Below are 72,089 nucleotides of genomic sequence, written 5' to 3'. Positions count from 1 at the left end.
AATACACTGTGATCAAGTTGGTTTCATCCCAGGGATGCAGGGATGGTTTAACATTTGCAAGTCAATAAATGTAATACATCACATAAATAGAATTAAAAACAAAAATCATATTATCATCCTAACACATGCAAAAAAAAGCATTTGATAAAATCCAGCATCACTTTATGATTTTAAAAAACCCCAGAACTGTAAGTATAATAATTTAAAAAAAAACTCTCAACAAACTACACATAGAAAGTACTTAATAAATTCTCAAATTAATAAAAAGCCATATACGACAAATCCAAAGCCAACATCATACTGAATAAGAGAAAGTTGAAAGCATTCCCCCTGAGAGCTGGAACAGGACAAGGATGCCCACTTTCACCACTTCTATTCCACATAGTACTGGAAGTCCTAGCGAGAGCAATTAGACAGGAGAAAGAAATATAGGGCATCCACACTGAAAAACAGGGAGTCACACTATCACTGTTCACTGATGATTTTAATATATACCTAGAAAACCCTAAAGACTTCTCCAAAAGACTCCTAGATTTGATAAATTAATTCAGTAAAGTCTGGGATTACCAAATCAGTGTACACCAATCAGTAGTGCTGCTATACACCAACAATCTCCAAGCTGAGGATCAAATCAAGAACTCAATCCCTTTTATGACAGCTGTGGAAACAAAACAAAACCTAAGAATACACCTAACCAAGAAGGTGGAAGATGCCTGCAAGGAGAACTACAAAACATCATTGGAAGGAATCATAGGCCGGGCGCGGTGGCTCACACCTGTAACCCCAGTACTTTGGGAGGCAGAGGTGGTTGGATCACAAGGTCAAGAGATTGAGACCATCCTGGCCAACACGGTGAAACCCCGTCTCTACTAAAAACTACAAAAATTAGCTGGTTGTGGCTGTGCGTGCCTGTAGTCCCAGCTACTCGGGAGGCTGAGGCAGGAGAATCACTTGAACCTTGGAGGCAGAGGTTGTAGTGACCCGAGATGTGCCACTGCACTCCAGCCTGGCAACAGAGCAAGATTCTGTCTCAAAAAAGAAAGAAAGAGAAGAAAGAAAGAAAAGAGAGAGAGAGAAAGGAAGGAAGGAAGGAAGGAGGGAGGGAGGGAGGGAAGGAAGGAATCATAGATGATACAAGTGGAAATACATCCCATGCTTGTGGTTGAAAGAATCAATCTTGTGAAAATGAACATATTGCCCAAAGCAATCTACAAATTCAGTGCAATTCCATCAAAATACCAATATCAGTTTTCACAGAATTAGGAAAAAAAATCCTAAAATTCTAATGGAACCAAAAAAGAGCCAGAATAGTCAAAGCAATCCTAAACAAAAAGAACAAATCTGGAGACATCCCATTACCAGAATTCAAATTATACTACAAGTTCATATTTACCAAAACAGCGTGGTACTGGTATAAAAGTAGGCACTTAGGCAAATGCAACAGAATAGAGGACCCAGAAATGAAGCGAAATACTTACAGCCAACTGATCTTCAACAAAGCATACAAAAACATAAATTGGAGGAAGGACACCCTATTTAATAAATGATGCTGGGAAAACTGGCTAGTCACATGTAGAAGAATGAAACTGGATCCCTATCTCTCATATTATACAAAAATTAACTCAAGATGGATCAAAGACTTAAATCTAAGACTCAAAACCATAAAAACTCTAGAAGGTAACCTTAAAAAAACTCGTGCTCATTTCAGCAGCACATATACTAACATTGGAACGATACAGAGAAGATTAGCATGGCCCCTGCACAAGGATGACACACAAATTCGTGAAGCGTTCCATATTTTTAAAACCCATGTAAGGAGCTGAGTAAAAGATTGAAGACAGCTATTCTCTGAAGAAAAATAAAATGGAAATTGTACTTTAAAAAAATATTTAAAAACTCTTCTGGACATTGGCTTAGACAAAGAATTCATAACTAAAACCCCAAAAGCAACTGCAACAAAAATAAAAATAAATAAATGAGACCTGATTAAATTTAAAAGCTTCTGCACAGCACAAAAAGTAATCATCAGAGTAAACAGATAACCCACAGATTAGGAGAAAATATTTGCAAACTGTGTATCTGAGAAAGGGCTAGTATCCAGAACCTACAAGAAATTCAAACAAATCTTGGAGAAAAAAATAGTCCCATCAAAAAGTGGGCAAAAGATATGAATGGGTATTTCCCAAAAGAAGATATACAAATGGCCAACAAACATATGAAAAAATGTTCAACATCACTAATCAGCAGGGGAATGCAAATTAAAACCACTGCGAGATAATCACCTTCCTTCTGCCAGAATGACCGTTATTAAAAAGTCAAAAAACAATAGATGTTGGCGTGGTAGTGAAAGGCAACACTTATACACTGCTGCTGGGAATGTAAATTGTTATATCCTCTATGGAAAACAGTATGGAGATTTCTTAGAGAAATCTAGATCTAAAAGGAGATCTACCCTTTGATCCAGCAATCCCACTCCAGAGTAAGTAAATCCAAAAGAAGTCATTATATGAAAAAGACACTTGTACGTGTATGTTTATTACAGCCCAGTTCACAATTGCAAAGATATGGAACCAACCTACGTGCCCATCGACTAATGAGTGAATAAAGAAAATGTGGTATGTGTACACCATGGAATACTACTCAGCCATAAGAAGGAACAAAATAATGTCTGCAACAACTTGGATGAAATTGGAGGCCATTATTCTAAGTGAAGTTACTCAGGAATGGAAAAACCATCGTATGTTCTCACTTATAAGTGGGAGCTAAGCTATGAGGACACAAAGGCATACAGAGTGATATTCTGGGCTTTGGAGCCTCTTAACAGGGAGGGTAGAACAGGGAGTGTGGGAAAAAAAAAACTACATATTGGGTTCAGTGTATACTACTCAGGTGATGGGTGCACTAAAATCTCAGAATGCACTGCCATATAACTCTTCCATTAGCCAAAAACCACTTGTACCTCAAAAGCTATTGAAAATTTTTAACAATTAAAAATAAAAATAAATAAATTGGTTTTATTCATTCTTTAATAATGGGTTGGCTTTTTTTTTCTTATGGAATATCTTGTTTTTTGGAGACAGAGTCTCCCTCTGTCGCCCAGGCTGGAGTGCAGCTGGCATGATCTCGGTTCACAGCTACCTCCGCCTCCTGGGTTCAAGTGATTCTCTAGCCTCAGCTTCTCGAGTAGTTGAGATTACAGGCATGTGCCACCACGCCCAGCTAATTTTTGTATTTTTTAGTAGAGACAGGGTTTCGCCATGTTGGCCAGGCTGGTCCTGAACTCCTGTCCTCAGGTGATCCACCCACCTCGGCCACCCAAAGTGCTGGGATTATAGGCGTGAGCCACCCTGCCCACCCTGTACTTTTTTTTTTTTTTTTTTTTTTTTACTGACTGCTGGACAGTGTGCATAGAATAAAGATGAAGATAAATAGTACTTATGAGTGAAAATGATACACATTTTTTTTGTTTGTTTGAGAGAGTCTTGCTCTGTCACCCAGGCTGGAGGGCAATGGCATGATCTCGGCTCACTATAACCTCTGCCTCCTGGGTTCAAGTGATTCTTATGCCTCAGTCTCCCGAGTAGCTGGAATTACAGAGGCGCACCACCACACCCAGCTAATTTGTGTGTTTTTAGAAAAGATGAGGTTTCGCCATGTTGTCTAGGCGGGTGGAAAACTCCTGACCTCAAGTGATCCCCCTGCCTCAGCCTCCCAAAGTGCTGGGATTACCTGCATGAGCCACTGTGCCTGGCCACATTTACACATTTTTAAAATTAGGTCATTAGTGGGGCAGGGAGGATGAATCAATCTGGTCAGGAACTGAGAAGGGGTTTTGTTGCTATAGTTACCTTCAGTGGCTGCTCCGTGGCTTCAGATTCCTGTAGGGTGGCCTTGTGCTTGGTGTGGGGGCTGGACGCTGGAGGGTTTTTCTCAGTGTCTCTCTTCCACCCTTAGCTTTCCGCCTTCCCGTGTCCCTGCGCTACCCGGAGGATCTCCTCCCAGGCTCTCGTCTCTTCCGCAGTAGTAAGCTGCGTTGCTTGTAACTCAATGCTTGTTCACCCAATGTTGTGAGGCAGGGGGAGTGACAGAAGGGGGAATTCTCTGTTGGGAGGAAGAGGATTCTCTGTTAAACTGGTAAGTCGTTTGTGCCTGGGTCTCAGAGGTGTCTTTCTTACTGATCCTGCCTTTCTTCCCCATTGTAAGCCAAATTCTGCTTTTTCTTTAGGTCTTGTGCAAGACATAGCTTTCTGCCCTTTCTCCACCAGTAGGAGGCTGCTAGTTGTATTGGTGTAAGATTCATGCTTAGAATGTTTTCCTACCCCTTTCCCTGGTGGAAAAAGAATGTTATCTTTGACCTTTTCCCCAGCTCCCAGGGTCTTCACTGTGGTGCCTCCTCTCAGTGGCCGCTTCTCCTTCAATAGTTCACAGCTTTGGTTCCGTAGGGGAGAAGCCTCCTGTGGCAGGCCCCAATCTCCTTCTTTCAGGTCTCAACAAACTAGAGAACTTTCTGTTCTCCCTCCTGACTCAATCTTTCTTGTGGGCACTCAGCAGAAGTCCATCGAGAAGAAACCGCTAGTAAGTGTGAACTTCCCTGGTGTCTGGGATCCCAAGGTTTTTGTACTGTCACCGTAGCCCATACTTAGCTTTGACCAAATCATTAAAAATTGTAGTTGACTTCTTCTTACCTACTAATACAGTGTCCGATGTTTTGACTGCCCATGCTCTGCCCAAAGGGAAGCCAATGCATGGATCTTCTCTCTTCTCGGAAGGGCCCGTCTTTGCTTGGTTTTCAGGCTCCAAACTCAATTCTCGGATAGGTTTAAGAAAAGTTATAATCTTGTAGTTTATCTGCCTTTTTCTTGTTATGCAGGGGTAATACTTTTTTAGCTTTCTATATCCTTGGTGAAAGTAAAGTCTATCTACATCTTTAACTCTGCATTTCTTTTTTATTTCGAGATAGGGTCTCGCTCTGACACCCAGGCTGGAGTGCAGTGGCAACCTCAGACTCTGCGCTCAGGTGATCCTCCCATCTCAGCCTCCTGAGCAGCTGGGATTACAGGCGTGTGCCACCATGCCTGACTAATTTTTTGTATTTTTATTAGAGACAGGGTTTTGTCATGTTGCCCAGGCTGGTATCAAACTCCTGGGCTCAAGCAATCTACCCCCCTCAGACTCCCAAAGCTCTGGGATTATAGGCATGAGCCACTGTACCTGGCCTAACTCTTCATTTCTTAATTTCAAAAAATTGTAAAGAGATCCGAATTAGCAAAGCGGCATCATATGTTAAATCTGGTTGATGGTTCCATGGCCTGGCAAAGAATTTTTTAGCTGGTCACATCATCTTGAATTAAAACTTTGTTTCCCACCTACCATGCAATTAGATGTGGCCATGTTCCTACATTTTAGCCAATAAGGCATGAATGAAAGTGTGGTATAAGAGTTCTTGGGAGTTTCTTTAGAGAGAAAGAGGAATTTCTGTGGGGTAGGATGTGGATGAGATTTCTGGAGTTCTAACAACCGTCTTGCAAACACAAAGGCATCCCAGGAATGACACAGTAGGGAGCTGGAAGTTGCACCCCTAACGATGTTGGTGTAGAACTGCCAGACCAGCCCTGGGCTGACCATCTACAGACGCAGTTTATGTGAGAGAAAAATAAATGTCTTTCTTGTCTAAGCCAATGTTATTGCACAGAATGAAGGGGAACTCATTCTGCTGCCACCAATCGTAGTCCAAACTGCTACACTTGGTGACATATTATTTGGTATGTTTGAATTATTTCATAATTTAAAGGTTTCATTAAAGCAAAATTTCATGGACAGTAAAAATATCAACAGTATATAAATATGCGTTGAGGAAGAGAAGTAGATCAACCGTGCTTCTCTCTAGGTAGAGAGACTATGTGTGTGTGTTTTTCTTTTATCCTTAGCCATGTCTATTCAAATTTTCCACATTGAGCATGATTCATTTAAGTTTTTGTTGTGCTGAAGCGTGCTTCTCCTCCTCTGCTGGCACCGGTGTGCCATTGCCTCTGGGCTGCTTTTCAGAGGACTCCGTCAGCATGTGCTCTTTCCACAGCACCTCTGCAATTTTCATCTTTCTTTGTGAGTCTTTTCCTCCTGACCACGTGGTAGCCCCATTCTGAAGCTGGAATTATCGATAAATAAAGACTTGGATTTGCCTCTGTCTTTCCCCACACTTCATATTTCCTTCTCCTGTTCACAAAAAAGGAGATTTTCTCCCGACCAGTGACTTCAACTTCAATTAGGATCTCCAAAGAAATCCTGGTGCTCTTGGTTTCAGCATCGTTTCTCAAATGTCTCGGAATAACTGCTAGGCATTGTACTGGAGACCATAACATTAGCTAGGATCCTCAGGAGCCAAGAACCACTGTCTCCTTGAATTCTAGATGATCTGCTACTTCACAATAAGTTCTAAACTCACCAAGAGTATCCAAAGCCCCAGAGTTTGAAGATAACCTTTGTTTCCCTCCTTGTTTAAGACAGTAAAGTTTACTGACTCACCTAGTGTATATAAATATATAATATATATATATGTATTTTTTTTTTCCTTGAGGTAGAGTCTTGCTCTATCTCCCAGGCTGAAGTGCTGTGGCATGATCTCGGCTCACTGCAACCTCCGCCTCCTGGGCTCAAGCAATTCTCCTGCCTCAGCCTCCTTAGTAGCTCGGACTACAGGCACACACCCACCATGCCCAGCTAAATTTTTTTTATTTTTAGTAGAGATGGGTTTTCACCATGTTGGCCAGGATGGTCTCGATCTCCTGACCTTGTGATCTGCCTGCCTTAGCCTCGCAAAGTGCTATTACAGGCATGAGCCACCATGCCCGGCCTGACCTATTATATTCTTTATTTATTGAAGCATTGAAAATTACCCCAGCTGGGCTACAGTCAACACAAAGTTCAACTGGGACAAGATATACTTGCAAGATATATATCATCTGGTGGCTGGTGGCAGGTTTCATTTCCTTGTGGGCTGTTGAGCTGAGGACCCGGTTCTCTGCTGGATGTCGACTAGGAGATGCCCTTGATTTCTTGCCTTGCAGGTTCCTCCAACATGGCAGCCATTTTAAACATCAAAGCACATAAGCCAAGAAGGCAAAAGAGAGAAGGAGAGAACAGCAGCAAGAGAGATTCCTAGCAAAGTAGCAATCACAGCCTCTTGCAACCTAATCGTGAAAGTGACATCCCATTGCTTTTGTCATATTCCATTCATGAGAAGCAGGTCAACAGGTCTGGCCCCAACACAAGGGGAGGAGGTTACCTAAAGGAGTAAGAACCAAGAGTTGGAGAGCCCTGCACTATATCTTAGACGTCTGCCTACTGCATGAGGTCTCATCATCAGTCCAAAAGTCCCCTTCAGTTTTTCCCAGGAGATCTAGCAGGACCTCAGGCAAACTGGACTCCAGATGACCCCTTCTGCTATCCTTAGTTCTATATGTACCAGCCCAGACACATTAATTTCTACTTTCCAAAGTCATTCTTCTGTCCTCTGTTTGTCACACAATCAAATTTAACTTAGGCTTTCAGAGAATGAAAATGGCAGACAGACAAAAGGAAAGCTTATCTGAAGTTTAAGATTTTAAGGATGCTGCCAGTTCCCAAAAGCAATTCTGCCCTGGTAAAATAAAATCCTTATTCTGCTTGTCCAGGACACTTGACCCAGAGCCCAACAAGGCGGTATTCCCATTCACGCTCCCTGAAGCCACTCTGTCTTCCTGAGTTATCTTGGCCCTCGTCTGTAGCTCAGCTCCTACAGAGGGACTTAAAAGGAAACAACCGTTCTTGGTCCAAAGCAATGAATAGACAAATGAGTCATCAGAGTCTGGGTTCTTCACCAGCATAAGCAGTTCCATGAATCGCCTCTATAAAAACCCTGCCCTTCTAGCCCAAGCCATGTTCCAAGTGCCAAAACCTTCCATTCAAAGGTTTTATAACTCAGCCCTGTGCTCAGAAATGTCACTGCACAGAAAAGAGCCTTTGATCTCTGGCCATACGCAAGCCCATGGTCTGCAGTGAAGCGTGGTTTGATAACTATCTAAAGAGAAAAGCACTTTGGTTTCCTCTCATCTATTTCTATTTTACTTTTAATAAGCTGCTTAGCTTCAGGCATCTGCCCTCTGCCCTCCAAGCTTCATCTCAAACAGAAGTAAAACGGGCCTGTGGCTGTGTGCTTTGAAATAACAATAATAGCAAACACTCATAAAGGGCTTACTATGTGCCAGGCACCGTCCTAAGTAGTTCCTGTAGGTTATCCTATGTAGGTTTTCACAGATGAGGAAATGGAACCATAGAAAGGCACTGAGTGACTAGCTCTCTGACAAAGTCACAGTCAGAGAAACAGAGCCATTTAACAGCATTTAAAATTGCTGTTAAAATCAAGCAATGCATCTCCAAAATGCATCTTACCCCTGTGCAATGAAAGAGAATACAAGCCCCCTCAGAGAAGTGAAAATATGAAGTCAGAAATGTGAGTATTTCTTGGTAACAGAGAAGCTTTGGAGCAAACTCCTTCAATCTAGAAACACTTTTTTTTCCAGGTACTGTCTAGAAATCCCTTCAGTAAGAAAACTAAATGGACAAGCTTTTAAACCAAACCAAAATGTTTCCTGAGCTTTCAATGAATCAAATTGAACCCAAGGCCCCAAGTCAGAATAAATTATGCTCTAAGATATGTCAGAAGCAGCAGATTTCTTCTGTTGACTTTTTCTACCATCCACTATAAAGACATAAGGGCTCTGTTGCTGCCCAATTGCTTTATTAAAATATATATATATATATATATATATATATATATATATATATATATATTTGAGATGGAGTCTCCCTCTGTCGCCCAGGCTGGAGTGTAGTGGCAGGATCTCAACTAAGTGCAACCTCTGTCTCCCCAGTTTAACTGATTCTTCTGCCTCAGCCTCCCAGGTAGCTGAGATTATAGGCTTGAGCCACAATACCCAGTTAATTTTTTATTTTTCATAGAGACAAGGTTTCACCATGTTGTCCAGACTGGTGATAAACTCCTGACATCAAGTGATCTGCCTGTCTTGGCCTCCCAAAATGCTGGGGTTACAGGCGTAAGCCACCATGCTCAGCACAAAACCTTTCTTACTCATTTGAATTGAAAACTTCTATGATTTTAAAGCATATTTTCATTAAGTGTATGAATTCATAAAATATGGTTAGGTAGGAAGACAATGTTCACAAATCAGATTTACAATCTATCATTTCAGACATCTCTGTATTCAGAAATTAGTTAACCAAAATTAACTCCAGAGAAGTCTGTAGGTACAAATAGTTGTTATAACAAAAGCTACCTTTCTTTTCTAAATCCATGTCATGTGCTTCTAAGCCCCCTCCCTCAGAAATGGGGTGGGCATGTATGCCCTCTTGGTGAGACCACTCTATCACCCTAACCAATGTGATTGCTTCAGAGATGGCTACATAGCCCTAGCTGGACCATTAAAAGTCTTTGAACCTTTGCTGGAATTATTGAGAAAGAGAGGGTTCAGAAAGAACTCAGTATATAAAAAATACTGGAGTTAATAAGCAAGTAAATTTTTTCCTTTTTTTGAGATCAGTCTTTCTCTGTTACCCAGGCTGGCGTTCAGTGGCATGATCTCAGCTCACTGCAACCTCCACCTCCCAGGTTCAAACAATTCTCCTGTCTCAGTATCCTGAGTAGCTGGGACTGCAGGTGCCTGCCACCAAGCCAAGTTAAATTTTGTATTTTTAGTAGTGATGGGGTTTCACCATATTGGTCAGGCTGGTCTCGAACTCCTGCCTCAGATGATCCACCCACCTCAGCCTCCCAAAGTGCTGGGATTACAGACATGAGCCACAGCACCCAGCCCAGCAAGTAAAACATTAATACAAGCTTATAACTGCCCCAGGCCACCAGAAGGGGGAGCATGCACCTGAAAAGAAGCCCGTACAGAAAAAAGCAAATAGAAATAGCTCCCAATGATCCTGTGAGGGCACCTGGATCCAGCTGTACCTGAATCTTCTCCAACACTATGCAGTTAAGTATGCCAGTAAGTCTTTTTTTGAATTTAAATCTGTGCATTAGGTTTCTGCTGCTTGTAACCTAGGGAGTCCTGACTAGTTCCTAGGAGCAGGTGTGCTTCCAGATCTTGTTCAGTTACTACTGACCACAGCAGGTAGTGTGAAATGACACCCCAGAAAGCTGCGTATTTCAAAGCCACACCCACATTCTGGGTGTGTCTATGAAAGCAATCCAGCAGCAGTGTGCACAGCTGGAGCCTAAGAGCTCCTAGGAAGGCCCAACCGTATAGCTAAAGGTCACGTAAAGATGTGGAGAGATAATAAACAACACACACACACACACACACACACACACACACACACACACACTCACACACACACACACACACTAGGCAAAAATACCACATATTTTCTTCTCAGAGGAAATAACCATGAGCAAAGTATGGTTATGAGTCAGTAACTGACTATAATTAGGGGCTTCCCTCCACCCCAGTAATATCTGAATCAAGGCAGAGAACATTACAGCAGTTCAGCAGTGGATAAAGAACTAACCACATCTTTCTTCATGTTTTCCATGACTCCATCCTTGCAGAACAGGCCACTGCAAGTCAGAAAATAGCTTCCTAGGAGAATTTAATACTAGGTAATGGGGAGTTTCCTCCGCTCTATCAGAACCAAAATAATTCTACCTTAAGCCTTGGGGCTTGTGGCTCAACATAACTCAAGCATCCACTCTAGGAATCCCCCATCTGCTGCATAACTTTGGGTCCATTTGCGTTTCAAAACTATTATGACTAGATATCCATATGTAGAAGATTGAAACTAGACCCCTATCTCTCACCATATATAAAAATCAAATCAAAATGGATTAAAGACCTACGTCTAAGACCTGAAGCCATAAAACTACTGAAAGAAAACATTGGGGAAATGTTCCAGGACATTGCTCTGAGCAAAAAAGTGGACAACTGGGAACATCTCAAGCTAAAAAGTTTCTGTGCAACAAAAGAAAAAATCAATGAAGTGAAGAGAAAACTCACAGAGTGGAGAAAAAATCTGCAAACTACCCATCTGACAAGGGATTAATAACCATAATATATAAGGAGCTCAAACAACTCTATAGAAAAAGAAAAAGAAAAATCCAATTTAAAAATGGGCAAAAGATCTGAATAGACATCTCTCAAAATAAGACACACAAAAAAGGCTGGGCACAGTGGCTCACACCTGTAATCCTAGTACTTCAGGAGGTCAGGATGGGCAGATCACTTGAGGTCAGGGGTTCAAGACCAGCCCGGCCAATATGGTAAAACCCCCATCTCTACTAAAAATACAAAAACCAGCTGGGTGTGGTGGCACACGCCTGTAATCCCAGCTACTCAGGAGACTGAGGCAGGGGAATTGCTTGAACTTGGGAGGTGAAGTTTGCAGTGAGCCGAGATCGCCCCATTGCACTGTAACCTAGGCAACAGGAGAGAGCAAGACGCTGTCTCAAAAAAAGAAAAAGAAAAAAAGACATGCAAAAAATCAACAATTATATGAAAAAACCCTCAATCTCATTACTCATAACAGAAATGCATATCAAAACTACAATGAGATATCATCTCACCCTAGTTAAAATAGCTCTTATCCAAAAGACAGGCAGTAACGAATGTTGGCAAGGATGTGGAGAAAGGGGAACCCTCATACACTGGTGGTGAGAATGCAAATTAATACAGCCAAGATGGAGAACAATATGAGGGTTCCACAAAAATACTAAAAATAGAATTATCATATAATCCAGCAATCCCACTGTTGGGTATGTACCCAAAAGAAAGGAAATCAATATATTGAAGAGATAGCTACACTCTTGTGTGTTCTTATCTGCACTCCTGTTGATTGCAGCACTATTCACAATAGCCAAGGTAGAGAATCAACCTAAATGTTCACCAACAAATGAATGGATTAAAAAATATGATACATATACATAGTGGAATATTACTCGGCCATGAAAAAAGAATGAGATCCTGTCATTTGCAACAACATGGACGTAACTAGAGGACATTATGTTAAGTGAGATAAGGGCCAGGCACAAAAAGACAAATATCACATGTTATCACCAAGATGTGGGAGCAGAAAAAAAATGGAACTCTTGGAGATAGAGAGCAGAAGGATGGTTACCAGAGGCTGGGAAGGGTAGTGGGGTCAGGGACAAAGGGGAGTTGGTCAATGGGCACAAAAATACAGTTAGGTAGAGAAAATGAGATGCAGTGTTTGGCAACACAATAGGGCAACTATAGTTAACAATAATTATTCCCTATTTCCAAATCAGTGAAAGTGTAGAATTGGAATGTTCTTGACACAAAGAAATGATAAACGTTTGAAGTGATGAATATCCCAATTACCCTGATTTGATCATTACACATTACATGCTTTATCAAAATATCACATGTATCTCCATAAATACGTACAACTATTAAATGTCCAAAAATATTAAAAATAATTTTTAAAACGGTATTACCATATATATAATAGAGAAGAATGTATAAAATGTGTATGTACACTTTTATTTGAGACAGGATCTCACTTAGTTGCCCAGGCTGGAGTGCAGTGGCACAATCTCGGCTCACTTGCAGCCTCAACGTCCTGGGCTCAAGCGACTCTCCCACCTCAGCCTCCCATGTAGCTGGGACTACAGGCTCATGCCACCACTTCACCGTGTTGCTCAGGCTGGTCTCAAACAGCTGAGCTCAAGTGATCAGTCTGCCCCAGCCTTCCAGAGTGCTGGGATTCCAGGCGTGAGCCACCATGCCCAACCACACTTTCGAAATAATAATAATAATAATAACAATAATAATAACACAACAATGTGCCCACCACCTAGGCTGAGAAATATTAGTACATTACAAGTCATTTTAAAGTCCACTCTCTGCCCTTCCCTAATTGCACCCTGTTCTCCCTCACTCCCCAGAGAATTAACCACTGTTCCAACTTTAATGTTAAGCTCTCCTTTGCATTTTATTATGTTGTAGCACAAATGTATGTATCCCTAAAAAAATAATTGTTTCATCTTGAAAATATCAGTAATCAGCACAACCCTATCCCTGGAAGGAACAGATAATATCACCACTTTTAGATGAAGTCTTCCAAGAAAAGAAAGGCTGAAGAAGTCTCCGGGTCACGATCTGTCACCAGCTGCCCTGAGTGTCTATGAGAGCCCCTCCTGGTGAAGTCATAGTGCCAGAACATACCAGCGAGTATGCCCTCAGTAACATAGGGCTTGCCACAATCGGGCCATCAGACAGGACTCTCCTGTGGGCCAGGCAGAGGATGTCTACCACTCTGAATGGATGGACTATACTCTGAATTGAGTATTTTCTGCTTCTAAACCTACTATGACCTGACTTCAGTCCTTGCCAACTAGCTCCCAGGAGTAAGTGAAAACAGAAAAATTCTGTGGGGTGAAATAAATGACCTTAGAAGGTCTAAGCAGCAGTGATGTAGGAATTTCATCAATATGTGGTCAAGACAAGATTAGAAGTTAATGTGAAACCCAGGTATGCTTTCCTAAGTTGAAAAAAAAAAAAAAGTAAATGGCAGCAGGGGAATTGTTGTTGGCAGCACTCAATCTGCCTCTTGAGTCTGCTCTTCTCTGCACCACTGGCATGGCTCTCATTCTGGGGTCTTCTCATCCTCCAGGGGACTCTCCCTCTTCTAACTAGATCTCCTAATTCGTCTTAAGAAAGGTTGCATAAGACCCAGTTTTACAGATTTTGCACACCTGAAAATGTAGTTTTTCACCTCTCAAATTGAAGTGACAGTTTGTATGTAGAATTCTGGAATGGAAATAATTTTCCTTCAGAATTTTGAAGGCACTGCTCTATTATTTTCTCATCTTCAAGGTTGGGATTAAAAAGCTCAAAGCCACTTTTGTTACCAATCCTTTGTATTTATCATTATTTTTCCTTTGGAAGTTTGTAGAAACTTATTTGTTCCCAATGTTCTGAAACTTCACAACATGAGCCTTGCTGTAAATCTGTCTTTACTCATTTTGTTGTAAACTCAGTAGACCCTTCCAATCTGACAACTCATATCTTTTAATGCAAAGAAATTTTATTAAGCTATTTTGTTTAATAAAACAGATGATTTCCTCCCCTTTGTGTTCTCTGCTGTTTCACTTTAGAAACTCACGTTGTTCAAGCCGGGCGCGGTGGCTCAAGCCTGTAATCCCAGCACTTTGGGAGGCCGAGGCGGGTGGATCACGAGGTCAAGAGATCGAGACCATCCTGGTCAACACGGTGAAACCCCGTCTCTACTAAAACTACAAAAAATTAGCTGGGCATGGTGGCACGTGCCTGTAATCCCAGCTACTCAGGAGGCTGAGGCAGGAGAATTGCCTGAACCCAGGAGGCGGAGGTTGCGGTGAGCCGAGATCGCGCCATTGCACTCCAGCCTGGGTAACAAGAGTGAAACTCCGTCTCAAAAAAAAAAAAAAAAAAAAACAGAAACTCACGTTGTTCAGATAGATCTCCCAATCCTTTAACCTTCTTACATTTTTAGCTTAGTTTCTATTTCTGTATTTTTTATTCTACTTTCTAGGTGATTTCCTTTTCTTTTGCTGAGTTTCTAATTTCTAGTATCATGTTTTTAATTTCCAGAAGCACATTTTTGTCCTCTAAATATTTCTTTTTATAGATAGCATTTTGGTTTTTTGGGTTTGTTTTTTTTTTTTCATACATAGAGTATCCTCTCCTTTCTCTCCTTTCCTACTGGAGGTTTTAATAATAGGTTATTTTCTATTACTTTCTTTTTTCCCTGTCTTACCTGCGTATCCTCTAAGCTGTTGTGGGTTTTTTGCTTGTTTCATCCCAACCTGTCATGTTAGAGACTTTCTCAGATAACTAGTACTTCTTGGCCATCTACTTATACTAACCAGTAGAGAAGAAAACCTGATTTGAAACTCTGAGCATATGATGAGCTTTGTTGACTTTGAACTTCATTCTAGGATTGTATGGATAGTACCTGTTATGGTAAAACACTGATGTCAGTATATTTAGGCATTTTTTTCTTGATCTGGTCAATTTCTTTGAAAAAAAAAAAAAAAAAAAAAAAGCCTTCTATCCTCCTGCCTTGGTAATAGCCTTGGTACCAACATTCTGGTTGGAGGAACAAGACAATGAGTTCCTTCATTCTGGATTTTTTTTTTTAAGGCAGAATCTCCCTCTGTCATCCAGAATGGAGTGCAGTGGTGCAGTCTTAGCTCAATGCAACCTCCACCTCCCAAGACTCAAGCAATTTTCATGTCTCAACCTCCCAAGTAGCTGGGATTACAGGTGTGTCCCACCACACCCATCTAATTTTTGTATTTTTAGTAGAGACAGAGTTTTGCCTTGTTGGCCAGGCTGGTTTCCAATTCCTAGCCTCAAGTGATCCACCTGCCTTGGCCTCCCAAAATGTGGGGATTATAGGCGTGAGTCACCACACCCAGCCTTCATTCTGAATTTAGGGTGCATATGGCCACTCAATCCTGTTGTTGGCATGGCATTCACTGGTCTTGTGCTCACACCCACAGATATGTCTAAAGTATTCCATCCATAGGCCCCTCTGATCCCCTAAGAGACTAAACCTTCTTAGACTAGACCTCTGGACGGGTAAGGGCAGTCATGAGTGACAGGACAAACATAACTATTGTTTCGCTATGTTCACTTTTGTGTGGCTTTGCCGTTTACAGTTTTTCAAGTTCAGCCTCTTCAACTGTATTTCTGCTGCCCTCATTTATTCCCACTAACTGTTGAGAAGTTCCACACAAAGGCCCTCTGCAGAATCTCCCCTAAAAATACCTGTGAGAAACATGCAAGCACCTTCTCCAGCTATCGAGAGTCATTGGCTGTAAGCAGGAAAAAGGGTTACATGTTGGCTGGAAAAATCTCTCTCATTATGCAAGTCCATTCCATCTGTGGTTACTTCCTGTTCATTCTGCCATCAAAGGAGCCCCCTGTGGTCAAAAAACTCCACTTGATGACTTTCTAGGTTTGTTTTCTAAATAAATATTCCATGCCCGCATAGACTAGTTAAGATGTTTATATACATCATCTCATTTGTTCCTTACAACAATAGCCCTGGGAATTAGGAAAGGTGAGTATCATCAGTATTATTATTACTCCTTTACGGATGTGAAAACTTAGGCTGAAAGAGGTTACATAACTTGTCAAAGATTAGATTATACCAGGCACGGTGGCTCACACCTGTAATCCCAGCACCTTGGGAGGCCAAGGTGGGTGAATCACCTGAAGTCAGGCGTTCGAGACCAGCCTAGCCCACATGGTGAAACACCATCTCTATTAAAAATACAAACATTAGCTGGGCATGGTGGCATGCACCTGTAGTCCCAGCTACTCTCAGGGCTGAGACAGAAGAATTGCTTGAGCCTGGGAGGTAGAGGTTGCAGTGAGCCAAGATCACGCCACTGCCCTCCAGCCTGGGCAACAGAGTGAGAATCCATCTCAAAAATAAGTAAGATTAGATTATATGCAAGAAATAAGGCCAGGGTAACTCAGATCTTCTGCCCCTCATGCACACACTACCTACTGTACCATACTACTTCATACAAATTAGCAGTCTTCATTTAACTTTTCACAGACCAATTTTTTTTCGTTGTGAGAGACAGCATCTTGCTCTGTCATCCAGGCTGGAGTGCAGCGGTGTGATCATAGCTCACTGCAGCCTGAAACTCCTAGGCTCAAGCCATCCTCCTGCCTTAGCCTCCCTACCAGCTCGGCCCACAGGGGCATGCCACCATGCCTGGCTCAGGCCAGTTTTAAAGAGGAGAAAACTTATAGATCTAGAAGAAAAGCTGAGGTGTCCTCTCACAATTTGTGCATTTCCTCTTAGAAAAAAAAATATGAGTGGTCCATTTCAAAAATCTAGAGCTTTTGCCCTTGAATTACAGCACTGCAGTCACCTTATGATTGATGACTAAGGTGCCAGGAGGCTCAGTGAAAACTTACCCTGCAGACAATGGATGTGGCTTCATGGCCAAACAGGTGCCCAAACTCTGAGTGTCCATTTTCTTCCATGCCTCAGTCAGCCCAGCTTTGCCCCTAATGTCTTATTCTTCAATTTCCGCTGGGCATAGTCAGTACCGAAAACAAGTCACAGCTTTTGAGTTTCACTTAGTTACAAAGACTATTTACTAGTATTGAGGAAAGATACTCATTTTGTGGAGCTTCCAAATCCCTGCTCCTTCAGTTTGACTATCTGGATTACATTAAAGATATAATGGATGCATGGAGACATCCAGTGAATAGAGCATGTCACAAAAGTTATGTGTAAATTACGTTTTTGGAACTTGGAATATATTTCCCCATAGGGAAATTGTATTGTTCTTTTTTTAAAGGCATGACTAAATGATGAAATAAATGGATAATAAAATTCCCAAGCCAGTACACAAAAGCCTGTCAAGTGTGTTTTTAACACATGATATACCTAAAGTATAATGCCAAGTTAGGATTTCAGATACATTTGGTGGTTTTTCATAGGAAGACACGTTTTTCCAAGTGGAAACACCTCTAGTGCCTAAGCAATGTAAGGGCAAGAGACCTAACATTTAGCTTCTGCAAAGCATTAAGGACACTGAGTCACAAATGGTTAATAACATTTAGGGTGTATTAACATTACACTCAAAGACATGGAGGTAATAAATGGCAGAGCCAGAATTTAAGCCGAGGTTTATCTCAGCCTTTGCTGTTTCTACTAAGCTTAGTTATCTCTGTAGATTTATATTCCAGATATCCTGAACTGAGGACAACTTTTCTCCCCACTACCCTACCCAACTTCCTCCGGTACAGTAAGGGACGACATAAAGGATGCTGCTCCAGAACAGCCAACCTCAAACCTGACCAGGCATCAGAATCACCTGGAAGACTCATTAACCAAGATTTCTAGGCCCCATTTCTTGTGTTTCTAATTCAGTAGGTCCGAGTAGGTCTAAGAGGGGCCATTACTGACAAGCTCCCAGGTGATTCTAATGCCGCTGGTCCAGGGACCAGGCTTTGAAAACTCGTTAGGGCTTCCCTAATAAGTCTTCTCAACAAATAGCCAATCCTTGAAACAATCAATGATTTTCATAGCTGGTAACAAGAAATGATGAAATTCACTGAACTCTTGAAAAGCTATAATTATGATTAGTACCTGAAGGGTGCCAGCATGCCGTGGAGAGACAACATAAAAAGAAAACAAATGTTCTCAGCAAGGTTGCTCTTCATGCATAGATTTCATTTTCCGCAAAGAAGAAAAGAAGCAAACAGTACAGAAATCAGCAGGAAACATCGGGCTTTGAAGACAAAAGCAGTAATGGGGCATGGTGGCAACAGCATAACTACAAAACAATCGAGTTTACCCCATTTTTTCCCAATGCCTACAGGGAAGCTTAATCAGCCAACGCGTATTTGTTGAGTTCTTACAGTGTGCTCAACAGGAGTGGGTAACAGCGTGGGGAATGGCTCTTGACCTCAACAAGTTACAGTGATGCCTCATTGATCAGTTTCTTGGGAAAGGAAGCATGCCACAAAGTGAAATTCCCAAATAAGTAAAGCTAACTCCTTAAAGCAATCAAATGTCATTTGAAGTATATTTTTTATTTAAAAAAAAAAAAAAAAGTCTTTCTGAAATCTATACCATTCTACCATTTTAAACAGAACACAAAAGCATAGTTTAAGCTTTTCTTGGTGATTCTAGGCCAGCAGTACAGATCTCTCCCTTTAGAATATTAAGTAATGACCATAGGATACTGAGGAAGCATGCTGCTGTTTACCCCACATTAAAAGAGCCCAAGTCTGGGCTTAGTATTTGCATATTCTACATCAATTGCCATCTTATCTCTGCCTTTATTGGTCCACCTTCTAATAGTTTCATTCACTTCTCATTTGCTGTTTCTTCTCTGCTACGGATTAAAGGCATCTAAAGTTTGTAAGAACCAAGCCTATGAGTGAAGGGCCTGAGTATCTTACCTACAAATCAAATGAGTTTTAGGGGCTGGCCTTTGACATCTTACACCTGACAAGTTCTCACATGATGCTGATGCTGCAGGTCACGGAACCACACTTGGAGAACTTATCAGAGCTTCCCTAATGAGTCATCTCTGCAAATGCAAATATTTCTTTCCTTAGCACAGGAAGCCAGTTTGGAGGCTTCTAAATATACCTTCACTTTGAGAGGATGTTTGGCCCAACGGAAAGGATGCTTCCTTTCTCCTTCTGAACAAGCCCTGTTAGGGCCCTATTTTCATCTTTTGAAATTTTCTAAGTAATCAGTATAGGGTGATAGTCCCTGCCTCAAAACTTGTGTTACCTGCTTATTGGATGGATACATAAGTAAGGGTTGTATAAATGATTGAGCACTCCCCATAAGCCAGGTGCTAAGTGGATTCTTTCATCTGTCATCTCCTCTAATCCTCACGCACACCTTATGAGCTGGGAATGAATAGCCCGAAGTCCAAGCTTAGGACGGGGAGTCAATGACCCACTCATTCAAGGTCATAGTAAGTGGCATAGCTGAGATTCCAACCCAAATCCTTAGGCCCCGAGGCCAACACGCTTTCCATTAGACCACAGCTACTGCCCCATTGACAGCAAACCAAATGTTGGGGTGCAAGGAAAGATGGCAATTCAGTTTTTAAAAAGACAAATCCAGCCAGGTGCAGTGGCTCACGCCTGTGATACTAGCACTTTGGGAGGCCAAGGTGAGTAGATCACCTGAGGTCAGGAGTTTGAGACCAGCCTGACCAACATGGAGAAACCTCATCTCTACTAAAAATACAAAATTAGCTGGGCATGGTGGCACATGCCTGTAATCCCAGCTACTTGGGAGGCTGAGGCAGGGGAATCCCTTGAACCCGGGAGGCAGAGGTTGTAGTGAGTCGAGATCATGCCATTGCACTCCAGCCTGGGCAACACGAATGAAACTCTGTCTCAGAAAAAAAAAAAAAAAAAGACAAATCCACAGCAAGCATTATGGCACTTGCAACCCACACCCAGACCCAAGGTAGGCAATGTTCTTTCCTGCTGCATATGAACATCCTCAGATTTTTTCCCTAGAAGCCAGAATGAATTAGTTAGAAGAGGCACAGAATACAAACCCACAGCATTAGCTTCACTTACCTGGAAATTACACTTGGTGTTGTCTCACTGAGAAACATTTCACTAAGGGCCAGGTGTGGTGGCTCATGCCTGTAATCCCAGTGCTTTGGGAGGCTGAGGCAGACGGATCACCTGAGGTCAGAAGTTCGAGACCAGCCTGGAAAACATGGGGAAGCCCTGTCTCCACTAAAAATACAAAAATTAGCCAGGAGTGGTGGCACACACCTGTAATCCCAGTTACTTGGGAAATTGAGGCAGGAGAATCTCTTGAACTCAGTGGGGTAGAAGTTGCAGTGAGCCAAGAAGATTGTGCTGCACTCTAGCCTGGGTGACAGAGCGAGATTCCATCTCAAAACAAAACAAAAAAAAAAAGAATCATTTCACTGAGAAAGTGGAAAATAAAATAGAATTTTAAAAGGTAATGCTGGAGAAGGCAGACATTCTGTAGAACTGACAAATTACACCTTATCCTATTCTGCACCAATGGTTCTCAACCAGGGGGCAATTTTGCCCCTCAAGTTGACATCTGGCAATGTCTGGAGATATTTTGGATTGTCACAGCTTGGGAGTGCTGCTGGCATCATCTGGGTAGAGTCCGGGGATGCTGCTAAACAGCCTGCGATGCACAGGACACTCGGCCTCCCCCTCAGCAAACTGTTAGACAGCCCAAGATGTCAGCAGCGCCCTGAGAAACTGTTTTACATTACAGCACACGTAAAGGAAGAGGCAGATCATGGTTCCTTGCAGATGTTCGCTGCCTCTCTATCACATTAGTGAAATAAAGTTAGGGACGTGAAACCGCTGGCTTTGGGTCTGTTTCTGGTTGCGCACACACAGACTGCAGAAGTCTCACTCATTTCAGTTCGCTGGCTGCAGAACTTTTTTGTTTTTTCCAGCCCAGAAGACCTGAAGAAGCATAGATGCTCCCCAATGTGGCCTTTGGCTCTGCTCATGTAGTTTCTCTTTAATCAAAGAAAGACCCCAGTGGGGATATTTACAAGGAAAGGGAAAGTGAAAGGATGAAGGGAGGAGAAGACCAGAATCACCAAGGCAAACAACTCCTACCATGGTCTTTACAGTGAGCCTCCTTCTCCCTGATGTCAGGGTGTTCCCACAACCCTTTGGCTCTGATTATTTAGTGACCTTGCCACTCTAAGTGTGGCGTCCAGTGCAGCAGAATTGGCAACGCCCGGCATCTCCTTAGAACTACACCATCTCAGCCCTTTCCAGACCCTTGACTCAAAAATCTGCGTTTTTAACAAGTTGCCCACGTGATTCGTTGCATGCACATTTAACATTTGAGAAGCACTGCTCTAAGGTTTCCAAAAGGCAAAATAAAACTGCAAAGTGAACAGCTGCAAAACAGATGCAAAGTTAATCACATGGGGTCACATAGACTCCTCCAGGGGGTTTATGGCTCTCTGTGGATGGTAGCTGGTAATATAGAAAACAGAAATTGGAAGGAGTATGTGAACAAAAGTAAATGCTGTGCTACAGGCTTTGAGTGGCCTAAAGGAACTTTGGGTTAGAGGAAATGCTGTGCATAGTCCCTGAAATAATTTCATGTACCTGATGGGAGCGCAAGGGTTTGGTGTTTTTGTTTGGGGAGGTTTGCTTGTTTTCATTAGGGAACAGAATTTATACCAGTCTTCCATGAAATAAGAGAGATCTATTTGATTAGTATTTCCAGCATAGCACTCCACAATACCAACATTTGTAAGAAGAGTTGATGCTATAAGTCTTTAAATAACCTAGAAAATAGGTTAAGGCAACTGGGTCAGTTTCAACGTCAGGTCTGCTTTCAACATAAGCAAATTGGCTTGATTTTGTTCATTCAACAAATATCAAGTCTCAGGATCTGTGCAAAGAACTTCAAGGAAAGCAGCCACTCACCGCTGCAAACCCCTGCCGTCGCTGCAGGCAGCCCACGACAATCGAAGTGGGAAGGAGAACAGAGCTGGGGAAGAGGAGGGTAGGGCGAGGGCGCAGCTGCAGGAAGGAGCAAGGGGGAGTTCTGTGTGCCCTTCTGGGTTAGGAAGCTGGGCTCGCGGCAGATCTCGGCGTGGTCCTGAACCCTGGACCTGAGCTGCGTTGCGTACAGTTTCAGTCTGACTCACGCACTCACCTGCATGGCAGACCACAACTCTGCCTGGTGAAGGTTTTCAGAGAACAACGTCATGAAGTCCTGCTGCCTCCTGCCCAGGGCTCGGGAGTGTATGGCGAACAAGCCGCGCAAGTCCCACTAGTCTGACTCCGGGGACCATGTCGAGAAGCAGCCGCTAGAGGCTGCACTTAGTCCCTTCGTGGAAGAAACGAAAGGGCCTGAGCAAATCTGCAGCTGGCTTTGTTGAGCCCGGAACATTCTGTTCTTTCCTCTCATCCTCCTGCCCCACTGGGCTCTCTGCACAGGTCTGCAGGAAATCACAGGCCCGCCTGGAAGTTAGAGCACTGCAGGGCCCCTAAGTCACCAAGGGAGGGCTGGATGTGCCAGGTGGCCTCCTATGGGGGACTGGCTGGGGCAGAAAGTTTTGGTTCTCTGAGGAGAGACAACTGTCCTCTCACTTCACCAGGATTCTGAAGCCCGAGAACTGATTCAGAGAGAGGGCAACTGAGCGAGACGGAGACAGAACGGACTGAAACGCTGTCCAAGTGTTCAGTGCTCAGTGAAGCAGCTTTTGTCGCAGTGAAGTACCTGAGGCGGGACTGCTCCCCGGGACGGTGAGTGGGTGGACTCTTCAAGGGGAGCTGAGTGGAGAGAAATCAACCAAGTAGAAAAATGAAGCAGAAGTTTCTAGAGGCTGCCTTGCCTAGGAGAGGAGTGTTCAGAAGTGCTTGAACTCTTAAGGTCACTGGACATTTTTAACTGGGTGAGAACTCGGACAGATTCATAACAAGGCAAGCAGGAGAAAGTGGCTCCTGAAGTGCTTCTTGAGAAATGTAAGCCAACGTGTCACAATCAGGCCCGCACCTGAGAGAGGCTGGCATTGCTGTAGGGAAGGGGTATGACCTGCTGTTTGGGAGCACCTATTCCCCACCCAGCCCGCTCTGTGTTCAGTACTTTCTATGTTCCATTGCTCAGTGACCTCACAGCCCAGTGGGGCAAATATAAATATCCCCATTTCCCTAATGTGGAAAGTGGGACTGGAAGATGTTAAGTAACTTGCCAGGGTCGGCTTGGTAACAAAGTGACAGAGCTATGATACTTGTTGATTTGATTTGATCTGGTTTGTAAGTAGGTAATATAGTCATATGATTCAAAAATGAAAACTGTAGAAAGAGGGCCAGGCATGGTGGCTCATGCCTGTAATCCCAGCACTTTAGGAAGCCAAGGAGGGTGGATCACCTGAGATCAGGAGTTCGAGACCAGCATGGCCAACACGGTGAAATCCCGTGTCTATTAAAAATACAAAAATTGGCCGGGCGCAGTGGCTCACACCTGTAATCCCAGCACTTTGGGAGGCCGAAGCGGGTGGATCACGAGGTCAAGAGATCAAGACCATCCTGGCCAACATAGTGAAATTCCGTCTCTACTAAAAAGTACAAAAAATTAGCCAGGCATGGCAGTGCTGCCTGTGATCCCAGCTACTCAGGAGGCTGAGGCAGGAGAATTGCTTGAAACCGGAAAATGGAAGTTGCAGTGAGCCAGGATCGTGCCACTGTACTCCAGCCTGGCGATAGAGCAAGACACTGTCTCAAAAAAAAAAAAAATTAGCTAGGCATGGTGGCACACACCAAAAATCCCAGCTACTTGGGAGGCTGAGGCAGGAGAATCGCTTGAACCCTGGAAGTTGCAGTGAGCCAAGATCGCACCACTGCTCTCCAGCATGGGCGACAGAATGAGATGACACAATACAAAATCTCCTGTCCCACTGACCCCCAGTTTCCCCCACCTGTCTCCTTAGCACAAACACAGGTAACCACCATTGGTAACTTGTATACTTTTAGCATTTCTTATGCATATTGCAGTTAATAGAGTACAAAGTCTTATTTTTTCTCCGTTTTACACAAAACATGGCATACTGTGCGTACTGCTCCATGCCTTGCTTGTTTTTTTCTTTCAGCACATAAAGAGCTTGAGATCAACAAAATATTTTGAGGTCTTTTAATATCAGCACATAAACAGCTTCCTCATTCTTTTCATTTTGCAGCTGCACAGTATTCCATTGTATGGACATACCATAATTTAATCACGCATTCTTCCATTGGTGGACATAGGGTTGTTTCCCGTCTTTTGCTACTATAAACAATGTTGCAATAAATAACCTTGTGCCAGCGTCATCATGCATGTGCCAGAGCCAGGAGCCCACATCTCTCTGGATCTAAATAGTTTATGTCCCCTCCACTCCCAAGCTGACACAGGGCTCATCAGATGCCAGCTCTGGTGGCTTAATGCATATCTCTGTCCCCACCCCTCCCATCTTCCTATTTTCTTTTCCTGTCTATTTGTATTTGAAACAACTACAGAGACTCCAGACAGAGAGTTCTTGCCATTTTATCTCTTTCTGTGGTTGCTTTGCTTCATTCTTTAAATACCAAGTCTGGCTGTAACTGGGTTATGCTGGAGACAAAATCTACAGATGTTCTTCTGCATAAACACGGAATTCCAGCTACCAGTTGGATCATAGCGTTGCATCCATGTGCCAGGGAAGTTCAAATCCTGCATACTGTAGCCCACAACAGGCTTGGATCCCAGCTTAGAACCAGAGAAAGACCTGCTAGAGGCAGCCCGCTGCTACGGAAGCCAGCATCTGTCTCCATTTCTGGCTGTTGACCTAGAGGGACATTAAATGCATAGAGACAACATTAGGCAGTCCCAAGGAAGTCTATCTCTGGGAAAGAGAAGACCCATCACCCACACTTTCATCCTTGTCATCCGTGGTCATTTTGTCATCTGTATTTATACCTAGATTTTCAGATTCACCCTTCCAGCTTTTTATCCCTCAAAAGCGGATTTGGCAATTAGAGAACACTAAGAAAACTAACTAAATAATACTAGACATAGGCTGTTTTCAGTCGTGTGATTCCGACTGTCGCCTGCGTGGTGGCCTGAGAGTTGGGTCCACTCTGTTTTGGAGGCTCTTCCGTTGGGCTCCTCTTTCCTAAGCATTTACTGCATGCCAGTTGCTCTGTTGATGAAGGCTAGAAGGCCCAGGTGCTCCTCTCTGAGTGGAGATTCAGACACACACCAAATATTTTCCACGCAGAAAGAGAGATCGCTTCAAAGTAATATGGGCTATGATATAGGTAGAGAAGCATGCCCGGGGTCTCCTTGAGAGGGGTACTTCGCTCAGAGTCGGGGGAGAGAGGAGGAGAAGCAGGCAGTTCAGGGAGGCTTAAGATGCTTGCGTAAGCCCTGAGGAGCAAGCAGGAGGTGCTCAGGCAGAAAAGGTAAACAGCATGACCAAGAGCCAGGGCCAGAGGAAGGAAATAGTCACCAAAATGTAACTTATTTTTCTAAACACAGGAAAAATGAAATAGCAAACCAGTAGCCCACATGAAGCAAGTTCCAAGAGAGAAAATGGAGATAAATACTCCTTAAATATCAGCCGTTCCTCTGATCTTTTAGACAGTCTTCAGTAAGAAGCTCACCCTGATCCTCTCCACCAGCCTTGGCAATGCTTTAGCAGACAGGGTTCCAGGCAAGTTTCCTGCAGTGAACTCAGCCCTTCTGTCTCTTACCTCTGACCTATGACTGTTTTCTGCTAATTTACAAGGAAGGCCTGAGCTTGCGTTTTTTTACAACTGCCACCAGCACTCTGAACTCATATGATTCCTCTATCTTTTCTTCCAGCTGTTGACTATCAAAAGACAAGTCAGTAGCCTTCTGGAATCCTATAGGACAATCCATTTCCACTAAGAACGGGGACACCGTGGAAAGACAGCAAAGCCCAAATCACTGTGTAAATGTAACCTGCCAGTGTTGCCATCAGAATAACAATCACCGTTGTATCTCCAGGTATTCATTCATCTGCCAGATGTGGTTGAAAATTATTACATCAGAGATTCTCTTTAAAATGTGGTCTTTGGTTGGTAATCCTAGCACTTTGGGAGGCAGAAGCAGCAGGATCACTTGAGCCCAAGAGTTCAAGACCAGCCTGGGCAACATAACAAGACCTCATCTCTATAAAACATTTTTTAAAAATTAGCCGGGCATGGTGACATGCACCTGTAGTCCCAGATACTCAGGAGGCTGAGGTGGGAGGATCACTTGAGCCCAGGAGGTTGAGGCTGCACTGACCATGATTGCACCACTGCACTTCAGCCTAGATGACAGAGCCAGACCCTGTCTCAAAAAATTAAAAAAAAAAAAGTTCAAGGTGGTCTTACAGATTATCTTTTAATAATAATAACACCAGTAAGAATACTTAACATTTATTTAAAGCTTAGTATGTTCCAGATATTGTCCTAAGCTCCTTAAATATTTTATCTGTTTTAATCCCCAGGCTTCCTTCTTAAAGCCTGACATGTTGCCCCATTAAGATTCAAGCGTCCTTGGGTCCAAATCCCAGCTCTGACCACCTACTATTTTGATAATGTCTCTGAAACTCAGCTTCCTCCTCTATGACATGCGGATAGTAATACCTTCCCTAGAAGTAAAGGAAATCATGTAGATTAAAGCACCTGATACAAACAGGCTCACAGTGAATCTTAGTTACCTTCCCTAACAGCCATTTTTGGTAAAAATGCTTCTATTTTCAAATAATTTAAGATGAAAGATGTAATTAAATGTTTTTTGTTTTTTGTTTTAAGATGAGGTTTCACCATGTTGGTCAGGCTAGTCTTGAACTCCCAACCTCAGGTGATCCACCCGCCTTGGCCTCCAAAGTGCTTGGATTACAGGCGTGAGCCACCATGCCTGGCCATAATCAAATGTTTTAATAAACATAGAAATCAATTATTACATCACATCATTCCTGCAAATAGCAGGAGGAAAATCTATTGAATGTGTGGGTCTTCTGTGGTCTGTATTTCTTAAATAAGTCTATGAATATAAGGAAGGAAATATACACGCACATGCCTAAGGACCAGTTAAGGAAATGTTTCCTAATCTGGACTCTACCCACCCAGGGTTCCCTGCCCCACACCCCATGAAATCATCAGAAAAGGAAAGAGATGCCTGGGCCCTGAGATCCTGTCCAATTTTAGCTGTAGGTGTTAGAGTCATGTGGAAGTGGCAGGTTTTTGAAATGCTGACATGCTGACACTCAAGCGCATGGCTGGATCCTGTTATAGCTCAGAGAAAGTATATAAAGAAGTTGGCCCTAGGTGAGATTTCAGAATATGAAACGATGCCCAGCATGATGTAAGTGGTGAGGCTTGAGGACGGAAAGGTTGGGGTTTGAATCCCAGCTTCACACTTTCTTGCGTGTGACCGTGGGCAGGGATGAATAATGTATTGTCGCTGTATACTCCATCTCTGCTCACCTGCAAAATGAGAGAAGAGCACCCTCTTCACAGCATTACTGTGCTCAACCAATGTGCATTCTCTTCTCCTTTGTGGTCAAAGGCTTGGTCCGTTTGAATCTGTAGAGACTCCCCGCTCAGCTCAGCTGCAACCACGAAGCCCTAGTCAGTTGCTAGAAATGTACCTGCACACACTGTTTTGTGGGCTTTTTCAAAGGGATCTGATTTGGGATGATTTCCAGGCTCTGCAGCATGTATCTGCCCACGTGGAGGATGATTCCCTTCTCAGCTCTTGCTCCGACAATTTTACCTTGGCTGGCATCTAGCTCATGGGCCACGGCAGGGCAGTCACCTCACTGTGCTCTCTGCTTCCAACATCCTTTTCCTTTCTAAAGGCAATAATGGGCTCTAGGCTTTCTGGAAAATGCTTCCGTCTCCAACTGAAACTATCCTGGTCCCTTTAGTGCCCATGCTTAGGACTCTCAGTCTCTATTTCCTACCTCTCAGCCTTTGCTCATTCTCTTGCATTTCCTGAGGCATTTCCCTCTCATTTCAATGACTGTCTGGATTTCTCATTCTCTTTGTGTTGTTTTCCTTTGCTGCCTCTTGGGGGACAAGGTTAAAACCCCACTCACTCCTTTTTCCATTGCTCATCCTGCTATTTTCATTCCCTCATCCTTTCTCTCAAAGCAACACAAGAAAGAAGTACCTTGCAAACACCTCGAAAACACTCAACTGGATCTGTAGCCACCTTTGTGGCTATGCAAACGGATATGCAAACATCAAACATAATAATGGAATTATTAGTATTAAAGATTTCAGGCTGGGCACAGTGGCTCACCTCTGTAATCCCAGCATTTTGGGATGCCAAGGCAGGTGGATCAATTGACGTCAGGAGTTCGAGACCAGCCTGACTAACACAGTGAAACCCCTTCTCTACTAAAAATACAAAAATTACCCAGGCATGGTGGGGCAAGCCTGTAGTCCCAGCTATTAGGGAGACTGAGATGGCGTCCCTGCACTCTAGCCTGGGCGACAGAGCAAGACTCTGTCTCAAAAAAAAATTTTTTTTCAATTAAATCACATCTTGATAACATTTACAAACAATAAACATACTAATGCTATTTTATGCCATTGACACTCATAAACGGTCCACCCCAGTCAACACTTTAAAAATGCCATGCCCCGCCAGGCGCAGTGGCTCACGCCTGTAATCCCAGAACTTTGGGAGGCCAAGGCAGGCCAATCCCTTGAGCCCAGGAATTCGAGACTGAACTGGGCAACATGGCGAAACCCCGTCTCAACTAAAAATACAAAATTAGCCGGGCATGATGGTGCACGCCTGTAATCCCAGCTACAGGAGGATCACCTGACCCCAGAGATCAAGGCTGCAGAGAGCCATGTTCGTGCCACTGCACTGTAGCCTGTACCACAAAGTGAGATCCTGTCTCAAAAAAAAAGAAAAAGAAAAGGTGTTAATGCGTCCAGGACTAGCCTTACCAATAAGGTTGTGTGTGGATAGCCCAGCTAGTTTGAAGGAACGAAGTCAGGGTGGACACCACTTGATTTCATTTGGGTTGCCTTGAACCACCCTTCAGATTAAATAAATACCAACTGTGACCTTGACTCACACCAAGAATCTTTGTACTCTAACTAGTTATATTGCCTCTAGTCCTTCCCTCTGTTTCCTGGACCCTAAAACCCACCATTTTTCCACACTCTATCCCAAGAACAGTGTTCTCACTCAGCTTGCCTCCCAAGTGGGACCCTGACACCAATCACAAAACACACACACTCACATCCCACCACAAACACACACACTCACACACACACACACACACACACACACGTTCCTCTTTCCCCTCTGAATCCCTTGCACCAGCATCAATAGTTGTTTCATTCACTTTGTACCTAAATACTGCCTTATGACAATCTTCCATTGTTAAATCAAACTTATTTATGGGCTGCTGTGCTCCTTACCTTGTGACAAGACTAACATGATAATCTTCCCGTCCTCCACAGTGCTTGCACATGGCAAGTAATTGATGGATATTTGTGGCTAGTCACCTATTCATCTGATGAATGACTCTCTGGCTCCACTGGGTTTGGCCTCTCATCTTTCAGAGAGGGCCTGGCAGTCTCTAAAGAGGTAGCTGACACTCGAAAAAAAAAGATGCAACTAATGCTTTAGGGCTCCTGTCACCTGGGGGAGGCGAGCGCCTGATGGCAGAGCCTCCACAGGAGTAACTCCCTGTTTCAGAAGGTAGTCATGGTGTACCAGGAGGCTGAAAGAAGCAAGGCTACAGAAACAAGAGAAGAAAACAGGAAAGGGAAGAAAAAGTTTCTTTTTTAAAAGAAAACTCCAAAATATTTACTCAGACAGGCCTCCTCTCTTATCCTAGAGACCAGAAGGGAAGTTACTCCTCCCTTTGGAAAACAGGATTCCAAAGTGGGGAGAAACCCATGGCCTCGGCACAAAGCTCGGCAAGGCCTAAACGTACTCTGTGTAGAAGCCCTAACACACTGAAGGTTGCCTATAAAAGGCGAATGAATGAGAGAGAGAGAGAGAGAGAGAGAGAGAGAGAGAGAGTGTGTGTGTGTGTGTGTGTGTGTGTGTGTGTGTGTGTGACAGAGATAGAGATTAGCAAGTATTCTCTGAATGGGTCATAGGTCATAAACTCACAGCTTTTAGACAAGTTTGATTTCCCTGGAGAACTATAATAATAATGTTAGAAATTGGCCGGGCGCAGTGGCTCATGCCTATAATCCTAGCACTTTGGGAGGCCAAGGCAGGTGGATCATGAGGTCAGGAGATCGAGACCATCCTGGCCAACACGGTGAAACCCTGTTTCCACTAAAAATACAAAAAATTAGCCAGGCATGGTGTCAGGTGCCTGTAATCCCAGCTACTTGGGAGGCTGAGGCAGGAGAATTGCTTGAACCTGGGAGGTGGAGATTGCAGTGAGCCGAGATCATGCCACTGCACTCCAGCCTGGGGACAGAGGGAGACTCCATCTCAAAAATAAAAAATAGTGTTAGAAACTGCAAACATTTGTTCTTTTTATGTGCAAGACACAGTTATAAATGCTTTACATGTATTAATTAATTTCATCTGCACAATTCTTTGATGTTGTTTTTTTTATTACCTTCGTTTTGCAAATGAGAAACTTTAAACACAGAGAGTTTAAGTGACTTCCCCAAAGTCACACAGCTAGCGAGTGGTGAACCTGGGAATATGTTGGGAAAGTTGTGGAAATTAAAGTCAGAGAAATTTGGATTGGAACCTTGGCCCTATCATCTATTAACTGTGTGACCTTTTGCAAGTTATTGAAACTCCCTGAATCACATTTGCCTCATTGGAAAATCAAGTTAAATGTATCTACATCATAGGGTTGTTGTAAAAGTTGGATGAGTCTTGGGACTTTGCGTTTCCTGTAGTTGGAAGAACTTGTCGTTTAGACCAACTCTCCTGCTGAAAATTACTAAGCATGCTGGATAATTCTCTTTTAATACTCATAAAAGCATCAAATTGCTGGCAAGATGGTAAGAAATTCCAGCCTCAAGTCTAAGAGAAAGCAAGAACCCAGAGAAGTAAGTGGAACATCAAAGCCACCTTTCCTGTGAAGGCATTTGTCCATCTGAATTCTCCAAGCTGCAAAACTGAGCTGTGGTTTTGATGGATTCTGGAAGCAAGAACACAGAAGTCAGGGCTAGGGATTACCAGTCAGGGCTTCCACAGTCGTCTCAAGTCTGTGTGAACCAGAAGTGAACTGCCCCCTCCGACAATACCCCATGGGATGATAGAAAGTGAGGTCTGGGGCCACAGTCAGAGCCAGGGACAAAGAAAAAAAAAATACCAATCTCTAAGAGGTTATAACCACGGGCTAGCATTTTTTCAGATTTGGAGCCCACGTCTGCATCTCTGGTGTGGTTCAAAAACTCAAGCTATATATTTAAAATAGTAGTGCATAGAGAGAATGATGAGCAAACAGAAGAAGCACAGAGGTTGGGAGAGCCACTGAGGTGGACCCAATTTGTATACCGTGTTCCAGCCACACTGAAATGCCCTCAATCCTTCACATAAACACCCACGCATACCTTCTCTTCTTTGTACCATTGCTCCTTCCATTGTCAGCCATATGATCTCTGGAGTCAGACGGCACAGGTTCATATCCTGACTCTGGGTGACTTTGGGTAAGTCACTTAAATCTCATCATTTTCCTCATCTGAAAAATTGGGGACAATTACAGTACCTCCTTGTGGTTTATTAAGAGGATCAAATGAGTGACTGCATACAGAAGGCTTCGTAGAATGCCTGGCACATAGGAGGTAATTATATAGTGATGGTGGTGGTACTGATGATGATGGTGGTGATGATGATTTTCTCAAATGATCATGTATCCCTTATTTAGTTGGCAAGTTTTATTAATTGTTTACAATTCAGGTGAAATATGATGTCTTCAGGCTGGGTGTGGTGGCTCACACTTGTAATCCCAGCACTTTGGGAGGCTGAGGTGGGAGGATAACTTGAGGTCAGGAGTCTGAGACCGGCCTGGCCAACATGGTGAAAACCCATCTTTACTAAAAGTACAGAAATTAGCTAGGTGTAGTGGCATGCACCTGTAGTCCCAGCTACTCAGGAGGCTGAGGTGGGAGAATCGCTTGAACCTGTGAGGTGGAAGTTGCAGTGAGCCATGATTGTGCCACTGTACTCCAGACTGGGCAACACAGTGAGACCCTGTCTCAAAAGAAAAAAAATTACCAGCCAGGTGCAGTAGCTCATGCCTGTAATCCCAGCCCTTTGGGAGGCTGTGGTGGGCAGATCACCCGAGATTGGGAGTTTGAGACCAGCCTGACCAACATGGAGAAACCCCATCTCCACTAAAAATACAAAAATTAGCTGGGCGTGGCGGTGCATTTCGGGAGGCTGAGGCAGGAGAATTGCTTGAACCCAGGAGGCGGAGATTGCAGTGAGCCAACATTGTGCTATCACACTCCAGCAAAACTCCATCTCAAAAATGAAAAAAAAAATTACTTCTTCTGTTAAACTTTCTCTGCCTCTGTGTGCCACAAAATTTTGTGTCTCTCCTGGGGCCCTTACCATACTCCATTGCAATGACTTACTGACATCTCTACCTACCCCTGGGAACTGTAAGTTACCTGATGGGGACTAAGTCTTATCATTGGTCCTTAGTTGCTAGTGCAGAGCTTGACACATAACAGATGCTTAGTAAATATGGGTGAATTAAAGAATATATTGATGATTCTATGTTGTCTTAGTGAAATAATTTTTCCATAAAAAGTTTTTTTTTTGAGTCTCCTAACTCATTATGCTCTCACTTTAAACCAAAATCATAAAACATTGTTCTCCCATTTGAGTTGTTTCTCTGGAATGTAAACTTCTCAAGACCAGCTCCAATATCTTATCTGATTAATTGTGTTGCCCATGAGCCATACTGTGCCAGGAAAATGACTAAACAGCCATAAAAATGATATCGGCAAGAAAATTGGGCTGATGAATCACGAGATCATTGACCAAGAAGTAGTCACAGAGTTCTTCCTTCTTATATGGGGATGTGGATTTCAATCGACTTCCTGGTTCTCTTGTATTATGGCAAAAACACTGAACTCAGGGTCAGAAGACTTGAGTTAAGGTCCCAGATCCACTCTTTATATGTTATGTGACTTTGGGCAAAACTTAGACTTCCTAAACTTCACTTTCCTCATCTGTAAAATGGGTTTAACAATATCTGTCATTACAACGATCCATGATTACACTGCTGGACTCCAGCCTGGCCAACAGAGTGAGATCCTGTCTCTCAAAAAAAAAAAAAAAAAAAAAAATATTAGGCCAAGTGCAGTAGCTCATGCCTCTAATCCCAGCACTTTGGGAGGCTGGGGCAGGCTGATCGCCTGAGGTCAGGAGTTCAAAACCAGCCTGGGCAACATGGTGAAACCCTGTCTCTACTAAAAAATACAAAAATGAGCTGGGCATGGTGGCTGGTGTCTGTAATCCCAGCTACTTGGGAGTCTGAAGCAGGAGAACAGCTTGAACCCAGTAGGCAGAGGTTGCAGTGAGCTGAGATAGTGCCACTGCACTCCAGCCTGGGGTGATAGAGCAAGACTCGATCTCAGTAATAATAATAATAATGAGTTAATTTAAAAACAATGATACCAGCCGGGCGCGGTGGCTCATGCCTGTAATCCCAGCACTTTGGGAGGCTGAGGCGGAGGATCATAAGGTCAGGAGCTTGAGATCAGTCTGGCTAGCATAGTGAAATCTGTCTCTATTAAAAATACAAAAAAAAAAAAAAAAATTAGCGGGTGGTCGTGTCAACCCCTGCAATCCCAGCTACTTGGGAGGCTGAGGCAGGAGAATTGATTGAACTCAGGAGGCAGAGGCTGCAGTGAGCCGAGATCATGCCACTGCACTCCAGCCCAGGCAAGAGTGCAAGGCTTCTTCCCAAAAAGAAAAAAAAGATACCTGTTAAATAGAGTTGTGGTGAGGCCGTAAGTTGGTGCAATGCATGTGAAAAGGCTTCATCAATGGCAAGGGCTTTAAAAATGTAACAGTGGTGATTATACATGCTTGTGCTAGTAAGTCCCCAGTTATATTCTGGGTGGCCGGTTTTCATCACTCAATGGGTAGCTTTTCTCAGAAGAGACCTTCTATCAATTTTACTTTAACCACCAAACAAGGTACTTGCCTGGGAACAAACAGTCCTCCTGGAATTTTACAGACATCTCTGTTTTGAGAGTTTGGCAAGTGACTAAGCTTGGTTCCAGAGAAAATAGCCCTGGGTGGACCTGCCTGGGGAGCATGTAGGAGAGCTCATGCCTTTCTCGTGCGTCAACTTGCTCTGAACATCCATCCAGAATAACATGTGGAGAGAGGGTGTGAGCTGCCTTTGCTGGGAGACTGAGAACTGAGGGGAGCCTCTCTGGAATGACAGAGACTTGAAAACCAGCTCTGAAATCCGATAGAATAACCTCGCCAGAGACTAAGAGCAATTCCTCCCGACCAGGAGCCCTGTGTCAGACCGCCAGGGTGGGGTGTTAGAGAGAGCAGAGGGCATTGCCTCCAAGTTGTTAAAGACCAGACTCTGCATCCTGGATTTCGAGGCGTGTTTGCTCATCATTATTCATCTGGCTGAATCCTGCCCCCCTCCTTTTAGAAAGCCAAATAAATTTCATAACGGAATGAGGCGATTTCATTTTGGCATTGCCTTAGTCTAGTATGATCATGTTCTTCAGCTGGAAAGTAAGTTACACATTCGTAGAATTATGAGATACTAGAACTTGGAAAGAATTTAGAAAACATCAGTTTGAACCCATGGAAGCTGAGACTCAGAGATGAAGTGGTGTGCCCATGAGCAAGCAGCGAGTAGAACCAGAATCGAGGAGTCTTCCCTCTCAGCGCAGATCACCACCCTGTCCTCCTCCCAGACCAGTGAACCTGGATAATCCAGATGTTTCCCTTTATCAGCTGTGGTCCGGAGAGAAAGGGTGGATCTAGGTCAGAAGTACAATCTCCTAAGCAAACAACCTAGCACTGCTGCAGACGAAATTTATTTTGAAACCTCCTACCATGACAAGCTGCATGACTACCATCATCTGTGTAAAGAAGGTTTAGGTTGCCATTACACATAGTGGAGTTGCATCAAGGACCAAACATGTCCACCCAACCAGTTCTCCTCCTCGTCAAGTCTTCCCCAAATAGGCCGTCTCTTATGTGTCATTTCTTCCAAACTATCCCAGAGAGTAGATGAGCTGGGTTAGAAACCAAGACTTTGATGACAAGACTCCATATCTCATGAAACTTTCAACACCTGCGGGCCAGGCACACTCCATTTGGTATCTCGTTTAATCCTCACGACAAGCCTCTGAGTTCGATAATAACCATTGTAAATTGAACTCAGAGGCTTGTCTGAATTGAGATGCGCCTTTAGATAAAGCATTTTCATTTCAAGTTTTGTCAGAGGCTTGTTATAATAACAATTTACAATTGTTATTATCGAACGGAGGAGACTGAGCTGGGGGTTGAATAACTGTCTTCAGATCACACATGTAGTCAGTGGCAAAGCCATGCTGGGTCTTTCTGTCTTCAGTGGCATCAGGTCCATCACACTGAAAATTAACAAACTTATTTATATATAGAAAAGTATATATGCTCTCTGCTAAACCACCGCCATGCCTCCATCATGGACACCAGCTAGGTGCAGCCTATCAAGCTGGCCAGGGTCATCGAGGTCCTGGGCAGGACCGGCTCTCAGGGACAGTGCACACAGGTGCACCTGGAATTTATGGATGAGAAGAGCCGCTCCATCACCCGAAGTGCACAAGGGCGACACACTCACCCCGTTGGAGTCACAGCAAGAGGCCCAAAGCTTACGCTGAGCTTGGCTGCTCGCTGGGTCTTGGATATTGGGTTCCACCACCTGACTGATGGGAATGGTGTGTCACGATCTGCTCATTTATTTTATTGTTTGTCTGCCACATGGGAATTGAGATGCACCTTTAAATAAAGCATTTGGGTTTCAAGTTTTAAAAAGACTATATTTATTTATTCATTCACTTATGCATAACACACACACACACACATATGTCTATTTCTAAGCAATGTCCTGAAAAAGTTACTGTACTTTGAATACTCAAAAAAAAAAAAAAAAAAAAGGCCAGGCGTGGTGGCTCACGCCTGTAATCCCAGCAGTTTGGGAGGCTGAGGTGGGTGGATCATGAGGTCAGTCAGGACCAGCCAGGCTGACATGGTGAAACCCCATCTCTAAAAACAAACAAACAAAAGCATACACACACTCCACTGAGCCTTTCCATTAACCTTCCTACCAAAGAGTGCTTCAAACATTGAAATGCGACGGAAGAGTAAAGGTAGCAGATTCTCCACTCTGCCATGCCAGAGTCGCCTCTGGGTTTAAATCCATTTCTAACGAATGGAGCTCCACTCCATTCTGGGTCACACAAATCTGCCCTTTGTGCTCTAGAAAAAAATAATGTCCAAACTTTAAGCTCGTTTAAGATAATAGTAAGTACTATTTAGTAAGTGATTACTGTGTGCCAGACACTATGCTAAGCCTTTTAAATTAATTACCTCCCAATTAGTTACAATTACAGGACAGAATTACCATTAGTGGTATCATCCTTTTATTTAGCTGGCTAAATTTCACACAGCCCATGAGAAACAGAGCCAGCTCATCGCCATCATGCCACGATGACACCCAGCTGCAGAGAGGAGCACGGAAGGAGGGTTTTATTCAGACACTAAGGTGGGCTGGGGAGCGTGACACTGTAGCCCAGCAGCCAGAGGCAGGAGCGCCACCTTGGGCATCCTGTGTCCTTAGTTGTGGAGGTGGGAAGATCCAGTGATTTAAACTCCAGGAAGAGTTGGTACCATTGCTATGCTGACATGCAGCACCCGGTGGAGTTCCAGGTCTTCTTCCCTGCAACCCTACCCAGAGACATGTAGTTTTACTGGTTTACCCCTTGGTAAGAATTGCCAGAAAGTTCAGATTTACATTTTTAAAAAAAGTGATAAGAGGAATGGTCCCCATCTTATGGTGGATGAAAGTTTCAGCTCTTTGTCCAACCGGGTTGGGAGACTGGATTTGTTTGTATCACCAGCGCGAGTCACAGGTATAACAGACTGTGACTGGCCTCATTTGATTGCTCAAGAGCCTCTTGACTTCTTATCTCATTACCTCTGCACAATGCCTTCCCGGTGCACAGATAAGTCAGTGAGGTCACCATCCCACATGCAGGAGAGTTTTCATTCCACCTCTAGGCTTCCGCTGGGGGTTCTTCTCCCTGCTAATCTCTGTCGTTAGAAGCCTTCCTGACACGCAACGTTGCTCCCTCCTTCCTGGTCTACCTTGGCATTTGGTTAGCAGGCTGTTATTTAGCTCATAAGCATTTAAAATAACCTCTTTTGCATGTTTTATTTCCCCTAATTGAGTCAAGCCTTCCCAAGGACATGTCTGATTTATTTGGTTTCCCACCCATAACACAGAGCATTCTCTTCCAGCATGTCAGGTTGTCAGTACGGCCTTGTTGACTGACTTTTATTTCCTCTGTTGCTGTTGTGTTGTGTGTGTGTCTAGGTCTCACTCAGTCACCCAGCTGGTGTGCAGTGGTGTAATCATAACTCACTGTAACCTTGAACTCCTGGCCTCAAGTGATTCTTCTCCTCTAGCATAAGGGGAATTTATTTCCTCTGCCCAGCCTTCAACACAAGGGGAATAAATTGCATAAGCAAAAAGGGAGGAGAACAAACAAAAGTCTGGATGTTTCAGCCATCAGGAAAATAAATGTATCTGGGCTTTTTTGTGTAAGTGTCTTGATTGTCAATTGCTTTCACCCAGGTATTAAATTACTTCTGCAAACAAAGAGAACTAGGACTCAAGGAAGGCCTCCTGTGTGCCAGGTTACATTATTTTAACTAATCCTCACAACCACCTTAAATAGCAGTAATTGTTTTCCTCATTGTGAATATTGGGACTCTGGAATATTAAGTAATTTTCCCAAGGCCTTCTATCTAACAAGGGATGGGGTGTGTATTTAAAATTCAGTTTTATTCCAAAGCGTATGATTTTTCACTCAACTACACATCCCCCAGCTTTGCCCCAGGGTTCATTTACCCATCCCTTTCATTCCTTTCCTTTTTATTTGACAGGTTTATCTACAAGTTGCATAACATGGACTCCAGGGAAGCCTGATAATGGCTTCATGGAAAAAGGGAGCAGGGAAGTGGAAAAAAAGAAGCAAATGTTCTGAGCTCCCGCTGTATGCCAGGCTGTTGTTGCTGGATTCTTTATACACGGTCATTTATTTACTCATTTTAATGACCTCATTTTGCAAATATGAAACCTGAGGCTCAGGAAGTCAGTCACATGACTTGCATAGGGTCCCACAGCAGCAGGTAAGTGATAGAGTCAAAACCTAGCCCCACGGCTGTGTAACATCAAAGCATAAAAATGGAGTTTCCTAGAAAAACACCAAGATTCTACTCAAGTAGTGGGTAGGTTTGTCAGAATCTAGGACTATAGACTACAATATTGTCAGGCCCCTTAGGTAACAAGTAACTCTGAGTGGAACAAGACTTTAAAGGCCTTGAGCTTCTGACACTGAGGATATGAGGCACTTGTGATGTGGCTGATGAAAACCCATGGGGGAAGCACAAGAGGTCACAGGCTAAAACCACACATCCAGCCACCCATGAAGGTCTGAGAGCTTGTGAATGTGCTGTTAACATGTCCTGTGTAGTGACAGGAGACCCCAGAAACCCAGGAGTTTCATCGAAGGAGCATATGCTATGTGTAGACTGTCTCTTAGGGAGAAATTTGTAATCTGTTACTAACCACGCTTTGGGTATAGAGCAATCTGTGTCAACAACGCACACAATGTCCCAAAAGAAATTATTTTTAGATCAGTGATATTGTGGATACGTGTTTCTTTCTCCGCCCTGCAGTCAACACCACATATTTCCTCAGGGCCTGCCTTCCCCTACTGTCAGTAAGTTGACTCTCCCCGTGACTCCAGGGTTAGGCAGGTAGGTGACTGGGCCCAGCCAATCAGAGCCATATGTTCCCAATCATAGTAAAGTGTCCAGATGAGCCTGTGACCCAATAAGATGCACTGAGACCTTTGCTTAGCCTGCTGGTAAAGAGGCACTCTCTCTTCCCTTCTGGGTTTGAACTCCGCAGGATGTTGGTCTGGAGTTGCTGGTAGCCATCCTACCTCCGTGTGGGACTAGAGAACAAACCACCACAGAGAAAAGCAGAAATACACAATGAAGTAGGTCGTGTCCCAGTGACATTGTTTGACCCCCTGAATCCAGCCTGACCTGGACTTTTCAATTCCCTGAGCTAATACATTCCCCCTTCTTGCCGAAGTCAAGGTGAGTCTATTTTTCTATCATTTACAAGAAAAAGAGTCCTGACACAATGGCTTTTCAAAAATTGTCACTCGCCCATGCACCTTGGGAGCCTCCGAGTTAATGAGATTCTGATACGACTTACTGTTTCCATGTCTCTGCTTAACTGTCTCTTTCTTAGTAAGGTCTTTCCTGGCGACTGCATTTTAAATTGTGATTCCTTCCAACCCAGTCATCCTAGCCCCCCTCCCCCATTTGTTGTTGTTGCTGTTGTGTTGTGTGTGTGTCTATGTTGAGTCTGGGTCTCACTCGGTCACCCAGCTGGCGTGCAGTGGTGCAATCATAGCTCACTGTAACCTTGAACTCCTGGCCTCAAGTGATTTTCCTGCTTCAACTTTCAGACTAGTTGGTAATCCACGCACGTGCCACCATGCACAGCTGATTTTTGAATGTTTTTGTAGAGATGGGGTCTCACTATGTTGCCCTGGCTGGTCTCAAACTCCTGGGTTTGAACAATTCTCCTGCCTCAGCCTCCCAAATTGCTGGGATTACAGGCATAAGCCATTGCACCCCACCCCACTGCCCTTGTTTTTACTTGTCACTGTATGATATGCTACTTATTTTACTTGTTTTGTTTATTATCTATATCCTGTAAATAAGTCATAAGGGCAGGAATTTTTTTTTTTTTTTTTTTTTTTTTTTTTTGAGACAGAGACTCATGTCACGAAGGCTGGAGTGCAGTGCCATGATCTTGGCTCACTGCAACCTCCACCTCCCAGGTTCAAGCAATTCTCATGCCTCAGCCTCCTGAGTAGCTGGGGTTCCAGGCTCCTGCCACCACACCTGGCTAATTTTTGTATTTTTGGTAGAGACAGGCTTTTACCATATTGGCCAGAGTGGTCTCAAACTCCTGACCTCAGGTAATCCATCTGCCTCGGCCTCCCAAAATGCTGGGATTACAGGCATGAGCCACCGTGCCTGACCTGGAATTTTTGTTGCTGTCGTTCTGTTTTATCCATTGCTATTGACTACATAGAGCCTGGCACATGATAGGAAGTTCAATGAGTGAATGAACATTTGGCAAGTAATACATCTAAGGCCTCTCAGAGCCTTTCTATTCAGACTGACTCGGGTTCAGATGTGAGCTCCTCAATTATGGGTTGCTTAATGCTGTGCACATCACTTAATCTTATTGAGATTCAATTTCTCACCCCAAAACACAGTGCAATAAGTTCTGCTGTCAGGATAGTCAGACTAGATGAGGTCATTCCATCCTACACTTGCCTGTCACGTTGTAGGCTCTCGTTTTATATACTTGGGGGGCCCAACTAGAGTGAGGAAGAGAACCCACTAAATTGATATGTCAGGAGATCTTGCTCATCTTTTGTGAATCAGTGATGGCTGATGAACAATTTGGGATATAAACTTGGCTCCGTCTGAGAACAAATATTTGTTGTCAGCATGCTTGCCTAGTTTTACAATGACTGATCCAAGAAAGAAGACGTTTCTTCGGATGGTCTGGAAATTCTGGTGGGACACAGATGATAAATTGCTGGCTCTTGGCAAAAGATGACATGACTTTTATTATCTGCTTGTTTACTGAGTGTCATGGGCTGAATGCCATAGCCTTCCAAAATTCACATGTTGACCCTCCAACCCCCAGTGTAATGGTGTTTTGGAGATGGGGCCTTTGGGAGGTGATTAGGGTAAGATGAGGTCATGACAGTGGGAGGATCGTGATGGGATTAGTGCCTTCATAAGAGACACTAGAGAGCTTGCACTTGACATCCTCGCTCCTCCAACCCCGAAGACGTGTGAAGACAAAGCAAGAAGACAGCCACGTGAAAGCTGAGAAAAGAGCCGTCGCCAAAATCCGACCATGTGGCCATGTTGATCTTAGGCTTCCAGCCTCCAGAACTGTGAGAAAATTAATTTGCTTTTTTTTTTTTTTTTTTGAGATGGAGTCTCCCTCTGTAGCCCAGGCTGGAGTGCAGTGGCGCGATCTCGGCTCACTGCAACCTCCACCTCCCGGGTCCAGTTCAAGCAATTCTCCTACCTCAGCCTCCCAAGTAGCTGGGATTACAGGCATGAGCCACCATGCCCAGCTAATTTTTTGTATTTTTTAGTAGAGACAGGGTTTCACCATGTTGGCCAGTCTGGTCTTGAACTCCTGACATTGTGATCCGCCCGCCTTAGCCTCTCAAAGTGCTGGGATTACAGGCGTGAGCCACCGGGCCCGGCCAATTTGCCTTGTTAAGCAATTTGGTTATGGCAGCCTGAGCTGACTAAGATATTATGTACTCTCCCTTTCACATTGGACATATACAAAATGGGAATCTGGACCAGGAAGGGTGGTTCACACCTGTAATCCCAGCACTTTGGGAGGCCAAGGAGAGAGGATTGCTTGAGTCCAGGAGTTCAAGACCAGCCTGGGCAACATAGTGAGACTGGTCTCTATATTTTAAAAAAAAAAAAGATTTTTAAGAATGGGAATTTGTATAAAACCATAGTAGAGTGAGAATAAAAAATACCAGTACCAAGGAAAGTGCACTTTAGCACAGGAGTGTAGGTGAATGGGCAAAGCAAGTGGTTCATAAGGTGATTCTGATTTCTAGAATTGATCTGTGAGTTTAGTTATAAGCTTTGAATTGACCAAGGAAAAGAGAGAGAGTGATTATCAGGGTCAGTAAGAGACAGACTCTCATGGCTTAATGTCTATGAGTTGATAAACTCTTAGAGTTCAAGGGTAGCACCAGTTATTTAGCATCATATAAGGAGTAACTACCTGACTCTTTCATTCTGAGACTGGTCCCTTAACAAAACTGCCCAGGTGAATAAGTTCAAAGGAATACTTTGAGCCCTCACAGCAACCATCCAGCTGCCACCTTTTGCTCATCACGCTTAATGAAATGTCCCTGGTTTTCCCTTCAAACTGTGGCAACTTTCAAAAAGTAGATTCAATAGCTTTGTCCCATGAGAGTGGTTCTGATTTTTTAAAGAATTCGCACAATGGAGCCCTTTAGGTACTGTGCTGAGTACCCACGAAACTTATCTCTGATCACCACTGCAGCTCACTCTCACCATATGGATCAGCAAGTAGCGCTCAGAGAAGGTAAGTCACTCGCCCACAGACTCCCGGATAATCAGCAAAATAACCGGAGCCCCAGAGCCGCGGTGTTTTCATTCCCAGGTGTTTCTCGCACCTTAGTCATTGATGTACCCGCTTCACAGTCTTTGTCTCATCCTCATAGCCTGGGTTACTGCTTGCTATCTCTCAGCAATTTAACTCACTGTATTTTTACTTAAATAAGTTTTTCCTTAAACAATACAGCGTTCCCTTAAGTAACATCCATTAAATTATGGATTCAACATGCTTTTCATATATATACAGTTAATACAGTTAAAATAATTATGTAACTATTAATTTTTTAATTAAAAAATGTGTGCTACCTAACATATCTGATTTCCAATTAATGCTGTGCATGTTCAACACTGTTTCCAGAAGTTAAATAAAGTGGATATTGTATTGGACAATAGTATTCGTTGCTATAGTTTTGGATTTTAAAGTAACAAAACCAATCTTCAAGTAAGGATCACCACCTCTCTATGAAGGCAAAACTAAAGAGTAGAGACCCAAAAATATTTCAAACAGCTACAATATTTTCGAAGGAGAAATGGCTAGGCTGGGCGCAGTGACTCATGCCTGTAATCCTAACCCTTTTGGAGGCCAAAGCGGGCGGATCACTTGAGGTCAGGAGTTCGAGACCAGCCTGGCCAACATGGTGAAATCCTTTCTCAACTAAAAATACAAAAATTAGCCAGGCATAGTGGCAGGTGGCTGTAATCCCAGATACTCAGGAGACTGAGGCAGGAGAATCGCTTGAACCCAGGAGATGGAGGTTGTGGTAAGCTGAGATCGCACCACAGCACTCCCGCCTGGGCTCCAGAGCTAGACTGTCTCAAAAAAAAGGCAAAGAAAGGTGGCTCGATTTGCAAGGGTGAGGGGACCAGTCATTTAGATAAATAAGTTTTTGTACTTTAAGTTAAAACAGACATTTCTGGCCGGGCATAGTGGCTCATACCTGTAATCACAGCCCTTTGGGATGCCGAGGCGGGCAGATCATCAGAGGTCAGGAGTTCGAGACCAGCCTGGCCAACGTGGAGAAACTCCATCTCTACTAAAAATACAAAAATTAGCCAGGCGTGGTGGTGCGCACCTGTAATCACAACTACTTGGGAGGCTGAGGCAGGAGAGTCACTTAAACCCGGGAGGCAGGGGTAGCGGTGAGCTGAGATCTTGCCATTGCAGCTGAGCCTGGGCAACAAGAGTGAAACTCCATCTCAGAAAAAAGACATTTATTGGTCAAATGCGGTGGCTCATGCTTATAATCCCAACACTTTGGGAGACGGAGGCAGGTGGATCACTTGAGGTCAGGAGTTCGAGACCAGCCTGGCCGACAAGGTGAAACCCCATCTCTACTAAAAACACAAAGATTAGCTGGGTGTGGTGGTGTGCACCTGTAATCTCAGCTACTTGGGAAGCTGAGGCAGGAAATCTCTTGAACCCAGGAGGCAGAGTTTGCAGTTAGCGGAGATCGTGCCACTGCACTCCATCCTGGGCAGCAGAGTTAGTGAGACTCTGTCTCAAAAAAAAAAAGACATTTCTTAACAGTTACACTTCAAATAATGCTATGGGTAGAAATAGAATAAAAACCTTTGGACTTGGTTAATAATTATGAAGAAACTAGCATGAAATCCTATTTAAATAAGGCCTCAGTAGAGCACCCTGGCAGAACAGAAGCAGCAAGGTTAATTAAATCTTCTTTTTAAAATTTTTTATTTTTTATTTTTGGTTAATTAAATCTTTATGCCTCATTATATACCTAGGGAACCCAACCTTGTGAGATTAAACAGCATTAAAAATAGAAAGGGATGTGGTGAGTTGAGTTTGTACTCAGTATACTAATGAAATTTTCTTTGTGGGTTTTCACTGGTTGCTTTTAAGAGTAAATTTGAGTAGTAATCTCTGAGGAGGATCTAATCAAGTGAAAGAACAATTTCCTTAGTGCTACAGCAGGGAAGATGTTAGTTATTCATGATCTAACAGCCATTGGATGAATGACCAATGATGCCAGATATTGTGCTGGGTTCTGAGAAGATCTAATAAGACATGGCCCCTGGGCTGGGTGCGGTGGCTCACGCCTGTAATCCCAGCACCTTGGGAGGTCGAGGCAGGCAGATCACGAGGTCAGGAGTTTGAGACCAGCCTGCCCAACATGGTGAAACCCCGACTCTACTAAAAATATAAAAATTAGCCGGGTGTGGTGATGTGCGCCTTTAATCCCAGCTACTCAGGAAGGTGGCGCAGGGGAATAGTTTGAACCAGAGAGGCAGAGGTTGTAGTGTGCTGAGATCGTGCTATCACACTCCAGCCTAGGTGACAGGGTGAAAACCCAACTCAAAAAAAAAAAAAGAAAAATTGCAGCCTTGACATTACTTTTAAGACCAGGTGCAGTGGCTAACGCCTGTAATCCCAGCACTTTGGAAGGCTGAGGCAGGTGGATCATCTGAAATCGGAAGTTCGAGACCAGCCTAACTAACATGGAGAAACCCTGCCTCTACTAAAAATACAAAAAAATAGCAGGGCATGATGGTGCAAGCCTGTAATCCCAGCTACTTGGTAGGCTGAGGCAGGAGAATCTCTTGAACTCAGGAGATGGAGGTTGTGGTGAGCTGAGGTCATGCCATTGCACTCCAGCCTGGGCAATAGGAGTGAAACTCCCTCTCAAAAAAAAAAAAGAAAGAAAAGATATGGCCCCTGCCCTCAGGGAGCTTGCAGTCTACTAGAGGAGACAAATCAAAGAATGACAGTGCTGTGTTGTGTGAACACAGGCACAATGGGAGCCCAAGAGAAAAGAAATCAAATCCAGCCTGAGGATGTCCGGAGAAGGAGGCATGAGCTAAGTTTTTAAGGATGAGTGGGAGTTAGTGATGAGGTCATTCCTGGCCCAAGGACTAAATCACACATAAGGAAGCACCTTAATGAGGGGCAATAGAATGGAATTAGGGATCAGGTCGTTCATTATAAACAAGCAATTCAGTGGGGCTTTAAGGGAAGATTGTTGGGGAAAAGAGGCTCAAGATGGTGATGTCCCAAATGATGACAAGCCTAACCAAAGAGTTAATCCTGAGAGCCATAGAAGCTGTCTTCAGGTTTTAAGCGAGATTTGGTATTCTTGTCAGAGGCTGTCAGGAATACCCTGTGAGGGCTGTTCATCTGCACTCCTGGGACTTTCCCTGGATGCATTTGGCACCAGGGCAGCAGCTGCTATTGCTGACTGCTGGAAAACAGGGTCTTGCTGGCATGGAATTCGGGCAACTGTAATTACAGATAATGGGCCTCAATTTGCCTGTCAGGAATTTGCACAGTTGGCTCTATCCCTGGAATTTGAATATTTTACATCCCGCTTTGTACCAGTCAGACAGCAGAAGCAGCGGAAGTCAGTGGGGTTTCTCATCCACTCAGTCAGTGGGCCTTGGATATGATCATGGGGCTCTTGAAAGCAGTGGCCATTCCCATGGAGTGAGCTTTTCCTAACCAAGCCCACTCCGACAGAAAAGGTTTAGAGTCACTCTCAGGCACCAGGTCTGGGAAGCTAAGGAAGCAGAACTTGCTGTTAAAGTGATCCCATGGCGTTTTCCTGGGGTCCACGGCAGCTTGGAAGGACTGGGTCCACTCACATCCTGCTCTTTAACTCAGGCTGACACACCCTCACCCCTTACTGCCTGCAGCCTATTTTTTAAAAAGAAAGAAAAAAAAAGAAGAGGAAGCACTTGCTTTAATACTATTTTGCCTTTTCCTTCCTTCCTTCCTTCCTTCCTTCCTTCCTTCCTTCCTTCCTTCCTTCCTTCCTTCCTTCCTTCCTTTTTTCCCTCCCTCCCTCCTTTCTTCCTTCTCTCTCTCTCTTTCTTTCTTTACTTCCTTCCTTGTTTTTTTCTGACAGAGTATGGCTCTGTTGCCTAGGCTGGAGTGCAGCAGCATGATCTCGGCTCATTGCAGCCTCGACCTCACTGGCTCCAGTGATCCCACACCTCAGCCTCCCAAGTAGCTAGGACTACAGGTGTGCACCACCATGCCCAGCTAATTTTTGTATTTTTAGTAGAGACAGGGTTTCGTCATGTTGCCCAGGTTGGTCTCAAACTGCTGAGCTCAAGAGATCCACCTATCTCAGCCTCCCAAGATGCTGGGATTACAGGTGTGAGCCATTGTGCCTGGCCACTCCTGCTTTTGTGCTTTATGGTCCACTCTGGTCAAGAGTCAACAATTTCATTTATTTATACAGAGATGTTTCACTGTGTTGCCCAGGCTGGGTGTCAAAGTTCTGGGCTCAACTGATCCTCTGGCCTCAGCCTCCCAAGTAACTGGGATTACCAGCACCCTTCACTGTGTCCAGCTCAATTTTGTTTTCTATCCTTCTGGTTTTGCCATCTGTTCGTGTCCTAGCACTGACTTCCCTATGTATTTATTTAATATTTATTTATATAGTACTCGACCATATTATAAATGCTTTACATATATTGACTCAAAATTATTCCTCCTAACACATGTATGTGGAAAGTACAGACAAGGGAGCTATTAAATCCATTTCACAGATGAGAAAGTGAGACAGACTGTACCGGAGCTCAGATCTGAACCAGGTAGTATTGCTCCAAAGTCTATGCTACCCTTGAGCTTGGTATGTTTCAATTTGTCTCTCCTTCACACGAGATAATTCTTTACTAAGCACTTTAATTTGTGCTAGACACTTTCCATGTGCGATCTCCTCTAATCCTCATGGCAACCCAAAGAGATAGACACAGATAAGAGAACCAAGTCATAGTGATTTATGCAACTTGTATGAGATTATTCTTTTAGTAAGTGGGGCGCTGCCAGCAATGAGGGAGCTCTTTATCTTCCGTTCCTACTGCTTCCCCAAATACTTGACTTCTGTTTATTGGCTGATCCTCTCCTATACTGACTGTTTTGAATATTCCTACAGCCTGAGTCAGTCCCTGAGACCCAGCCACCATTGTGCTTAGACATTCCCAAGTCTCTACTCAAAGGGAGTGTAGAACATTCTGCCACAATTTTCAGAGGAATGAAATTTAAACTTTCAGTCTATTCTGTGAGGCGACATTCTCACTGCTTCAAAGGGTCCCTTAATAAAAATAGCTGTAACAACAGTATTTGCAAGGTATTAATGCTTTTTAATGTGCCAGGTACTTTGTGTAGAATATTTCTAACCATCGTGACAATACTAAATATCATTATTTAGTAAATACTTTATTTAGTAAATATTATTGCTGTTTTATAGATTGGTAAACAGAGTTTCAAAGAGGTTCACAAAACTTGCCCATTATCACACAATTATTCAGATATGCTAACCTAAAATCTATACTCTTTCCTTTTTTTTTTTTTTTTTTTTGAGATGAAGCTTCGTTATGTCGCCCAGGCTGGAGTGTGCAATCTTGGCTCACTGCAACCTCTGAGTCCTGGGTTCAAATGATTCTCTTGCCTCAGCCTCCTGAGTAGCTGGGATTACAGGCAGGCACCACCATGCCTGGCTAATTTTTGTATTTTTAGCAGAGACAGGGTTTCACCCTGTTGGCCAGGCTGATCTCAAACTCCTGACCTCAGGTGATCTACCCGCCTCGGCCTCCCAAAGTGCTGGGATTACAGGCGTGAGCCACTGCACCCGGCCATATTTGTCTACTGTACCTGGCTTCCTGTCATGTGAACAAGATTCAGGACAAGTCTTTCCAAGGGCTTTGAGAAAATATAGAGGGTGGAAGAGAATAGGTTTTTTTTTTTTTTTTTACTTCTTTTCTCTCTACTTTCTATCACCCCTTCTTTCCTTCCTTTTTTCAATTAATAAAAAATGACACAATTAATAACAAAGCTAGCAGACGCCCTAGACTTGGCTCCTTGTCATGTTTAAAATCCATGTTCCACCCGTATGCAATTACGATTGCTGACAATAAAGTCCCAACCCAGAATGAATCAGCACAGAGAAAAATCAAAAGAGGGCAGGGCTGGGGCTTGGTGCTCAGAGTTGGCCCCAAAGTTATGAGTCAGAGACATCTCTGAATAACCTCCCTGCCAAATTAATCCCAGGCCAGGGCTTGCCAAGGTGCAGCTGGTTTCACAAACTCCAGTGGACTAAAGTGGACTGTCCTGGGGGAAGAGGGCAGTGCTAATGTGTAATTCTACTCGCAGACTGGGTTGGTGAGTGGAATTATGGTCATTGACCAAACTACCAAACTTCATTCTACTCTAGCAGAAAGTCATAAGGCCAATAGATGGAAAAGCACCTGTTCAGTCTGCTTATCACTCTATTCAAGAACTCGGGAAAGATGTATATAATGCTTCCAAAATGAAGGGATGTATTTATTCATATTATTAAATAATATCTGTGGCGGTGGCTCACGCCTGTAATCCCAGCACTTTGGGAGGCCGAGGCAGGTGGATCACGAGATCAAGAGATCGAGACCATCCTGGCCAACATGGTGAAACCCCATCTCTACTAAAAATACAAAAATTAGCTGGCCGTGGTGGTGGGCGCCTGTAATTCCAGCTACTCGGGAGGCTGAGGCAGGAGAATCACTTGAACCCGGGAGGCGGGGCTTGCAGTGAGCCGAAATTGCACCACTGCACTCTGGCCTGGTGACAAAGCAAGACTCCGTTTCAAAATAATAATAATATCTGCAACATGAACTAACCAAAAATAAAATATCAAAACAATTAGAGCATGCTATGCTAAAAACAATGACATTGGTTTATAGAGACTTCAGCCAAACAGAAAAGTCTTGTCAAAAGTGTCTCCTTTGTCTGGGTTTGCCCCATCTTCTCTAGGTCAACCTCTTTCTCTAAATCTGAACTTCATGAGTAAACGCAGTGGTCGGGGAGGGTCAGGATGACCTTGTGCTCCAACCCGAGACAGACCTAGGCTCCTGTAGGCTCAATAATTCTGCATTCATTTCTTTCAAAAGACAACCCAGAAATGTTCTTCTCACCCAGATCCTCCTAGAGAAAGAAAAAGGAGTTGTGTGATCAGTGATAATGCTATATAAAAAGAGAACAGGAATTTAGAATCATAAAGACCTGAGACAAGGCCAGGGGTGGTGGCTCATGGCTGTAATCCAGCAGTTTGGGAGGCCGAGGTGGGTGGATCACTCGAGGTCAGAAGTTCGAGACCAGCCAGGCCAACATGGTGAAATCCTGTCTGTATTAAAAATACAAAAAAAATTAGCTGGGCCTGGTGGCAGGCACCTGTAATTCCAGCTACTTGGGAGGCTGAGGCAGGAAAATCACTTGAACCCGGGAGGCAGAGGTTGCCCTGAGCTGAGATCATGCCACTGCACTCCAGCCTGGGCAACAGAGCAAGATTTCATCTCAAAAAAATTAAATAAATAAATAAAGACCTGGAAATGGACTGAGCATGATGGCTCATACCTGTAATCCCAGAACTTTGGGAAGCCAAAGCTGGAGCATCACTTGAGGCCAGGAGTTCCAGACTAGCCCTAGAAAGCATAGCTGAGACCCCAATTCTAAAAAAAAAAAAAAAAAAAAAAAAAAGGGAAAAATTAGCTAAGCATGATTACATGCCTGTGGTCCCAACTATTCAGGAGGCTGAAGTGGGAGGATTGCTTGAGCCCAGGAGATTGAGGCTGCCATGAGCCATGATCTCCCTACTGCACTCCAGCCTGTGGGACAGAGTGAGACGCTGTCTCAAAAAAAAATATATATATATATGGAAATGAGTCCCCTGCTGCGTGGACTTTGGACAGTTTATTCATCTGTAAGATGGAGAAAACAAGACTTACACTTTACAATTGTTAAGAAGATTAAATAAGAAAATACATGCTAACGTGCACAGGACAGTGTTTGACTCATGGTTAATTGTAATGTTGGTTGCCCAATCTCCTGGGCTGACCTGAACTCCTTTCTGTATTTGAAAGTCCTTCTGGTCGGGCGCGGTGGCTCATGCCTGTAATCTCAGCACTTTGGGAGGCTGAGGCGGGCGGATCACCTGAGATTGGGAGTTCAAGACCAGCCTGACCAACATGGAGAAACCCTGTCTCTACTAAAAATACAAAATCAGCTAGTCATGGTGACTGACGCATGCCGATAATCCCAGCTACTTGGGAGGCTGAGGCAGGAGAATCGCTTGAACTCGGGAGGCGGAGGTTGTGGTGAGCTGAGATTGCGCCACTGCACTCCAGCCTACACAACAAAAGCAAAACTCCCTCTCAAAAAAAGAGAAAGTCCTTTTGAGAGCTGTAAAGTCATCTACTCTTTCTAACATAGGATGCATTGATCAGAAACTCACAGAAGGGCATTCTGAGACACTGTGTATTCCAGAAACAGAAATGGGCAATTCAATTATTCTTTTATTCAATAAAAATGATTAAGCACTTATTCTGTGTTAGGGACCGAACCAGGAGCTAGAGACAGATAAATGAGCTGTGGATCTCCAATAGAGCGGAACACAGACAAATGACTATTGTTGTGAGATATATGAAGGGAAAAATAGGGTGCTGAGCACATCTCAGGAGGAGCATCCAGATAGGATTCTCAGAAACGATGTGAGGCGTGTGTGTGTTGCCGTTTGGAAGTAAGGCCTGGTGGGAAGTGGGGCAGATGAGATCCAGAAAGGGCAAGCAGGAGTAGACCCGGTAAAGAAAGAGAGTGAGAATCACTTTACCAGCAGAGGCAACAGCACATGCACAGGCACAAGATAGGAAATTGCGTTTGATTCTGACAGGCAGGCCATACGGATTGTATTGAGGAAGAGGGGGCTGAAACAGAGGCTGGAGAGTTGGACAGAGGTCAGATCACTAAGGGTCTAGGTGGCTAAGCTATGTGATTTCGGTTTAAACATGGCATGTATGGAGAATCTTTAAAGGATTCCAAGCAGCCAGGTAACATGATCAGATTAGCTTTTTTTTTTTGAGATGGAGTTTCGCTGTGTCGCCCAGGCGGGAGTCGCACAATCTCGGCTCACTGAAACCTCTGCCTCTTGGGGTCAAGCGATTCTCCTGCCTCAGCCTCCTGAGTAGTGGGCACTACAGGCGACACCCAGGCTGGAGTACAATGGCACGATCTCAGCTCCCTGCAATCTCTGCTTCCCAGGTTCAAGTGATTCTCCTGCCTTAGCCTCCTGAGTAGCTGGGACTACAGGTGCACACCACCACATCCAGCTAATTTTTGTATTTTTAGTAGAGACGGGGTTTCACCATGTTGACCAGGATGGTCTTGATCTCTTGACCTCTTGATCTGCCCACCTCGGCCTCCCGAAGTGGGGGGATTACAGGTGTGAACCACTGCACCCGGCCAGATTTGACTTATTTTTATGAACTCATGATAATACGCAACTTCCTTTCCTCCATGGAAAGAGAAAGTAACATCTTCAAAAATTAAAATTGTCCAAGAACCTCAGGTTAGGTGGAATTTGGTAGGGAGTGGGAAAGGTTGGACTTGAATGGGAATATTGACACTGAGAGTTACTGATTGGCTCTTCTTTTACCTGCAGAACAAAATCAGTGGTACTTATGGTATGAACAGGGGCTTTGGGCTTTTTACCAAATCTGGAGACAGTTATCTTCACTTTGAGAAACGGGTTCCAAGAGGCCCCTCCAAAGTGAGAAAGGCTGTAACCTAACCCTGAAATGTATTAGCAGAAGTAGTTAAGGACCGCAAAGTCTTGCCATTAAGGCACACCAGTGTTTGCCTTCTATTTCTGGCTCCAACCAAAGCTGTCAGCTTCTCACTTTCAAAAGAATTTAGTTCACTTAATGAAAAAAAAATATGATTTTTTCTTTTTTATGTGAGAAGTCTACAGAAAGTGCCCTGAAAATCCAGTGACCTCATTTTTGGTAGCTGGATCATATTTGTGAACATTTGTTTTTCATCACTGTTACTACTTTTGATCAAATTTACTGTCAGGGTTTTTGAATTTCAAGGGCAGTTTGTCTTACCAATCAGGACCCATTTATTGGAGGATCTGTCTCCATAACCTAAATACAACACGCTCACGATAGTAAAAAATCCCACCATCCCCAGCCACGGGCAAGATTTGGAACACAGAACTAGAAAGTGGATGAAAAGAAAAAGCCCTAACTTTTTGTGTTGCAGTCTTTTATTGCCCTCATTCGCTGGACGGCTTTCCTAATGTGACATTTGTCTTGGCTGATGAAGTGTCACATACTAAGCAGGTGATAAGTGGCATAACTGGATGGAAGTATTTAGGAAAGTAAGTCAGAGGCAAGTGACAAGCTGGAATGTGTATAACTGTCAGCACAGACAGGCCCAGGGCCTGACATAAAAGTTATTTTTCCTCTCTGACTTGGCAAGCCTGCTGAAGTTAGGTTTGGGCTAACTTTTTAAATCAGTCTCTGTGTGTGTGTGTGTGTGTGTGTGTGTGTGTGTGTGTGTGTGTGTTATGACTGCCATTTTTCTATTGCTGAATACCTGCAGAAGAAAATCAGAAGACAGTGTTGTACTTAAAATGCAAAGGAGGGGTCAGGCATGGTGGCTCACGCCTGTAATCCCAGCACTTTGGGAGGCTGAGGCAGGTGGATCACCTGAGGTCAGGAGTTCAAGACCAGCCTGGCCGACATGGTGAAACCCCGACTCTACTAAAAATACAGAATTAGTTGGGCATGGTGGTGCATGTCTGTGATCCTGGCTACTCGGGGTGCTGAGGCAGGAGAATCGCTTGAACCTGGGAGGCGGAGGTTGTGGTGAACCGAGATTGCGCCATTGCACTACAGCTTGGGCAACAAAAGCAAAACTTCGTCTCAAAAAATGATAATAATAAAATAAAATAAAATAAATAAAATGCAAAACGGGGCCAGGCACAATGGCAAGTCACCTGTAATCCCAGCATTTTGGGAGGCCGAGGTACGCAGATCACTAGATGTCAGGAGTTTGAGACCAGCCCGGCCAACAATGATGAAACCCTGTCTCTACTAAAAATACAAAAATTAGCCAGGCGTGGTGGTGTGCACCTGTAGTCCTAGCTACTCAGGAGGCTGAGGCAGGAGAATCACTTAAACCTGGGAAGCGGAGGTTGCAGGGAGCCAAGATCGCGCCATTGCACTCCAACCTGGGTGTCACAGTGAGAATTAAAATAAAACTAAAGGGAAAGATAGAGATCTTTAGAAGAAAAAAACAAAGAGAAGTAGATTTCCAAATAGACCTGATATGCCCTTCAAGAGACCAGCTAAAAACAGCTAAAGAGTGTCTTGTGTCATGAGCTTTGTCCCTAAGGTATGCTGAGGCCAAGTCCTCCCCACATGGAGCTCAGCTGGGAATTATCCACCCACTGGGGTCTGTAGGTCAAGACTAAGTGCATTAGCAGAAAGTGTTTTCAAGCTGATGTGACAGAGACCCATCAAATCTGAATCAAAACCAGAAATGCGAAAGAAAACAAAATTAAGTAGCTCTTTCATAAACCTCAGTGAGGTTTTACAAATTGAGACACAGATGTGAAATGTTAAAAACGTTCTCCCAGTGCCTTTTTCAGACTGAACAAGTTTCTGCATTTAGGCAGTTTTGGCATTTGCAAAGTGCTTGCTTTGTGTGAAAGGCAGTGAATGTGAGGATACAGAGATAGAAGAGAGCAGTGAAGGACCAGCCTCTAGCCTGTCTGTTTCCAGACATCTTGGGCTAGCGCTCTACTTAACTGTGAAAGCAGCTCCCGAATAAAAGTGGGACTCAGCACTACATTCCTGTAAGTTGGTGACTGATTGGCCTCTTCCCAATAAATCAACAGTGGGCTTCATGGAGGTGGTGTTCTTGAGCCAGCCTTTAAGGTGTGTGGAATTTGCCAGGCAGAGATGCTGTGAACGGATCTTCTAGGTAGAGGGAAGCAGGGGCAGGACAGAAGGAAACAAGAGAACACGTTCTGGGCACAGAGAGCTAGAGTCAGAAGAACGTGGCATCATTCTGGATACTTGGGGCAGGGCGGATGTAGGTGTCAGAGGTTGTTGACCCAAGAGGTGACTTTTACTGAAGAATGGAACATAGGAAAAGGAATGGATTTGGGAGGGAAGGTGATTAAGAAGGGCACCTGTTGATTTTGCCTGCCTAGCATTCATCCTATTTGCTTCTGGCCACAGTATGCTAATTTTCTTCTAAGCATAGGGCCTTTCCCACTTTCTCAGTTCATGTCGTTCGGTGTAACTGACACTCTCGTTGGCTCAGTGGGCGAACACATGACCTGGGCCTAACTCATCAGAAAATTTTATATTTCAGGCCCTTGGGCATGGCTCTATAATTTTCATAAGAATTGCTTATTAATTCATATATAATAGTGGGAGGATAGAAATTCAAGCTATGCCTGCATTGTAATTTATGTGAAATTAGGAAATCGTTGAAGGATAGGGGAATGATAAAGATTATGGGAGAGCATTTTTTTATTGAGACAGAGTCTCACTCTGTTGCCCAGGCTGGAGTATGGTGGCTTAATCTTGGCTCACTGCAATCTCCACCTTCCAGCTTCAAGCAGTTCTCCTGCCTCAGCCTCCCAAGTAGCTGGGATTACAGGCATGCACCACCATGCCTGGCTAATTTTTGCATTTTTAGTAGAGATGGGCTTTCACCATTTCAGTCAGGCCAATCTCAAACTCCTGACCTCAAGCAGTTCACCCATCTCAGCCTACCAAAGTGCTGGGATTACAGGCATGAGCCACCGCACCCGGCCAAGGACAAATACTTCTTCAGTGACCTCCCTGCAGTGCTACAGTGACTTATGGATGGATATATGATCAAAGCTGAGCCAGTGAGACAGCCCTGAGAGTTCTGATGCAGTAGTAGAAAGTTTAATATAGTTGCTGCCTACAGTAATGTTGGTAGTAGACTTTGCTTTGTTTAGAGAAGGAGCTTTATATGTATTCTCTCCACTTCACAGGAACCATGTGAGTTAAATACTTTCACTATTTCTATTGTACAGATAAGGACACTAACAAACACACAGGAGAGGTTTAGTAATTTCCTGTGGTGGTCAGACTCCAAGATGGTCCCAATGAGATCTGCTTCCTGGTATCTCACGTCTTTACTTCATTCTCTCCCCTTGAGTGTGGACCAGACTTTTAGTGAACTTCCTTCTAATGAATGGAGTAAGGCTGAAGTGATGGTGTGTGACTTGGAAACTAGATCATAAATACAGTGACTTCTAGTCTCATTTCTCTCTCTCGCCTCTTTCTCTCAGATCACTCACGCTGGCAGAAGCCATGTTGTAATCAGCTCATCAGGTAAGAAACTGAAGGCTCCTTAAGTCAGGGGAGTAAGCTTGAAGTGGATCTTCCAATTGCAGTCAAGTCTTCGGAAACTAGAACTTACCTGACAGTTTCACTGCCTCCTCATGAGAGACCCTGAGCCGGAACCACACCACAAAGCCATTCCCGATTTCTGGTCCTCAGAAACTGTGTGAAATAACAAATGTTTATTTGTTTTTTGTTTTTTTTTTTATATTCCAGTAATGGCTATAAGCAAGTTTGTTTGTTAAGTTTGTTTGTTTTAAGCTGGTAAATTTGCTGACAATACACAGCAGTAGATAAGCAGTGCAGATTTTTGTAGCAAGGCTGGGTGCTGATGCAGTAAACATCCAAATGTTGGAATTGCTTTGGAATCAGTGAGTAGAAGCTGGAAAAGCTGTAAGGATTTTGAAGAGGGTAATAGTGAAAACTTCAAGTGTCTTGACCACACGATTGGTAGAATTGTGGACTTCAAGGAGCCTGCCAGTGAGGACAGCCATTTTCTCCTTAAGGGAAAAATGATGAAAATCTTATTGGAAATTAGATAAAAGGGGATTTTTGATGCAGTAGCAGAAAGGTTAGCATTGCTGCTGCCTACGGTAATGTGGGTGGTAGGAAATGTGCCTAAGGAACTGAGAGATCAAGTTAAGGAGATTTCTAGTCTTTCCCCATCACCTTCTTGGTTCTACTTCCTTCTGTCTTGGTTTCTTTCTCAGAAAGTTCTTCCCTCATAGTGACAAGATGACCATTAGAAGCTTCAGGCCCCCATTCTACCAGCTCTCTACTCTACTGCCAGTGGAATGAGAGTTTCTGTTTTCCAATATGTTTATCAAAAGTCTCAGGGCTGTCTTTTATTGGCTCAGCTTCGATCACATGTTCATCACTCCAGATACCACTTGGTTTCTTTATGCTTCTTATAGAAAAACACAAGAGAAAAGAATCAGCTATCCTAATGGAAGGATTTTTTTCTTTTCTTTACTTTCTTTTTTTGAGACAGAGTCTCTCTCTGTCGCCCAGGCTGGAGTACAGTGGCATGATCTGGGCTCACTGCAACCTCCACCTCCCAGGTTCAAGCGATTCTCCTGCCCCAGCCTCCCAAGTAGCTAGGATAATAGGCATGTGCCCCAATGCCTGGCTAATTTTTTGTATTTTTTAGTAGAGACAGGGTTTCATCATGTTAGCCAGGATAGTCTCGATCTCCTGACCTAGTGATCTACCTGCCTCGGCCTCCCAAAGTGCTGGGATTACAGGTGGGTGGATCACGAGGTCAGGAGTTTGAGACCAGCCTGGCCAACATGGTGAAATCCATCTCTACTAAAAATACAAAAACTAGCCAGGTATGGTGGCAGGGACATGTAATCCCAGCTACTCAGGAGGCTGAGGCAAGAGAATGGTTTGAATACAGGAGGCGGAGGTTGCAGTGAGCCGAGATCACCCCACTACACTTTAGCCTGGGTGATAGAGTGAGACTCAGTCTCAAAAAGAAAAAAAATTCCTGGACTATCTAAATGGCAAGTGATATTAAAATTTTTGGGGCAGACACAGTGGCTCACACCTATAATCCCAGGGAGGCCGAAGTGAGCAGACTGCTTGAGCTCAGGAGTTCAAGACCAGTCTGTTCAACATGCTGAAATCCTGTCTCTACAAAAAAAAAAAAAAAAAAAAAAAAAAAATTATCCAGGTATGGTGGCACGCACCTGTACTCCTAGCTACTTGGGAGGCTGAGGTGGGAGGATGACTTGAACTCAGGAGATGGAGGTTGTAGTGAGCCAATATTGTGCCACTGCACTCCAGCCTGGATGACAGAACATGTCTTTTTTTTTTTTTTCCATTTATTTATTTTATTGCATTTTAGGTTTTGGGGTACATGTGAAGAACATGCAAGATTGTTGCATAGGTACACACGTGGCAGTGTGATTTGCCGCCTTCCTCCCCATCACCTACATCTGGCATCTGTCCCCTTGCTATCTCTCCCCAGCTCCCCACCCCCTACTGTCTCTCCCCTATTTCCCCCCAACTGACACCAGTGTGTAGTGCTCCCCTCCCTGTGTCCATGTGTTCTCATTGTTCAACACCCGCCTATGAGTGGGAACATGTGGTGTTTGATCTGCTCTTCTGTCAGTTTGCTGAGAATAATGGTTTCCAGTTTCATCCATGTCCCTACAAAGGACACAAACTCATCGTTTTTGATGGCTGCATAATATTCTATGGTGTATATGTGCCACATTTTCCCTGTCCAGTCTATCATCGATGGGCATTTGGGTTGGTTCCAGGTCTTTGCTACTGTAAACAGTGCTGCAATGAACATTCGTGTGCACGTGTCCTTATAGTAGAACGATTTATAATCCTTTGGATATATACCCAGTAATGGGATTGCTGGGTCAAATGGAATTTCTATTTCTAGGTCCTTGAGGAATCGCCACACTGTCTTCCACAATGGTTGAACTAATTTACACTCCCACCAACAGTGTAAAAGTGTTCCTATTTCTCCACATCCTCTCCAGCATCTGTTGTCTCTAGATTTTTTAATGATCGCCATTCTAACTGGTGTGAGATGGTATCTCAATGCGGTTTTCATTTGCATTTCTCTGATGACCAGTGATGATGAGCATTTTTTCATGTTTGTTGGCCTCATGTGTGTCTTCTTTTGTAAAGTGTCTGTTCATATCCTTTGCCCACTTTTGAATGGGCTTGTTTGTTTTTTTCTTGTAAATCTGTTTTTGTTCTTTGTAAATTCTGGACATCAGCCCTTTGTTAGATGGGTAAACTGCAAAAATTTTTTCCTATTCTGTTGGTTGCCGATTCACTCTAATGACTGTTTCTTTTACCGTGCAGAAGCTGTGGAGTTTGATTAGGTCCCATTTGCCTATTTTGGCTTTTGTTGTCAATGCTTTTGGTGTTTTGGTCATGAAGCCCTTGCCTACGCCTATGTCCTGAATGGTTTTGCCAAGATTTTCTTCTAGGGTTTTTATGGTTTAGGTCTTATGCTTAAGTCTTTAATCCATCTGGAGTTAATTTTCGTGTAAGGTGTCAGGAAGGGGTCCAGTTTCTGCTTTTTGCACATGGCTAGCCAGTTTTCCCAACACCATTTATTAAACAGGGAATCCTTTCCCCATTGCTTGTTTTTGTCTGGTTCGTCAAAGATCAGATGGTTGTAGATATGTTGTGTTGCCTCCGAGATCTCTGTTCTGCTCCATTGGTCTATATCTCTGTTTTGGTACCAGTACCATGCTGTTTTGATTACTGTAGACTTGTAGTATAGTTTGAAGTCTGGTAGTGTGATGCCTCCTGCTTTGTTCTTTTTGCTTAGAATTGACTTGGCTACGCGGGCTCTCTTTTGGTCCCATATGAAGTTTAAGGTGTTTTTTTCCAGTTCTGTGAAGAAGGTCGTTGGTAGTTTGACGTGGATAGTGTTGAATCTGTAAATTACTTTGGGCAGTATGGCTATTTTCACGATATTGATTCTTCCTAACCATGAACATGGAATGTTCCTCCATCTGTTTGTGTCCTCTCTTATTTCGTTGAGCAGTGGCTTGTAGTTCTCCTTGAAGAGGTCCTTTATATTCCTTGTTAGTTGTATTCGTACGTATTTTATTCTCTTTGTAGCAATTGTGAATGGCAGTTCATTCTTGATTTGGCTCTCTTTAAGTCTGTTATTGGTGTATAGGAATGCTTGTGATTTTTGCACATTGATTTTGTATCCTGAGACTTTGTTGAAGTTGCTTATCAGTTTCAGGAGATTTTGGGCTGAGACGATGGGGTCTTCTAGATATACAATCATGTTGTCTGCAAATAGAGATAATTTGACTTCCTCCTTTCCTATTTGAATACCCTTTATTTCTTTTTCTTGCCTGATTGCTCTGGCTAGAACATGTCTTGAAGAGAAAAAGAAGAATTTTTTAATGGCTTCTGAAGAAAGCTCAAATCCAGGGTACTGCTAGGAAAACATGGTGCATAGATAAAGTCAAGGGTTTATCTATAAATCCATGGTTAAAACTTCAGAAAGCTTGAAAGTAGAGCCTTACGGTACTTTTTAGTCAAACAAAAAGCCTCTTAGGATTGTAAAGGTGTGGTGAACAGATCCTCTTGATCAACTATTCGTTGGGGCTTCTAAGCGGTTTAAGAGTGTTGTCTCAACTGGGCCATGCCTCCCAAGAAAGAAGCAGGCTTGGCTGAGTGCAGTGGCTCACACCTGTAATCCTAGCACTTTGGGAGGCCGAGGTGGATGGATCACCTGAGGTCAGGAGTTCAAGACCAGCCTGGTCATCATGGTAAAACACTATCTTAAAAAAAAAAAAAAAAGATTTTTATAATAAAAATTTAAAAAGAAAAAGAAAAAAGCAGGCTAAGAAAATGACTCTATTGCAAACACACATTACCTGTCATTAAAAAGGCAAGATAACTCAGAAGAGGGAACCAAGAGCTAAAAGAATCACTCCTGGGAAGAACTAGGACTGAGTTCTAATCAAGGAACTCACAATACTTCTCCAGATAAATTAAGAATTGCTATGAACCACCATGGCTGGTCCACAGCAACAATGCCTTTATGTTCCCCATTTCCACGCTTTTTGAACAGGAATGTCTATAGTGATTATCTTGTGCCTGTTTCCCCATTGTATATTAAGTGTGTGTGTGTGTGTGTGTATGTGTGTTTGTAGGGGGTACAATACTTACCTATTTCACAGAGCTCATAGGTTTAATGATTAAGAAGAACTGGCCGGGCAAAGTGGCTTATGCCTGCAATCCCAGCACTTTGGGAGACCAAGGTGGGCAAATCACATGGTCAAAAGATCGAGACCATCCTGGCCAACATGGTGAAACTTCATCTCTACTAAAAATACAAAAATTAGCTGGGCATGGTGGCATGCACCTGTAGTCCCAGCTACCCAGGAGCCTGAGGCAGGAGAATCACTTGAACCCAGGAGGCGGAGGTTGCAGTGAGTCAAGATCGTGCCACTGCACTCCAGCCTGGCGACAGAGGGACTTCATTTCAAAAAAAACAAACAAACAAAACAAACAAACAAACAAAACAAAAAAAACAACCCACTATATATAAGGGCTATATCCACAGCTGGACCTCATTTTGGTTATGAGATTTTGGACTTTGGGCTGATATTATAACGGGCTGAGATTTTTGAAGGTCTTGGGAGGTGGTGAGTATTTTTTACATGTGGGAAGATGAATCATTGAGGGGCCAGAGAATAGATTGTTATAGTTAGCCTCCAAGATGGACCCCGATGCTCCCCACCTCTTAGAATTCAGTCTTTTGTGTAATCCCCTCTTAAGTGTGAACTGAGCCTAGTGACTAGCTTCTAATGAAAAGAATAAGGCAGAAGTGTTGGTATACAACTTAAAGACTATGTCAGAAATGTAATGTTGCTTCTGCTCTCCCTTTCAGTGTCTCTGTCTGTCTCTTTATCTCACTCTCATCACTCAGTCTGAGCAGGCATGGCCTCCCAAAGTGCTGGGATTACAGGCTTGAGCCACGGTGCCTGGCCTCTAAGACAAATTTTATCTATAATGATAGTAAGCAATTCAGACCCAGCATAATGGCTCATGATTGTAATCTCAGCACTTTGGGAGGCCAAAGCAGGAGGATCACTTGAGTCCAGAAGTTCAAGACCAGCCTGGGCAACATAGGGAGACCTTGTCTCTATCAAAAAATTTTAAAAAGAAAAAAAACTAGCTGGGCATGGTGGCACATGCCTGTCATCCCAGCTACTCAAGAGGCTGAGGTGGAGATTGCTTGAGCCTGGGAGGTCAAGGCTGCAGTGAGCTATGATCATGTCATTGCATCTAGCCTGGGCAACAGAATGAGACTCTGTCTCAAAAAAGACAGAAATGGCCCGGCACAGTAGCTTACACCTGTAATCCCAGCATTTTGGGAGGCCAAGGTGGGTAGATCACCTGAAGTCATGAGTTTGAGACCAGCCTGACTAACATGGTGAAATCCCACCATTACTAAAAATACAAAATTAGCTGGGCGTGGTGGCACATGCCTGTAATCCCATCTACTTGGGAGGCTGAGGCAGGAGCATTGCTTGAACCCGGAAGGTGAAGTTTGCAGTGAGCTGAGATCATGCCATTGCACTCCAGCCTGGGCAACAAGAGCAAAACTCTGTCCCCCACCCCCGCAAAAAAAAAAAAAAAAAAAGACAGAAATAGGGCTGGGTGTGGTTGGTGACTCATGCCTGTAATCCCAGCACTTTGGGAGACTGAGGCTGGCAGGTCACCTGAGGTCAAGAGTTGGAGTTCAGCCTGGTCAACATTGAGAACCTCGTCTCTACTAAAAATAAAAAAATTAGCTGGGCGTGGTGGTGCATGCCTGAAATCCCAGCTACTTGGGAGCCTGAGGCAGGAGAATGTTTGAACCTGGGAGGTGGAGGTTGCCCTGAGCTGAGATTGCACCACTGCACTCCAACCTGGGCAACAAAGTGAGACTCCATCTTAAAAAAAAAGGACAGAAATATCTCTCTCTATATATATAGAGAGAGAGATAGACAGATATAGATGTAGCTCTCTCTACACAGAGAGAGAGAGAGTGAGAGAGAGAAAGAGAAAGAAAGAAAAAGGAAATTAGCATTGCCTAGGGACATGGAGGTAGGGGTGGGGATTGTGGGCAGGAGCATATGAAAACTTGTGGAGACCTCAGAAATGTTCTTTCTTATTCATTGGGATGGTTACACATTTGTCACACTCATTGAATTGTACGCTTAAAATCGGCATATTTATTCAAGGTATATTTTACCTTAATAAGACGGATTTTAAGAAAAGAGGGCAAGTGGAATCAGTAGGCTAAAAAGTATGATGGCAAAGGCAAGAAGGTAGATGGGACAATGTCCTAAGAATGTATGTGGGTCAAGGATTTCATACACTTTTTAAGATAAGAGAGACTTGAATAAGCTTGAAGGGAGACTATAAGGACTAGAGATGTAATCCAGAAAGCTTAAACTGGAAAGAAAAATTCTGGTGGGGCTGAAATAAATGATGTTAAGCAGGGAGTTTAGTTAGATCATGAAATACTTCCTGGGGAAGACAGGTTAAAGAGATTTTAGGCACTCAGTTCTAGTGTCCTCAGTAATGTAGGTCTCTTTACATGCCCAAAGTTCAAGGCTTTGAGTGGGAACTTGAGTTTAGAAAGATTAGAAGTTTCATGTAGTTTTTGTGAGTTGTCACTGGAAGTCAATTACGACTGAATTATCTGCGAAAGTGTTTAGTATTATTCTGTAAGCAAAAGGGAGCTATTGAAGTCTTTTAAGGAGGGAAGTGAAAAGCCAGGGCTGTACTTTCAGGAAAATCATTCTGTTACAAGAGAGGACTATAGATGAGTTAGGAGTTAACAGAGGCAGGGAAACCAGTTAGAAGAATATTTCAATCCTTCGATCAAAAGTTGGTGAATGAGCCCAAGAGAAGCAGGAATGGGAAACTTGACCTTGGTTTGTTGAAGAGATTGTTGCAGAATGAAAAGCCAGCATGTTGGAAACGGCTGCATGGGATTGAGGGAGTGGGAAAGCAGAAAACAGAGCAGATGAGGGAGAGAAGGATATCTCACTTTAAGAGCCAAGTTTGTGGTCTAGCAGGCAATTCAGTGAAGAGGTGCTTGTAGTGAGTGGGAATGCAGAGTGAAACCTAGTAGGAGTAATCTGATCAAGCTGAGAACAAGATTTAGGAAGCATACATTTTCCTTTTTTTGGTGGGGGGATGGAGTTTTGCTCTTGTTGCTCAGGCTGGAGTGCAATGGTGTGATCTCGGCTTACTGCAACCTCCGCCTCCCAGGTACAAGCGATTCTCCTGTTTCAGCCTTCCAAGTAGCTCAGATTACAAGCATGTGCCACCACATCCAGCTAATTTTTTTGTATTTAATAGAGACAGGGTTTCACCATGTTAGTCAGGCTGGTCTCGAACTCCTGACCTCAGGTGATCCACCCGCCTCGGCCTCCCAAAGTGCTGGGATTATAGGCGTGAGCTACCGTACCCGGCCTTATTTTCCTTTCTTAACTAAGAAATCACCTCTTGGTTTGGACTAAGAGTCCCTTTTGAAACAAATGATACTGTGGGTGTCTTAGCCCAAGCTGCTATTACAAAATACCACAGATTTGGTGGGGTAAACAACAGCCATTTATTTCTCATTCTGGATGTTGAAAAGTCTAAGGTCAAGGTGCTAGCAGATTCACTCCTTGGTGAAGGCCTGCTTTCTTGCTTGCAAATGGCCACCGTTTCCTTGTTTTCTTATGTAGCAGAGAGAGGAGCCTTCAGTGTTCCCTGTTTGTTTTTGAGACAGAGGCTCGCTGTGTCACCCAGGCTGGAGTGCAGTGGTGCAATCTCGGCTCACTGCAACTTCTGCCTCCCAGGTTCAAGAGAATTCTCTTGCCTCAGTCTCCGGAGTTGCTGGGATTATAGGTGCACACCACCATGCCTGGCTAATTTTTGTATTTTTAGTAGAGACGGGGTTTCACCATGTTGGCCAGGCTGGTCTCGAACTCCTGACCTCAAGTGATCTGCCTGACTCGGCCTCCCAAATTTCTGGGATTACAGACGTGAACTACCAGGCCCAGCCTGGTGTTTCTTCTTCTTCTTCTAAGGGCATCAATCCCATCATGGGAGCTCCACCTTCATGACCTCATCTAAACCTAATTATTTCCCAAAAGCCCTACCTCCTCATATCATCACACTGGGGAATTAGGGCTTCAACATATGAGTTTTGGAGAGGACACACACATTTATTCCATTAACAGTGGGTAAATGGTAAATGGTGCTTCAGAATCAATAATACCTACCTGTTCTTTCTGGAAGATGAGTTGAATGGGTTCAGGCAGTGTTTCTCAAAAATGTGTCCTTAATGGGATGTGATATATTAACATGTTTTCTGAGGGCAACTGGTGTCATGGTCAAATAAGTCTGAGAAATACAGGATTAAACAAAGCCAAAGAGCTGGGACTTTTTAAATGCAGGACTTCTCAGAGCCTTAATATGTAATGCTACTATGCACAGTGAGTCTTCAAGAGGACAGAAATATAAACTGTAGTATTTCTTATATTCATTTAAACAGACAACGCTTTTTCTAAGGAATTAATACTCCAAGAGAAGCACTTTAAGAAAAACTGAATTAAACTGTGCCAAAACTGCAGTTATTTGTAACAGTTGTACATGAATAAGGACATCGTTCCTTTAATATTGAAAGTTCCATACAGTTTTGGAAAAAAAGTTCTATTACTAATGAGGAAAAATGTTTACGAAGTTCTGCCCAAGAAAAGCTGAGCTTAGGCCTCACATGAGTTGTTGGAGTCCATTTCCATTAATTAGTGTTTAGGGCTCAAAAACATGGTGTTTCTCTAACTCCAGCTTCAGAAACGTACCATTATAAATAATTGGGGATAATTATGAGAGCAGCTGAATAAACTGGAAAAGGCTAGGCATAAAGAGAAAAGCCATAGGAGGAAATGTGCAGTACTTGAGCTGGCCCATAAATCTCTCTGGAGGCAGAAAAACAGCCCCCATCTTCTCCAAGCTGGAGCCCGCATTTCAAGTCAATACCACATGAAACCTAACCAAATCAAAATAATGTTACCCTGAAAAGTGACTCTGGTTTTCCTTTCTTTTTTTTTTTTGAGACAGAGTCTTACTCTGTCTCCAGGAGCCAGGCTGGAGTGCGGTGGCCTGATCTTGGCTCACTGCAACCTCCGCCTCCCAGGTTCAAGCAATTCTCCAGCCTCAGACTCCCGGGTAGCTGTGACTACAGGTGCATGCCACCACGCCCAGCTATTTTTTTTGGTATTTTTAGTAGAGACGGGTTTCACCATGTTGGCCAGGATGATATCGATCTCTTGACCTCGTGATCTGCCCACCTCGGCCTCCCAAAATGCTGGGATTACAGGCTTGAGCCACGGTGCCTGGCTGACTCTGGTTTTCTTTTGCAGTTATTAGGAGAGAATCTCTGGACCTTTTCATGCCCTGAAAATTAAATCCCTCGACTCCAGACTAAGAAATATGGCAATAACTTTGTTTAGGGCAGGGTGGTCCCTTAATCCTGAGGCATTTGTGAGTCCTTCCTTCCTATCAATCCAGTGCCCCTCACCCTTCTACCACTGGAAACCTAATGACTTTAGAAGCTTAATTTGGTCCCATGAGCAGCCTTCAAGCAAACCTTTTGCTGGGAAGGTCATTATGGAGAAAAGCAAGGGTTTCAGAAATGAAATAAATTGTTCTATCAATGAGCAGTACATCTGGCATTTATTCATTAAAGGCTGGGGAGCCTCTGGGGGCAGGAGGCTGAGTGGCTGCCTCATCTATAGAGAAGTCAGTACATGACAATATGCACTTTTTGTTGAAAATTCTCTATTGCAATTTTGGCAAGGCACATGTTTCCCTGCATTTGTCAAATATTAATTTTTTCTGCATAATCAGATCTACTCCTAGACTGCCTTTTATTTTATTGTCTCTAACAAACAGGGGAAGTGGAGGAGGGAGTTAAGGTGGGCAGAGCAATGTGCACTGTACCAGGCAACGTGCTCGGGGTTATACGCAGGTTGCTTCATGTATTTGTTATAATGTGGCTATTGGGTGGGAGTGATCCCTTATAGACAAAGAATTTGAGCATCCGTGATCCAGACTTAGCTCTGACTGCTTCTAAACTCTTTGTTTCATATAAGAAGAACTTAAATTAGAGAAGTTAGGCACTCTGATGCCCTGACAACAGGGATGTAAATCATAAATCAGTGCAACTGCTTTGGAAGACTGCTTGCAATGAATATGCGTCAAGGTCCCTAAAATGTTAATACGTAGTATCTGACCTGGTAATAATCATAATGATAAATGTCATTTACTGCACATTTACCTGCAATTCAGCATATAACACTAAGCCATTTCTCTGTTTGGTTTGTGCCTGTAGAATTCCTGAAATGTACTCTCAACAAGGAATTGGTTGCTTAAACACTGTCTACTGAACGCCTACTCTGTAGACAGGCTGAAGAGGTAGGTTCGTAGTTCCAAGTACAGAGGGGAGGAGGAGGTGAGAGAACCCAAAAGAGGGAAATCGTATTCAAGTACTATCCTAACTTTGTTTTGGCAACTTTCCTTTAGTTTTCCTGTCTTGAATGATAAGCGGTGCCAATCAGTCGCTATGTGACTTGGAGCAAATCACTTAATCTGTGCAAAAGAGATTCCCTGTTACTTGTAAAAAGATGGTAATAGTGCTAGCCTGGGGTTGTGACGAATAAATAGATAATGCAAGTGCAGAGGTGGGTGCAGGAATTTTGGCTTTAGGAACATATTGAGCTTTGGAAGGAATTGCTAGATAGAGGCTCGTATCAGAAACAAACAGCCTCACCATTGCTGTTTAGTACACACTAGCCATTAGCCACACATGGCTTTTGAGCACTTGAAATGTGGCTAGACTGAATTGAAATGTGCTGTAAGTGTAAAATACACACTGGGTTATTTTGAAGACTTAGCACAATGGATAGAATGTAAAAATACCCCATTAATAAATTTCACCTTTTACTTTATTTATTTATTTAGAGATGGAGTCTCACTCTGTCACCCAGGCTGGAGTGCTGTGGCACCATCTCGGCTCACCGAAACGTCCGCCTTCTGGGTTCAGGTAATTCTTCTGCCTCAGCCTCCCAAGTAGCTGAGATTACAGGTGCCTGCCACCACGCCTGGCTAATTTTTGTATTTTTAGTAGAGACGGGGTTTCCCTATCTTGGCCAACCTGGTCTTGAACTCCTGACCTTGTGATCCACCCACCCAGGCCTCCCAAAGCGCAGGGATTACAGGCATGAGGCACTGACCGCACCCAGCCTTCTTTTTTACTTTTTAAATGTGACTGCTGGAAAATTCTAATGCATACATATAGCTCATATATATAACATTGGGCTTGCCATTGAGGAGGTAAGGTTCCCTGTGCCCCCAAGAAGGAAAAATTCAGCTCTAGACTGCAAAACCTTCTGCCTGGAGCCAGGTTTCTCTTAGATTCCCCTCTTCCCGTCCATCCTCATCCCCAGCTTAAATCCAGCCTCGACATATGGTGTAAGGTGATCTTTCTATTACAAGATGAAAATCTGCTCTCGTTACTGTTCTATTGCTTCATACTTTTTGTTTCCTTTTTACCTTTCAGAATAAGGGCCACGCTCCTTAGCATAGCCGTGTACCAGGCCATTCATGACCTGGCTTCCACTCCCCGCCCTCAGCTTCACCTCCCGCCCCATTTCTTCTGTGTGTTGTATTTGTAATACCTCTGAGTCTTCGAATGTGCTCTTCCCTTTGCTGGAAAGGTCATTCTACTGTCTATGCACACACCCCAGTCTCCTGCACTACCCCACTGTTCTTTATCTGCCTGATTGTGTTCCAAGACCCAGCTTATTTGTCTCATCTTTTCTAAACTTTCATCCTTTAACTAGAAGAAATACTCTCTAACTGGGCGCAGTGGCTTACTCCTGTAATCCCAGCACTTTGGGAGGCCAAGGTGGGCAGATCACAGGGTCAGGAGATCGAGACCATCCTGGCCAATATGGTGAAACCCCATCTCTACTAAAATACAAAAAAAAAAAAAAAAAAAAAAATTAGCCAGGCATGGTGGCATGTGCCTGTAGTCCCAGCTACTCAGGAGGCGGAGGCAGGGGAATCGCTTGAACCCAGGCAGCGGAGGATGCCATGAGTCGAGATCATGTCACTGCACTCCAGCCTGGGTGACAGAGCAAGACTCCATCTCCAAAAAAAAAAAAGAAATACTCTTTGTTCCCCCTAACACTCCGAATTTGCCTCTTTAAAGGCACCCACACGTTTGATTTCTTCCTGGTTTGCCTGCCTGTTTCCTTCAATTGACCGTGAGTTTCTTAAAGACAGTAACCTCTTTTCCACCTATAACCCTAGGACCATGACTAATGCCTGGCACACAGTAAACTCTCAATAGAAATTTGTCAGGGAATTGACCAGGGATCATCAGCTCATGGGAAGTGTGGCGATGAGAACTCTTCTGGATGCAAGTGACGGAAACCTCCACTTGGCCAGGCTTTATTGGTCTACAGGATCGAAAAGCCTACATTGCTAGATTCAGCAGTTAAACTAATGTCACTAAGACATTGTTTTTCTTCATTTCTGTTTACTTTCCACTGTTCCAGTTCCATTCTAAAGGTTCTTTCCTTATGGTGACAAGATGGCTGACAGGCATATCCTTCCAGATTCCATTTAAAGGAGACAAATATTCCAGTCAAGCAAGACCCTAGTTCCAGCAGAGGGTAGAATTTACTTTTGTTACCCCGATTGACCTATTTGGGATCATGTGTCCAACTCCGAAGTCGTCACTGTTGCCCATGGATAGGACACATCAGGAGAGTCTGGTCTGGATTCCACGCTGAGGCCATGGAGTTGGGGCTGCGGTAGAGCTAGCTGGCTTCGCACCAAGCAAGGAGCTGAGGGTGGACGCTCCGAAAACCTGATCAGGGCACGCCTTCTATCACAAAAGCAATACAACGTCCACTGCTGTGAAGGAACACTGGGATACATTTGTCCTAGTGCTTCTGTTATCAAAGTGGACATTTAGACAGTGTGAGTTTCAAGAGAAATTTATGGTCTTTTAACTGTGTTAATTCTGTTTTTTCTTTGCTTTGGCATTGCCAGGAAATCTCTGCAAAATGGGATTTATTCTTGTAATATTTTTAGGTATTATATAGAACCTGTGTAAATCAGTTGGGAAAATATAAGTCAATGGAGAGATAGTTCAGAGATATAAAACCCTACCACTGCTTAATAATGCATTTTTTCTGGCTTGTAAACTTCTCGAGAACATGAGAAAATGATTAAACCTGCGACCTCTTTCCATGAAATGGGGCACACCGTGTAGAAATATTTGATACACCTTGGAATAACAAGTCGTTAGTATCAGGGACACTCAGTTTGAAGCCTCCTTACAGAAGCTCCTTCTGTACAAATTCGCTAATGCAAAACATTTATGGTGTCCATACTGTAACCAGATATTATTAGAGGGGCAGGAGAGAGGGAAAAACACAACAGACTTCAGGGAGCTTACATTATAGTGGGAAGAGCCAATAAACACCCAAGATAAATAAGGTTCTTTCCAATTGAGATAAATGCTATGAATAAAACTGAGTAATATGCAAGAGAGGGACTAGATGAGAGTGAGTTACTTTCGGGAAGGTGACCAAGGAAGATTTCCCCAAGGAGGATCATTGAATGGAGGCCTGAGTGATGAGACGACATCAGCCATGCAGATAACAATTTAGGAATCCCCAAAGAGGACAGAGGGCTCAGCCGTTTGGGGAATTTAGGGTTGAGGCTTGCCTTCAAAGTCGCGTTTCTGGCTAGGCATGGTGGCTCATGCCACCAAGTGCTGGTAATCCCAGCACTTTGGGAGGCAGAGGTGGGCAGATCGCCTGAGGTCAGGAGTTCAAGACCAGCATAGCCAATATGGTGAAACCCTCCCTGTGTCCACTAAAGATACAAAAACTAGCCGGGCATGGTGGTGCAAGCCTGTAATCCCAGCTACTTGGGGGGCTGAGGCAGGAAAATCACTGGAACCTTGGAGGCAGAGGTTGCAGTGAGCTGAGATCGCAACACTGCCCTCCAGCCTGGGCAACAGAGTGAGATTCTCTCAAAAAAAAAAAAAAAAAAAAAAAAAAAAAAAGTCACATTTCAGACCAGTTACCTCAGCAGCACCTGGGAGCTTTTTAGAAATGCAGAATCCCAGATGCCACTCCAGACCTACCGAATCAGAATCCACATTTAACAAACGCTCTCAGGTGATTTGTAAGCACAGTAAATTCGAGAAGTGCTAGACTCTTAACTTTTCCTGAAGCCCATTGGAAAGTTGCAAATCCTGCTCAGGCGGGGACCGTGGAATGGTGTTGTCAGCGTGCATAGAAAGATGACATGGTAACATTTATTGCCACCTCTGAAAGAGACCAGTGGTTTTTAAGGAAAGGTCATTGGATGATCAACAGTTAGGGTCCAAATGATTTTCTTGGTTAGCACTCTTGCTTCACAGGAGACAGGTTCTTTGAGAAGTGACCGGCTCATAGTAGGCTGCTTTGAGGCAGTCAGTCAGGTTTAGGGTTTGGGTTTCTCCTCCCTCTCTGTGCAGGCTTTTTTTTTTTTTTTTTTTTTTTTTAAAGATAAAGTCTGACTTTGTCACCCAGGCTGGAGTATAGTGGCACAATTTGACTCACTTGGAACCTCTGCTTCCAGGGCTCAAGCGATCCTTCTACCTCAGTCTCCCAAGTAGCTGGGATTTGGGCTACCACCCTTGGCTAATTTTTGTATTTTTTAGTACAGATAGGGTTTCACCTGTTGTCCTGGCTGGTCTCAAGCTCCTGGGCTGGAGTGCTCAGCCCTCAGCCTCCCAAAGTGCTGGGATTACAGGTGTGAGCCATCACGCCCAGCCTTGTGCCATCTTTTAAATATCAACAAGGACAGATTAGAGAACAGTGGGAGAGGGTAAGCAGCATGATGAGGTGATACAGAAATAATTTCACATGAAGAACTGGGCATGATTGGCCTTTTTTTTTCTTTCTTTTAAAAGTCATTCAGTGAGGATTAAGAAAATAGGTCCAGGGTCCAGGCGTGGTGGCTCACACCTGTAATCTCAGCACATTGGGAGGCCGAGGCAGGCGGATCACCTGAGGTCAGGAGTTCGAGACCAGCTTGGCCAACATGGTGAGACCTCATCTCTACAAAAAATACAAAAAAATTAAGCCGGCGTGGTGGTGTGCACCAGCCTGGGCAACAAGAGCAAAACTTTGCCTCAAAAAAAAAAAAAAAAAAAAAAAAGTGAGCACCAGAGCTCAACATTAGGAGCATTTCTGAGATCTGGAGCTATTCAACAATGGGAGTTTTTGTTACACACATCAGGTATTCACAATAACCTTTCTCAGGTATTTGGTCACTGCTGTGAGCCTGCCCGCATCAGTGTTTCCCAAATGGCAGTCCTTGGCATTCTTTTTTTTGGGTGGGGGGTATAGCCCGTACCAGATTTTTAAGAGCTGACATTAAAAATACATGTTTAAAACGTGTAAAGTTACCAGCTGTGGAAAAGAAAAAAAAAAAAAGAAAAACAATAAAACGTGTAAAGTGCACTAGATATATTTTTCATTTATGTATATACTTTTGTTATCCACCACCCAGGTCAAAATACAGAACCAGCACCCCAGAGGGTTCTCTCCTCCTTCTCCTTGAAGTGTACTTCAAGAAGAATTTTCACTTAACACTTTTTTTGAAGTGCACTTTTTTTTTTTTTGCCACTTTTTATTTGACATTAATGAAACAATGGCTTGACGTCATAGGCATTCCCCTCCTAATGAGCACTACCACACTTAACTATTTGAAAAAAGAAGTTTCTTCGTGTACCAACTAACATATTC

At 43.6% G+C, this 72,089-nt stretch overlaps 1 long non-coding RNA gene, 1 other non-coding gene and 1 pseudogene across 2 annotated transcripts; all 3 read left to right on the top strand.

Annotated features, from left to right (window-relative positions):
* Positions 1–1,695: 1,695 nt before the first annotated feature.
* LOC116539513 lies at positions 1,696–1,802 on the top strand. The gene has a single exon (XR_004264097.1). It is a non-coding gene; the product is annotated as a U6 spliceosomal RNA (small nuclear RNA).
* Positions 1,803–35,734: 33,932 nt separating this feature from the next.
* Positions 35,735–36,078, top strand: LOC116539448 (annotated as a pseudogene).
* Positions 36,079–39,086: 3,008 nt separating this feature from the next.
* Positions 39,087–55,916, top strand: LOC116539451. Its single transcript, XR_004264052.1, has 3 exons — positions 39,087–39,441; positions 55,413–55,578; positions 55,671–55,916. It is a non-coding gene; the product is annotated as an uncharacterized LOC116539451 (long non-coding RNA).
* The last annotated feature ends 16,173 nt before the right edge of the window (positions 55,917–72,089 follow it).

The sequence above is a fragment of the Sapajus apella genome, unplaced genomic scaffold (genome assembly GCF_009761245.1).
Source record: "Sapajus apella isolate SASKATOON/1434 unplaced genomic scaffold, GSC_monkey_1.0 scaffold129, whole genome shotgun sequence".
Taxonomy (NCBI): domain Eukaryota; kingdom Metazoa; phylum Chordata; class Mammalia; order Primates; family Cebidae; genus Sapajus; species Sapajus apella.
The sequence above is the reverse complement of the archived record's forward strand: the minus strand, read 5'-3'. Positions and strand labels throughout refer to the sequence as shown.